At 38.6% G+C, this 72,089-nt stretch overlaps 1 protein-coding gene across 1 annotated transcript; it reads right to left on the bottom strand.

The window, feature by feature from the left end:
• Positions 1–14,838: 14,838 nt before the first annotated feature.
• On the bottom strand, positions 14,839–30,453 carry LOC130081793 (centrosomal protein of 78 kDa-like). The gene is made up of 12 exons (XM_056246493.1): positions 30,354–30,453; positions 30,108–30,282; positions 25,724–25,837; positions 21,620–21,684; positions 21,183–21,276; positions 21,000–21,099; positions 18,771–18,810; positions 18,469–18,606; positions 16,279–16,356; positions 16,042–16,196; positions 15,755–15,893; positions 14,839–15,171 (listed from the first exon to the last, which is right to left on the bottom strand). Exons 1-12 carry the CDS (start codon positions 30,369–30,371, stop codon positions 14,839–14,841), a joined length of 1,449 nt encoding a protein of 482 aa, XP_056102468.1. The 5' UTR covers positions 30,372–30,453.
• Between the last annotated feature and the right edge of the window lie 41,636 nt (positions 30,454–72,089).

The raw sequence follows: 72,089 nt of genomic DNA on the forward strand, positions 1-72,089 counted from the left end.
TTATTACTGGTATATAAATCACTCAATGGTCTAGAGCCTCAATACATTCCAGATATGCTAACCGAATATAAACCTAACAGATCACTCAGATCATTAGGATCACATCAGCTTGAAATACCAAGGGTTCACTCTAAGCAAGGAGCGTCTGCTTTTAGCTATTATGCCAGCCGCAGCTGGAACCAGCTTCCAGATGAGATCAGATGTGCTCCTACAGTAGTCACATTAAATCCAGACTCAAAACACATCTGTTTAGCTGTGCATTTACTGAATGAGCACTGTGTCCCACTGATTACACTGTATTTGATTTTTGCATCGTGTAATCAAACTCGAGGTTCTGTGGGGTGCGGACTGGATCGATTCCAATCCTAAATCTTCCGAACAAATCTTTGGGGTGCGGACTGATGGGGCAGTGAACCCGAGGTTACCCCGTGAGTCAGTCCTACAGCTCCTCCTGTCCGATTTTAGGGAAAAATCGGGTCCATCGGAGAGATCCAATAGATTTCTTAGGGGGCTCGAAAGAACACCACAGACAGTGTAATCAATCACCATGGTAAAATTGGGAGTTGCGAAAAATATAATACACCGTTGTTTTGCCAGATGAGAAGTTTATCTATGTATCACTTTTTTACTCTTTTAATTCCTTTTATAACTGTTTTAGTTTTCCTTGCTTTTATTTTGTGATTATTTTAATTCCTTTCTGTGTAAAGCACTTTGAATTGTAATAATGTATGAAATGTGCTATATAAATAAACTTGCCTTGCCTATTAGTAGCTTTAGTAGTTTTAGCTGTGGTATTGAAGTTGGAATAGAGAATTGTTCAATTTCTCTGGTATCTAAAATGTTGGGTGTCATAACTTTATTTATTACAATACAAGGGTCAAAACAAAATTTACTTTGTGGAGGGGCCAGTGTAAATGGAATAATTTTCGATCGAATCGAAATCTTGTGAATCGGGACCGGGACATCTGAATCGATACCCAGCCCTAACACGAAGCCTAAAGTATGAATTAAATAATAATGCATTTTCGTGAGAATTTTTATTTCAAGTTTTTACTGCAAATGTCACGTCCATAATGCTGGAATTGCCCAAATAGCAAAAATGCATCATAGACAAATGTCTTAATATTACCGCATTTAGGCTTGCTATGGTGGTCGGTGTTACCGGTGGTCAGCTGCAACAACGAGGGAAAAACTCCGATGCCCCCCACCCCCACCACAGCTGGCGAGATAGAATTTGCAAGATAATGTCTATGATAAATAGTGCGTGTAATTTCTTCAGTACCGACAGTAGAACCGATAACTACGGTCTTCCATAATTTAGCTCCAGGGCCCTTTAATACCGGGTTTCGGTAGCCATCCCTACATATGGGTGAGTTAATTTGGATGAAATTCTGTTGTGTTCTGTCTCTTGATTTTTGATAGTGGCAGCTATTGTGAAACTCACCTTCTTCAAGTACTGAGTATGGATGGCATCAAGGTCTTGTCCTGAAGAATCACAGGGCCAAACGCTAGGGATTATATCTCATCTGGTAACAAGAGCATAGCCATAACTTTAGGAACTCTAATGATATCTTTACCCCTGCTATTGCATTGAGAATATAAATTCAAACATTTTAAAGGCTAATATGAGCAATGAGTAAGCTGGCCAGATATCTATGAAAAATAACTTGCATGCCTAAAGTTGTCGACCCCCTGAACCACATTCAGCATTTATAAGTAAAAAGTATTTATCAGTAAAAAATACAAGCATACAAATAAATAAATACCTTTGAGTGGAACAGTATTGTGTGTATATATCAACGACCATGATATCCTGTTATCATAATAGTTAAATTAAGCTTCTCAAGGACTATCTTATTGAAACAACCTGGGGTTAATGACGAGACTTCTTTCAAAAACATAAATCTTACAGACCCCAATCTTTTGAACAGCAGTGTATGTGTACTACTTGGATAGCCTTGGAGATTTTCTTGGCCCGGAGGTCCAGTAGGTCATCCACATGGAATGATCTACGAACATAACATGCAATTTGTCACAGAGCCAACAATATTACATAGGATTTACAATAGGACATAGGGTCTATTACAAGGAACCAAGCTAGAGCAGAGGTGAAATGCAGAAAAGAGAAAAAATAATATACAGAATATAGGCTGTATAAAAATATATATGTTAAGATAACATATTGTGAAATGAATGCATATGAAATTATTATCATTATTGAATGATAATTCACCCTTTGTTGCAGAGGTTTTTTTCTGTCGCTCCGGAAATCACAGATTTGCAAGTGACGTCACCCATTCTTTTAGGTTAAATAAATTAGCTTACTTCCAATCACCCATTGACAAATTAACAGCAAAACAAAACTTTAAAAAACTGTTTAAAAATCTACACAAAGATGTGGTTAAAACCCCAGACTTTAATAAAGAGCTTGTCTATAGTTAACCTGACGTTGACGTAGACTAACCATGTTCCGTAAATGTTTCGCCCTTCACCGCATGCCAGCGACCACTCCTCCGTTGCTGAGAGCCAGACAAGCATGTTTGTGTGATCATTCCCTATGGGAATACCCATTGTACGGTCCACACTTTGATTGATGTCTTTTGGACCAATAGTATTTGAGAATAGTGGGAAAAAACTTCTGCCTGTGTACGGAAGATGATAAGGGTTAACGGTGTTCCGTACAGATAGCATAACTTGATTTCAATTTTTTTTAAATTTAACGGATCAACTGATCGATTTTAACCAAAGAAAACATAATTTAAATGAATAAGAAAGGCGAGTACCTTTTTATTTGGTTAAAATGTAAGTTAATTGCTGCTTTAATAAGCTAGAGGACCATGCGAGTTAGGCATGATTGTGTCGTGATATTAATTATGGCATGCGAGTTAAGCATGAACCATTATGATTATACAATGTAAAAACTTCAAAACATAAATGATCAGGATGTGTGTGTGTGTTTAAGCTATTTACATTTAACATTAAACGGATTAAAAAATACCAGAACTAAACATTAACCTGTTAACATTTTCTGTTTGTCCTATTTACATTGTGTGTGTGTGTGTGTAACGTGAGTGTTATGTGGACTAGAGACCTGCGCGGGACGGATTTTGCGCTGGAAGCTGGAATGCAAAGTACATGCCGTGTTACTTTGCTTAATCTCGGAAATTCTTGACATCGTCTTTTCCACCACTGGAGGACATCATCGGGTCTGTGTGCTTCTAATCCATCCAACTTGATCTTTAAATCTCTCGCTATTTTGGAATCGAATGACACGTCGCTGTCCATGGTATCATCAGCATCCTCCCATTCCGCAAAGTCTTGAAAAGTCCTTTTTGCTGGCGGCGGTTGTAGGTTTTCCTCTGTGTTATCCTCATCAAACCCCAACTCATCAACTAGCACTTTGACGGCATGGATCACAGCTTGTCTTTCATTATCATCAATCATTTTTAACTGATGCAGTTTGGGAGTGAGGAATGTAGCTATTTTGTAAAGCATATGAATTCCATTTGGTGCCGAACTTTTCTGCGACATTAGTTCGTCCAGACATTGCAGACAAGTAGATGCAATTTCACTGAGAATGCAGTCAGTCCTGGCTGCCTCGCAGTGTTTTCTTAGTTTTACGGACCATGGAAGTACTAGAGACGCACTCAGAGCTGTATTGTCTGACTCCAAGTCATTGGTTGCGTTTTTGAACGGCTTCAAAAAAGTCACCAGGGTTTTAAGAATATTCTTGTCAATGCACCCTACTGTGTCATACTGTTTATTATCCAACAGCATTGTTGCAATGTCATCATACTGTTGAAACAGAATCTGGCATTTCAAAATTAGAATTCCATCGTGTTTCCACTGCCTGCTTTAGAGACTTACTCAGTTTCACTTGCAGGCCGGAATGTTTGAAGTAGGTGACAAGTTTTTTCACGTCTTTCAGCAGGTGGCCAACTTCAGGTGTTTTGTCCATCACAGCGGACGAGAATGCATGTGAAAGAATGGTGTTGAGTATGTGAGCGCTACAGTTCAGTCTTGTGAAGCCGCGTAGAGCTGTGACCATGTTCGCTCCTCTGTCAGTGACGAAGACAAGTTTCTTTGCCTTTGATCTATTCCAAATACTCTTAGATTTTGAAATAAGAAAGCTCGAATGTTGTCGCCAGTTTTTGAAGTGCCTGCATCGAATGGGGTTGCAAAGAGCACCCTTGACACCAAGTCGTAATTTGCCTCTATGTAATGTATTGTGGCTGACAGAAAGGAGGTTTTCCGATAGTTTTCGGTCCAGATGTCAGTAGTCACTGCGCAACCATATTTCGCAATTGTGTCGGTTATGTCATCGACCAGACTGATCTCATGAAATGGCGTATGTATGACACGCCAATTCGTATTTCCATTTTTGGCGTGCTATCAACACGCATAATCGCTTTTCAGCGTGTTTATCAACGCCGTTGACTTAACGTTACATTACTGTATATAAATATATGACCTACCCCAACCCCGTCCCTAAACCTACCCGTCACTGGGGTTAATACTATTTATGAGTCTTCCCCTACCATCCTAGGAAAAAAAAATATTGCTCCACAGATGTAGATATGAATTTTGCTTCGTTTCGCTCGGACATTTAACGGCGTACACATACACGCGGAATCACTCGGACGTTTAACGGCGTAGACATAAACACGCAAATGATGACGGTTCATTTCGGCGTGGACATACACGCGGATAGCTCAAAATGCGTATAGATAACACGCCACTTGACTTGAAAGTGGCGTGTATGTTTACGCAAAGTCATGATGTCATGTTGCATCGACAACAGCTCTCCTTTGTGTTTGTGCCCTTTCACTCAGATTTCGCGACAATGTCGTTGGATGAGGAAACATTTCCTTCACATCGAACTTTCCAATCTTGGCTGCTGTGTCAACGAGGTGCTGCGCTAGTTTAATAAAACCCTGGCCAGAGACGGTGTCATAAGGTCTTAGGTCAGCACAAACAAAGTCAACACATTTTTCTGTTGTTACATCTTTTAGTGCACTTGTCACTTTCGATTGACTTGCCGTAAACGTCAGGGAAGTTTGGCCTTTCAAACCGGTGCACACATGACGCTTCAGACCTGAAGTTCCAGACTTGTGCCCGCTGTATGTGAGGATTTTGCTGCATTTGTCACAGCTCGCAAAAGGAAGGTGCTTTCCATCGCTGTCGCATACTACTGAAAAACATTTCCAAATATCAGATTTTCCTTTGTTTGGTTTTGTAGTTTTGCATGTTCCTTTCTTTAATAACGAACTAATATCTGTAGCACTAAACGATCCACCTGAGTCATGCGGTGCAGACATTTTGCCTCTGTGTGGTAGGCTTGGCTGTTCTGCGCCTATGAACCACGCGAGATTTAGCTTCCGACCTTGCGTCTGTAAATCGTTTTTATTTTAGTTATCCTTGTTGCTTGTGCATTAGATATTAGATATTTTATTTTGTTTTATATTTCCCGCAAATAATTTTATTTTCCCGCAACCCGCACACAATAATATCTTGCCGCCCGCACCCGCATTCACCCATCAAATATTGTCCCGCGCCGCACTCGGTTGCGCTGGGTCCCGCGAGACTGCAGGTCTCTAATGTGGACAGACAACATTTATGGCAAAGCCAGTCAGTGTCTTCCTCCCCCCCTGCGCACTTCAAGTGGAACCACAAATGGCACAGATCACATTGGACCCATTCGTCAATGACCTCATCTTCTGACAACTCACCTTCGACTTCCTCTCCAGGGCTGGACTCATTAGAACGTTAGCCAGACTCCCGGGGATTACACCGGCTACCACAAGGTAATTTTTGGGAGCCACTCTATTGCAGGGGGGGCAAGGTGTTTTGAGTGGTGGAGGGAGTGGCTGATGTCGTGTCAGTAGGTTGAGTGATGGATGGTGTGGCTGAAGGAGTGGCGGGAGTGATGGATGGAGTGGTGGGAGTGCTGGATGGTGTGGCTGAAGGAGTGGCGGGAGTGATGGATGAAGTGGCGGTAGTTATGGATGGTGTGATGGATGGAGTGGGGGGTGTGATGGATGAAGTGGCGGTAGTTATGGATGGTGTGATGGATGGAGTGGGGGGAGTGATGGATGGAGTGGGGGGAGTGATGGATGGAATGGTGGTTGTGATGGATGGAGTGATGGATTTAGTGGCGGGAGTGATGGATGGTGTGATGGATGAAGTGGGGGGAGTGATGGATGGAGTGGGGGGAGTGATGGATGGAGTGGTGGTTGTGATGGATGGAGTGATGGATTTAGTGGCGGGAGTGATGGATGGTGTGATGGATGGAGTGGGGGTAGTGATGGATTTAGTGGCGGGAGTAATGGATGGAGTGGCGGGAGTGCTGGATGGTGTGATGGATGAAGTGGCGGTAGTGCTGGATGGTGTGATGGATTGAGTGGTGGGAGTGATGGATGGTGTGATGGATGGAGTGGCGGGAGTGATGGATGGAGTGATGGATGGAGTGATGGATAGAGTGGCGGTAGTGCTGGATGGTGTGATGGATTGAGTGGCGGGAGTGATGGATGGTGTGATGGATGGAGTGGCGGGAGTGATGGATGGAGTGATGGATAGAGTGGCGGTAGTGATGGATGGAGTGGCGGGAGTGATGGATGGAGTGATGGATAGAGTGGCGGTAGTGATGGATGGAGTGGCGGGAGTGATGGATGGAGTGATGGATAGAGTGGCGGTAGTGATGGATGGAGTGGCGGGAGTGCTGGATGGTGTGATGGATTGAGTGGCGGGAGTGATGGATGGTGTGATGGATCGAGTGGCGGGAGTGATGGATGGTGTGATGGATCGAGTGGCGGGAGTGATGGATGCAGTGACGGATGGAGTGGCGGGAGTGATGGATGGAGTGCATTACTCCACAACTTAAACCACACCATCCATCACTCAAACCAGTGACACGACATCAGCCACTCCCTCCACCTCTTAGACACCTTGCCCCCCCCTGCAATAGAGTGGCTCCCAGAAATTACCTGGTGGTAGCCGGTGTAATCCCCGGGAGTCTGGCTGAAGAAGGCAAGCCTATCCAGGCCTGGTCCTCTCTCGTCCTTTACTGTCGTCGTTCCTCCTTTTATGCTCCCAGAGCTCCTCCGTAAGACACTGCAGCGCACAGGTGGTGCTCATTATCAATCACGGCTCTCGGCCTCGTCCTGCTTGCCACAGACGCCCAGCGCCCCTCGCCGGCCGCGAGGTGCTCCCTCACGAGACTGCGCTCTACTCCCCCGGCCGCGGCGCCTGGGGGGAAGGACAGATGAGGCGAGAGAAAGAAGACGGAAGCATGAGGAGCGACAGAGATGAGAGAGAGGAAAAGATAAAAGATAAATAATTTTGGTCCGTCTCCCAAAATGCACTGCCACCAGCTCCTTTTTGTAAAAAAACAACAAAAAACAACAACAACAAAAACATAGGAACATTGTGTGTACATGTGATTCATTTAAAATAGGCTACTTAATTTATTATTCCAATATCCAAATATGATACCAAATCCCACAGAAAAAGGTTTTATATTTGTGCTGTCTTTGCATTTGATCATTGCACATTATAAACAGGACACGCATTATCTGAATAAACGTTAGCCAATACAAACATATAGAAAACTGTTGACAATGGATAGACGGGACCAATCATAGCAAACCGAATCAATTATTCTAAAAACAATATCAAGTTGGCCTATATAATGAGGGGTTTTGTTAACGGTATTTTAACGATTTTTAAAAACACGGATGGATACTACAAAATGCTTTCTGGTATTTTTCATACTAAATGAATATTTAAATGAGGTACTTTAGTTATTATTAACACAATAACATTAAACATTCATGCTACATTTCTCAACACTAAGAATGAATAAATAAATCCTTGTTACTCCAGACTCCCAGTCATCCACAAGTCAGAGCACTTTCATAAAGAGCGATTTCAAGTTTATTTAGATTAAAAATACGCTCTGTCGTTCAAGGTCACTCTGAACAATATAAAGTTAATCCATGGACGTAATTAATTCACGCAGAGGATTAAGTTAAAGGTTCTCTAAGCGATCCTGGGTGACGTCACTTCTTGTTGACGTTCGAACTATTGTCAAACAAAACGGAGGCTAGCTAGACCCTCCCTCCTCCTCATCCGCACACTAACCCCCCAAACCCTTCTTGTCGGTCATTGGCTGGAACAGTTTGTTATGTTTCGGGGAGCGGGTCGCTGCAGTTTGCTTTTGTTGCTGTTTGTGGAGCCTGGGCTGTCTACAGAGATCGCGTTTCTTTACAGTGTGTTCAGAGGACAGGCAGCCAGCGGATAGTGAGGAGATGTTTGCTGTATGTGACAAAAAATGTTTTGGCCTAAAAAACGCGTGACATCGCTTAGAGCACCTTTAACTCAATTCAATATTTCAACTTTCCACATCTCCCCTAGCCTGTACCGTAAGGAGTCAGACGCACCGAGACTACTTTACTACTTTTTAATCATAAGCCTTACGCATTTGTCAATCATCCTTGCTTGATATTTGGGGAATGAACCAGCGCTATGATCGGTCGAACTCTTCTTCTACTACTGTTGCTTGATTGGAGTACAGCGCGTGCATCAGGTTTTTGCATAGTTTAGAGTGACAAATCGTACTTTGAGGTCAAAATGCGTACAGGTTGGCAGGTCTGAGTCTGTTCGATCTCAAATAATGTCTTTTTGATTAAAAAAACATCTCTTTTTCTTACATTTGCTGCTTCTTCTTTCTTCATTCTGTATAAGAAATTCAGGGTTGATCTAACATAGTTTTCAAATTGTAGGTGCTGATACTTCCGGAAATCTGTGAAAGTTTTCAGAAGAGAGCAGATTAATCACGTTTGACCTTTCTTGTTACCATGAAATACAAAGCATTTGTTGCTGTTACTATGACATGAACATTTAATCACTGCTAACATTCATTATCAGTCCCCTGTGTTTCACACTTTGCTCATTCGTCATCAAGGTTTGACACTTATCATTTTACTGACATTTTATGTCAGAGCTTTATATTTTTCAAGCAATGTTATTTCCACTTACTGAAGTTCTTGCATTCGAACATCAATACTTTTTCCTCAGTACTTATTTCATTGTAGAGACAATCCAGTATGTATCCAAAGAAGCATTCAGCTTTTTTTACTTGAGCAAGCACGCTTTCACTTCCTGTAAGCAATACATTTCCAGTGTTTAGTAAAACATCACCAGTCATCAGTGATCTGTGTTCAAAAAGCCAACTTACTTTCAAAGTGAACTTCGTCAAAGTCTGCTAATTTTATCATCAGGGTTTTTGGGTTGATCAGTATCGATTCCAGGTTTACTGGGTAAAAAACCTCATAACTCATGCAGTAATCCATTGCCAGAACGATTTGCCGCATGATGCGTCTCACTGTCTCTCCAGTCAGTCCCCCTCTTTTCCTTCTGATGAACTCACGCAAGTTCACATAGCCAGGAAGATGTTCCATTATCATCACGTATTGGTCTTCCATGATGAAACGGTCATACAACCGTATTATATAGTTGCGAGTTGGCTTTTGCAATTTCAGCAAAGTAGTCCCCTCTATGACAGGCTAAAGAAAAGAGATTGACAAAACATTCGCTAATTTCAAATCCCCAAACGAAAGATGAAAGCATTAGCTATGTTTCCAACACCCTGTTTTTATGCACATTTTTAAGTATCGCATCAGAAACAAGTGATGGTAACAGCAAATGAGAAAAAAAATCCCTTAAGTCGCAAAAAAGTTTCCACACTCGCTTGAGGTGGTTTTCGACTTGAGGGAAAAAGGATTAACGTGAATAATGGGAGATAGAAACGCATTTGCCAAATTAATTTAATTTATATTGAACTATTCAAAATAAAACCATTCTAAGCACATCACACTTAAAACCGAACACATTTATAAGGTTGTTAAAGGTCGTCCCTGCTCGATATGACAGTTTCACCTTACAAACTCTACATTCTGCCTTTATGTTGTCTGTTATTAAAATGCATTCAAATGCTACTTCATTTGCTTGTATTACTGATATTGTTTTGTGACCTAAAATAAAGGATGAAAACACATCAAAATAACATTAAGCTAGAGACTACTTGTTGTGTGGCTGAGCAGTGTAGCGAAAGGATAATCATATTATCCTTGTATTAACATACAAAAATACAACAAGGGAAACCGGCTCTCAGATGGGAACCGACTCTCAGCGTTCTCTTAAAGCAGTCGCTTATTGAGTCGAACGACACACATATTGTTTCCGCTGACGGTGTTTCATTTACTGTTGGTTACTAGGTTACCAATACCACGCCGTCCGCTCAAACCACCTGATGGGAACGCACCTAATTCACTTTTCTTTTTCTTTTTTTTTTAAAGATTTGCTTCACTTATGGATGGAAACCCAGCTAATGTGAAAAAAAAACTTTACATGAACTTTATAACCGATGCTTCTAGGCTTTGGTTGTGTAATTCAGTTATATCTCATACTATCTACATACCAAATTTGACAAGCCAATTCTTACTAGAGATTTTCATGAAGAATAAAGTCACTTACCGTTTCAAATGTTCCACAAAATCTGCGCCTCTCAACAAATTTGATGACAACCTAAAAAATAAAGAAAATGTTTGCAAAGGTAAGTTAAACTTGTACACTATCATCTACAGTCTTTACACTTTTTGATCAAAACTGTAAACTCTGATGTTTATGGCAAGACTCAAAGTTCATAGAAGGAAACAAGAGACAAAATGTTTGGTTATGGAGAAAGAGCAACATACTCTCTGGCCATCCGATCTTCTGATTCCTTTATAGAAGCTATCACCATAACTCAGTTTCTTTCCCACTTCATAAAGAGACTGAAAGTATTCATGTTGCAGTGTCGGTTCATTAGGAAACATTAAGTTCACTGAAAAACACACAGCAACAACGTGTTAACATACAGCATGAGACTGAACGCATCTGTGCAATCCGGTGAGGAGCCGGTATGAGTGGAGATTACAAATAAAACCAGAACAACAGATTGAAATGGACATGACTCCAGTGGTACGTGATACGCAGGGTATATTTACCTCTTTAGTAAAAGTAGCATATATATTTCATTAATGTAACCGTGGCAGCAGGGGGTTGTTGCTATATTGAATTGTCTCTAGAGCTAGGGGTGTAGAAATCACGGTTTATTCTAGACTACAGCACTGCATGATAACTGGAGACTCACGGTCTGTTGGCTCAGCTGGATCTGTGGCTGGAGTTTTTGGGGCAGGCACACAAGGAAACACTTTACTCATAAAGGTTCGGAAGTCACGCTTTAAGGCTTTCCTTGCTGTCTGGAAACGAGAACGGCCTTTCCTCCCTTTTGTGTGTTTTTCTGAAAGCAAAGAATATTGATTATGTAGGAGCCATTTATAGGTTATTCCATATTGTCTTATATTTTCCCTTCTTGTCTGTTTTCTGGAGTCTGTGTGTAAAGCCACGGGTGTCTAATGAGATGGCGAGGTTTGCTGGGAGCACACAGACTTCAGACCATCTTTCTCTCCTTCAACATTTTTGATGCTCTTTTAATTTACAGTTTGAATTGCTTTGTACTTTAATTACAACGTTATGTTACATCAGTTTTTTTTTTTTCAAGATTAATAAACGAGCTGTGATTAACTTCATTTTCCTGGACTTTATGGAGATATCAAGGAATCAACAAAGAGGTGTCTGAAACTTCCCCGCAGTGAACCCAAGAAGTGACTTTAAATGGAGTAAAGGTCACTACAGATTAAACATCTTTTTTTATCAGCACAGATTAGGGATGGGTGATATATTATCGTTTGCGATACACCGATAAAAATCTCCCCACGATAAGAATTAGTCTTCCCGACCCGCGGTAATAACGATAAAGCCTGGTTGATGACGTATGTGTTTGGGACCCGTTCGCAGCTCACGTGCAGAGCGAAAACAACTATGGCGCAGAGGACGTGAAACTGAGGCGAAGTTCATCGCTAAACGAGGAACTAACTACCTCTATAATCTGGAACTGGTACACAGATATTTCACTCGCCGAACACTGACTGAGTGCTGGAGAGTTTCGCTCTCCGTCAAGCCATCCACAAAACGCACTATTTCAGTTCATCCCAATGAATTCACAGTGTATCTGACGCACAGTAAACACTAGTTTGAGACGCCCGACTCGCCGTCGCTCTCCATGCAGAGTTGACGTGCTACGTGTAAACGATATTATTTGTATTGTCCTGTGAATATACTGCTAATAATGCAGTTCATTAAAACTATTCAGCCTTTATGAGCAAGAAACTAATGCGCAAACGGCAATCTCATCACTTTGATTACAGCAAATTAGTTTGATCGAATGCCGACGTGATTAATATTCATCAACCTGGCAGCTCATCAATCCTTAGTGCGGTTTATATTGTTATTAGTAGCAGAATTCGTAGTAGTATTATCTTATCAGTATTATTGTTAGTTTTTTTAACAGAAACACCGACCGACAATGTCTTAAGCAACACCAGTCCTAATTTCAGCTAAAATGACAAATATGCATTCATACTGTTGTTACCAAGTTTGAGTTGTGTGAGAAGACACCCAGTAATCGGGTCCCACTGTTATTTCTGCATACATGTGAGTTTTGATTTGTATTAATGTCCTCAGTTACCTGCGGGGTTGTTCTGCACAGGCGCATCTGTAGCAGCGCTGGTCGATGGTTGAGCTTTGCTGCTGCTCTCCATCTCCTCAGGTAAGAAGTCACCCACAAACACATCGCTGCTGCTGCTCTCCATCTCCTCAGGTAAGAAGTCACCCACAAACACATCGCTGCTGCTGCTCTCCATCTCCTCAGGTAAGAAGTCACCCACAAATACGTCGCTGCTGCTCCTCTCCATCTCCTCAGGTAAGAAGTCACCCACAAACACGTCGCTGCTGCTGCTCTCCATCTCCTCAGGTAAACATTCAAATGCATCCACGAACACGTCGTATCTGCTGCTCTCCATCTCCTCAGGTAAACATTCAAATGCATCCACGAACACGTCGTATCTGCTGCTCTCCATCTCCTCAGGTAAACATTCAAATGCATCCACGAACACGTCGGTCCTGCTGCTCTCCATCTCCACAGGTAAGTTTGCAAGCATGTTACCTATTGTTTGTATCGAGACTGCAATTGTAAACTGTATTTCACTACTGTGTCACTCACTCACTCACTGCGTGTTTACTTTGCACTACAAGAGCTCCCAGCCTGTGACGTCATGAACAGAACTTACTGCATGTGACGTCACATGACCCGTCAAGCGAATCTGCTGTTAAGCGAGATTTAAGCGAAAACACATTTAAACCGTCATCATTTACTCACCCTTGTGTCGTTCCCATCACAAATAAAGATATTTTGACTGAAATCTTCGACTGACAGTCAAGGTATAACACTTTGTCACTTCAAAAAGTTCACAAAGAGATCGTTAAACTAATTTGTATGAATCGAGCGGTTTAATCCACGATTTCTGAGACCCGATCGCTTAAGATTAACGTTAACGATCAGAATGGATTTAAGCCTTACTCCATTTCATGCAAATAATATCTACAACTCTGTAAACTCAGCATAAATTAAATACAATCTTCCTTGTCTTACACTGCATTTTCATAATTCACCTGCCTTTAGTAGCCTACAGGGTGTTTTTGATAATGGGACAAGAAGATAAGTCTCTGTCCAAACGGACCAATGTTTCCATTCCCCCAGACAGTAACTTACATGCTAAACTCTCAATAACACTCAAATAAACGCATTTTTCTTGAGGGAGCATCTTTCCCCTGGAATCAGAAGAGATTTCACTGTTATCTTCAGGGTCTGATTCAAAGGGGCCGGGAATTACACGTCGTCGTCTTTTCTTTTATATATATTTGCAGTAGCATTCCAACGCGTTTTGTTGTTGTTTACGTCCTTGAAATGGTTTTATATACAATAGGTTAGCCAGGGTTAAGATGATTTTTTTCTCTTCTATTCTTAAACGTAATGCTTATTGTAATGAAGTTATTATTCAATAATTCCATGAATTATGTACATTTCAGACGATTATCGTTAAAACCTATAGGCAATTTGAATTCATATTGTTGCTATAACATCTTTAATTAAAATACAGGCAGTAAAATATTTAAATATTCACATGCTTGTCATAGAATAAACTTACATTCACATTAAAACTAAACATTAAAAACACAACTTTAAATAAAAATTGTTGATTTAGTATCTGACATTAATGACACTTCATTCTGTATGGTAAACCTTTATCTAAATATGTTACATTTTAAATTACACAATTATAAAGAAAGTCAAATAACGGTTTGTCAAATGATTAATTGTTTACTTCAAACTACTTAGAATATTTAACTAGTGAAAATCAGTGTTTTCAAAATCAAGAATCATTTAAATAGTTTAAAATAATTAGTATTCATTTTTATCAATAGTTTATATATAATGGATAATATTTTTAATGTTCAAATTTCTAATTGCATGAGATTTAAAAAATAATAATAATTATAATAATATATATATGATAAAGTTTGAATAGTATTTCAGAATCAGAAATCACCCTGGCAGAGCAGCAACACCATTAAAGACTAAAGAAAATTTCACACTGCAAACAGCAATGTGTTGCACTATGCCGGTTAAATGGTATGTGCAAAAATGGGTTTATTTTCAAATGAAACATTATTCATAGAAAAAAATATATCATAAAAAAAACATTAATATCTGTGAATAAACTACATCCTGAACCTAGAATGTCATGAAGCACAGCAACTTTTCAAACAAACATAATAGGATTATGACAGCAGTAACGAACATTTAAACAACCGGAGAAGCTCAAAGTTAACCAAGCTCTAGAACCCAACCAATCCAGCAGAACCCGACAGAGACCGATCCGAGCACACGGACCCGTTCGCCCGAGAGGACCGTGAGCCTTTTGACTGAAGACTGACTGAACTCGCTGAGCGAGAGCCTCCGCTGGCCCTCTGACGGCTCGAGGGGTCCGAGGACATCCGGCTCTGCTCCGGGGCCTCAAACTCAAGAGGCTCCTGTAACGTTTGGGAGGAACGACACAAGCCGACTGGAGTTAGAGGCACTTCGGGTTGGGAATGAGGCTGGGGAATGTCTTCAGCGTTAGCAGGAGGTTCTGAGTGAGTCTTTGATTCAGGTCGAGGGACGTCTGCCATCTGTGTGGAGATTCGAGAAATAATAATAATGATATAAATAAAACAATAAATACACTATCATTCAAAAGTTTGGTGTAAGTGAGATTAATGATTTTTTTTTTATTACTCCGCTTATTTGTTAGGACTTCCCAATCGGAATAAAAATGTTTATGTTTTTGAAAGAAGTCTCTTCTGCTCACCAAGGCTGCATTTATTTGATCAGAAATACAGTAAAAATAAATGATAGTCGAATTAATAGTCGATCTCCGAATGCGAATGAACTGACTCCATATGAGGATATCCTCCATATCCCTTTTTAAAATACAAGGTCAATATTATTTTTCACTAACGACAAAACAACAAATTATCCGTGAATTTATATGGAACTTTTAGAAGCTTTCCATCTTTACTCTCCTCCTTGTTACGTTGCATTCGGAGATCGACTATTTTTGACTGCCGGCGGCCGGAAGCAACAACAGCTACAGTGAGCTGTTCAAAACCTTTCTTTTTACTGCGGACACATACAAAATCTTACTGACCCCAAACTTTTGAATGGTAGTAAATAAATGTTCATTTTTTATTAAATCATTTTTGAATGTGTCACGGCTGAAGTCTCCCTCCTCTCCTCGTTTCTCTGGTTCTCTCGGCTGATGTGTGTCCGCTCTGTTGAGGAGAGCTGAGGATGCCCAAGAAGCCCGAAGTCTGATTGGTCAATTCCAGCCATAGACGCAAACCGGCCAAGCCTAACAGGAAGAAGTTCTCAATTAATCCCAACTAAATCTTAAAAGATTAGAAAGGCATCACGACTTCTGAAGAAAAAAGGCACAAAATTCATACAGTAGATGTAAAAATTTCAGATATATTAGATATCTGGTAACGGATCAGACAAACCCGGCATCTTTCAGCAGGTCCAGGAAGGCGTGGAATTTGTGGAAGGAGGATTCGATGCTTTCCAGCACATGTTCATCATCTAGAACAGAGGCGTTGAGATGGGCTTCAGACAGGGATTGATTCAGACTGCGCAAACGCTCATTCTCCAGTTCCAGCTACAGGAAGAGACATGATGAACATTACTTTCTGAAATGGTACTATTCATTTTGCCAACAGAATGACTGGAAATACTTGTACCTCCACCAGGCGAGAGTTGGTCTTCAGTCTGGTGTTCCTCTCCTCTGCCAGCCTCAGCCGACACTCTTCTAGCTCCACCTGTGGGTGAGCGGAGGAAGTGCACCACATTATACTTCATGTGTACAGTGGCACCACAATATCTAACTGTATATTAAGGCCATGCTTAAAAATGTAAGAATGTCTTTACATTAGATATAATATATACACCAAGTGCCACTGTACATATAGTACACTTTTTGGGCATTTTCTTTTTTCTTGTTGTTATATTAAGACCACAATAAAACTGTTTGGAAAACTTTATCATCACTATCATTGCTACTTTCATTAATTGGATTATTTTTACTATTATTATATTGTCCCAGACTTTCTGTCTTCAAACTATGAGTTAATCATAAAAATAAGAACTATTACATGATTATTACATATTTATGATTAAATCTAAACAGAAGGACATGATCATACGCCATTACCCACCACACCGAACAATTTAGCTTTGTTTTTATTTATTTTTCTTAAATTTGTGTATTTGTTTACCAACAGTGTGAGTGCATAGCTTGAGATGAAACATGAGATACGACTTAAAAAAATGTAGGGAAAAGTATACACTGTTGAAAAATGTTACTGGACAAATTAAATAAACAGTCTTCAGAGTTTATTTTCTAAAGGGCCACTAGTGGCTCATACTGTACACTACCGGTCAAAGTTTTGGGAATAATTAAGATTTTTTTATGTTTTTGAAAGAAGTATCTTCCGCTCACCAAAGTTTTATCAAAAATACTGTAAAACAGTAATATTGTGAAATATTATTACAACTGTTTTCTATGTGAATATATGATCAAAGCTGTATTTTCAGCATCATTACTCCAGTCTTCAGTGTCACATGATCCTTCAGAAATCATTCTAATATGAGGATTTGATGCTCGAGAAACATTATTATTATCAATGTTGAAAATAGTTGTGCTGCTTCATATTTTTATGGAAACCGTGATACACACCACTATTCAAAAATTTGGGGTTGGTAATTTAAAAAAAAATCAAATAAAAGAAATTATTACTTTTCAATTTTCATCAGACATTAAATTGTTTAAAAGTGACAGTAAAGACATTTATATTGTGACTATTTCAAAAAGATTTCTATTTCAAATAAGCACTGTTCTTTTTAAACTTTATATTCATCAAAGAATGTGTCCCTCTTTCCAACATTTCGTGTTTTCCATATTGATAAGCATTATTAATATATTAGCACCATTAATAATTGATAACAAATGAGCAAGAAATCGGCATATTAGAATAATTTCAAAAGGATCATGAGACTGGAGTAATGATGCTGAAAATTCAGCTTTGATCACAGGAATACATTTCTTAAAAATATATTGAGATAAAAACAGTTCTTTTAAATTGCTGTAATATATATATATATACACTACCGTTCAAAAGTTTGGGGTCGGTACGATTTTAAATACTTTTAAAAGAATTCTCTTCTGCTAACCATGGCTGCGCTTATTTGATTAAAAATACAACAAAAATCAGTTATAGTATTAAATATTATTCCAGTGTAAATCAGCTGTTTTCTGTGTGAATATATAGTAAAGTGTAATTTATTCCTGTGATCAAAGCTGAATTTTCAGCATCACCAGTGTCAGTGTCTTCAGTGTCAAATGATCCTTCACAAATCAGTATAATATGAGGATTTGATGCTCAAGAAACATTTATTATTATTATCAATGTTGAAACAGTTGTTGGTCTGTCAGTTGTAGAGTTTTTTTTTTTTTTTTTTAGGATTCTTTGATGAATAGGGTTAGGGTTAGAAAGAATCTTTTGTAACATTATAAATGTCTTTACTGTCACTTTCGATCAAATTAATTATTCCTTGATAAATAAAAGTATTGATTTCTTTCCTCCAAAAAATAAAAATAAAATTCTCACTGACCCCAAACTTTTGAACAGTAGTGTATATTTTACTGTGTTTTTCTTCATACAAATGCAGCCTTAGTGAGCACACGAGACTTTCAAAACTTTAACTTTCAGAAACTCATAATTATTTCAAACTTTTGACTGGTAGTGTATATTCACGTTACCTCTCTGAATAGTCTCTCATAATTAAAATGACATTTTGTTTTCCTCGCTGTCTTACCAAGCCTCCTCCTGCAATACACTCATGACACACATCAATCGCACAGACTGTGTTACCTGTAATCGGCTGTTCTCTGTCTGTAGTCTTCTGAACTGGAAGCTTGTGATTTTCTCCTGAGGACTCGGTACATGTGCATCATCCCCCTCCTCGGACTCGGACTCAGTCTCCACCGTTACCCTCACAGAGGTGGCGTTCTGATGAACAAAACCATCATGACAACCACATTAACAATAACAACAACTACAGAGCAACAAATCAGCAATTAGTAAGTCCCTTTTGATAAAAGTGCCTGCTAAATGAATAAAGTCAATGCAAAAACATCATTTACATAAACATAAAGCAATAAATCAGCCCTTACTTGAAAACTCTGGTCTGGCATCCCAGCCTGTGACGCACCTCTTTATAGATCGACAAAGAGAGACACGTTCATGTATCTTATTGACTTGAATGGAAAAGCAGATCTGAATTCTATGAGGCAACTCTTCAGGGGTCTCATTTATAAAACTGTGCGTAGGATGCTTCCTAAAAGTGTACGTCCGCCTGAAAGTCAAAAATCACATACGGCAAAAAATATTCAGACTCCTAAAACCGTGCGTAGAACCTGCGCAAAATTCCCTTCATAAATCCCAGTCAGCGGAAGATTGTGCGCACATGAGTCTCAATCTTTTCCAATGGCCAAATAGTATTCTCAATTGTTTAATATTTTTAATGGAAACAGATAGGCCTAATTCTGCATTACTGATTGTTTGCACGAAAATATTTTCTCAGACCATGAGTTCTGCTATTATCATGCGCTAAGCAATCCTCGCTGTAGTTAAAACATTAAAACACAGCATGCCACAGAAAAAGTGTTCCAAAGCATCGCATCCAGCACAAATATTTCTATCTATTAGAATATAAAAAATGTTGTAAAATGTTGATTTCATGTCATTTAAGTGCTTAATGAGAATGGCATATTTAATCTAAGTGTGTATATCAGATGTAAAACATAGTTTAAATCATTATTTTATTTTATTTAAACTGTTATTAAAGGACAACTCCGGAGCAAAATTAACCTTTGGTCTTATAACACATTGGTACCTAGTCAACCGTTCTCTGAGATTTGTTTTCATGATAATCGAATGTAAAGAGTTTTATCTCTAAAAACTGTTTAGCGTATAACGCTAGTATATAGGGCATAGAGTAATGAAAAATAAAAATCGCTAGTTAATACCACTAACAAGGCTCAAAATAGCCCCACACTAACACAGTAACATAATGAGGGTCCTTACATGCAAACCGAAGCATTGAGAACTTTGTAAGTGTACAGACCGTTTAATAAGTAGTTAATAGTCAAGTCAAGTCATCTTCATTTATATAGCGCTTTTAACAATGGAGATCAATACCTTGTTAGTGGTATTAACTAGCGATTTTTATTTTTCATTACTCTATGCCCTATATACTAGTGTTATACGCTAAACAGTTTTTAGAGATAAAACTCTTTACATTCGATTATCATGAAAACAAATCTCAGAGAACGGTTGACTAGGTACTGTGATAGAAAATTTAAGCTGAATATTAAGAAAACCATGTTTTAACATTTGACCTTGTTTAACCTGCTAAATCTCTAAAACAATGTTCTAAGACATTCTGTATTTTACATGAATGTATGTGTGTCGAACCCCTGACTGTGTGTATAAATAACAAATATGCGAAATGAGACTAGACAGATGACTAAGTTAGAACTTATGATCAATGAAGTAATCATTAAAACAAATTCTTCTCTACCCAGTAACAGAAGAGACTGTAAATGAATAACCAATCAAATTAATGTCATTATGCCGTACCTCCCTATTGTATAAAAACTGTTGTTTCCGTGTTTTCGGTGGGATTCTCAATGGAAATTGTCTGAGATCCTCCGGCCTTGTTTATTCTTGGGAGATTCTCTGAGAAATGCTCGAGAACTCCTGGCCGTAATAAAGAACATTTATAGGACAATTACTCAAGTCTGTCTGTCATTTAGGCTGCGCAGCAAAGTTAGTTAGAAGAACAAGTTATTGAGCGAATTGAGTTATTGAGACCTTACTACCAAGTGATAGTGTGGGGCAAGTTAAGAACACTAGAGACCTTATTACCAAGTGATAGTGTTCAATAAGGGACGAGACGTCGTTCGACTCTTAGGCGGGGTTAGATTGTGTCAACCAGCGCGTTCAGAGGTAACTCAACTGAGTATAATATTTTCAGGTGTCAAGGACACCAGGTTCAAACTAAGTCAGGTGCGTAAAGGGAAAATCCGTAACAGTACCAATGTGTTATTAGACCAAAGGTTCATTTTGCTCCGGAGTTGTCCTTTAACTATTATTGTCAGTCCCTCAGCTCACCATCGGTGTCGCCAAACTGCTCCGTCTCCAAATTGTTTGTACCGGTACGCATGGGTCAGAGTTTGCGTCCAGGTGCGCAAATTTTCCTGTCATGTTTGTTTTTATAAATCACAACTTATGCGTGGGAAGTGGCGTACGGCTCTTTCAGGGCACGTTTTGTGCGAGGCCCCAGTTCCTGTCCTGTCTGAAACCGATCCTGAGACTGATATCACTTATCATGTGCTTACCTCTGTAAGCCCGCCCGTGCAGCAGTGCGCCATGGGACGTACCCCACTGACCCAGGCCGAGGAGGCCTCCACACAGAGTTTACTGAGGACCGGCGAGATCCTGCGGAGAATGATGGTGAACAGTCCAGTCAAACAGACTAAACATCTCACTGCTAGAAAAAACTAGCCAAGTAACTCAAATACCGATTCGATAAGTAGCTTTCCCTGCGTTCCTCCTCCTCAACTGCCGTGACTGATCAAGAGTGTCTTTAGGAGAAGAAGGTTTAAGCCACAGATACTGGAACACACAACACACTGACAATGAGGACGGCACATGTGATCAACTGACTGTTAGGGTGATGATACACAGGGCAACGTTGCGGGGCAATGTTGCCGTCAACGGGCAACCACGTGAGACACAGGGCCCACGACCGACCTAAACTATCCAGATAGAAATTTATTGCACATTTTCAATGGGAAAGTGCCCAAGCAACAATCGCTCGGCAAGATTGCCCAGCAACATTGCTCAAAATGTTGCCCTGTGTATCATCACCTTTAAAGATATTCATTACATTTTAATCAAGAAACAACAGATTCATGTAATATCTCATAATCTAAAACATTTGCAAAAGTTTTCAGACCTGTGAATCATGGCTTTTGGCGTTCATGAGAACTTTTTTGAGCACAGCTTTCACCACATTATTATCTAAAAGAAAAGGAAAGCGTTGACAAAGTAATGTGAACATGATTTGGAGTTTGAACACGTTGTCTCAGAGTGCAGGTGCTGGCCAAACATCCTCTTCTTGAGGAACTGTGATCATTTTATACATTAGAATATTAAAGCCAACATTAAATCCATGGGATTTTTATTGACCACTCAGGAACTTCAAATTCAGTGCAGAATTCTCTCTTGTAAACCATATCAGATCAAATAGAGCTGATGTGGAAACCAGGAGAAACATTGTGCCATGAACGAACAAGTTATAGAAGGCTTTTCAATCGACAAATCACCAACATTCATCATGGATTTAATGTGGTAAAGCTAACTGTAACCATGGTATTGTGGCAGAAATAGGTTTTACATTATTCATTTCTGGATTCGTCCAACCTTTTGAGAGTGAAATACAAGCACTTTTCAAGGGCTTTTCCATAAAGCCCTGCACAGGCCTCAAATCTAGACCCTAGCCGATCGACAGATTATCCGAATTCTCTGCCCGAGTCGGACTGGAGCCAGCCATTACACAGCCTATACTACTGTTGCAGCCATCAAAATAGTTCAGTATTGATTTTAATGGCAAAGTAGTTATATTTCATTCTTTTCATTTCTTTATTAAAGCTGCAGTCCGGCATTTTTCCTCTTTGTCGCCATCTCTGTTCGAAATCTGCAATTGCAGTCATTCGCGGAATTATCAACTTTACGTGAGTTGTACTTCAACACCCTCGACACGGCACAGCGCGGATGAACACAGTGTTTGAGGAGAGTGTGCGGCTGTCAGTCACCACGCCGGTGTGGATACTGGCATTCAGAATCACAGATTATTCTTTTTGGAAGTATGACCAACATACGAATTTTCACCGGAAAATGTCATCTGAACTAGTAAGAAACATCCACTTTTGTTCTGGTTCTGACATTGCAGTAAATCGCGCTGATTAAATCTAACAATCGCTTATAAGTTATCGATCACGCAAAACCGTGCAAATTATACTTTGTTCTCAAATTGTTAAATGTTAACAACGTAAGCAATGCGTGACTACATGTAATGCCCTTCCGATATTATCCTTGTTTTCGCATGGGTCCGGTTGCAGTCTCTTTTTTTCTGTCGCCACTCCGAAGTCCGAACGAAGTCTTTTGCATTTTACAGCGGGTGAGTCTGTTGTCACTGGTGATCGTCGTTTGAATATTTCTGGATCCGCCATCAAATTGATCAGTTTAATTATATCAAGTGCTGTGAGAAAAGGCTATAAATCTCCACCTCCAACATCCTCACACGCAATATAGCTTATACTAGCCGAGACTCTTCTTTATTACTGGTATATAAATCATTTAATGGCCTAGGACCTCAATACATTGCAGATATGCTCACTGAATATAAACCCAACAGAGCACTCAGCTCATTAGGATCACATCAGCTTGAAATACCAAGGGTTCACTCTAAGCAAGGAGCGTCTGCTTTTAGCTATTATGCCAGCCGCAGCTGGAACCAGCTTCCAGAGGAGATCAGATGTGCTCCTACAGTAGTCACATTCAAATCCAGACTCAAAACACTTCTGTTTAGCTGTGCATTTACTGAATGAGCACTGTGCTACTGTGTCCGACAGTTTGTACTGTATTTTATTTTATATTCTAAACTGTTTTAATTATTATTTCTTTTGATTGTTTTAATTTCTTTGCTCTTAACTGTTTTAATTATTCTTATTTCTTTTGATTGTTCTATGTAAAGCACTTTGAATGACCGTTGTGTATGAAATGTGCTATATAAATAAACTTGCCTTCTTTATGTGTACAGATGTGATGTAATGACTCAATATAGTTTATACTAGCCGAGACTCCTTCTTTATGTGTATAGATGTGTGTGAACAGATGTGTGTGTACAGACATGTGTGTGTACAGACGTGTGTGTACAGACACGTTTGTGTACAGATGTGTGTGTACAGATGTGACGTAATGACTCAATATAGCTTATACTAGCCGAGACTCCTTCTTTATGTGTATAAATGTGTGTGAACAGATGTGTGTGTACAGACATGTGTGTGTACAGACGTGTGTGTACAGACGTGTGTGTACAGACATGTTTGTGTACAGATGTGTGTGTACAGATGTGACGTAATGACTCAATATAGCTTATACTAGCCGAGACTCCTTCTTTATGTTTACAGATGTGTGTGTACAGACATGTGTGTGTACAGATGTGTGTGTACAGACATGTGTGTGTACAGATGTGACGTAATGACGCAAAGACATGCTCGAATTTCCCGCGGAAATCCACCAGTACCACTGGAATTAAAAACGTTATTACAAGCTTACCGCTTTGAATCGAGCTAAGGCAAGCAGATAGCGTTGAACACTGGCTGGTTACGTGTTTTATCAAATATGTATTTTGGACAATTTTTAACCCAAAAAAAGCTACGGACTGCAGCTTTAAGTTAATTTAGAAATATGTTCAGAGCATTTTTTGTTTGTTAAATTGAAGTGTTTTCAGGTGATGACCAAGATGCCAGTAGCAGACAGTGAGTTGACCACATGTTTGATCAATTCAGCCTCTTTAGCCACGGGTATTATTTAGTTTTGTCTGACAAACAAAAAACATACAGGGTTGCATTACCAAGGATCACAGTTTCAGCAAAAATCTTCTTTACTGTTCTCCTGAAGATCATCAATCGTCTTGGATGGCCCGAGGATGAGTAAATTAGCATTTTTGGGTGAACTATCCCTTTAAGCAGTGCGACTGTTTTCAACATTGATAATAATCTAAAGGATCATGTGACACCGAAGACTGGAGTAATGATGTTGAAAATTCAGCTTTGCCATCATATGAAAAAATTACATTTATAAATATAGCTGCAAGCAGCCATTACCGGGGCCAAGCGCAAAAGCAGACGACAAGACATGCCAACATGGCTGGGAGTTTCAGACCAAATGCAGCAAGGAGCAGTTAAAGACATTTAAAGATGAATTTAGGCAAAATGGCTTAAATTATATATACAATAAAATTATTTAACGGTTTATCACTTTCGACCAATAGGTGGCGCAGTTATGAAATCGATGCGTTGTGAACAGAGTGAGGTGACAATGACACATACAAAGTTTGGTGTCAAAATGTGAAGGCATTGCAGAGATAAAGCCTGAATAGTCATTTTGGCAGCATGTCTCAACTTTGATGCTGTGGTATACGAAAACGGTTTCTTCTATCCTCACGAAATCCATAACTTTTAGTCAGCACGGTCTGGAGATGATACGGTTCGATTTTGGTGAAAATCGAACCGACGGTCTAGGAGAAGTTTGAAAAAGAAGGTTTTAAAAGAAAATAAAGATGGCGGACAGGAAGTTTGGCTGATTATGGCAAACCTGGTATCGATGTTTTGGGCATAACCAAAGGGATCTATCAAGATCAGTGTCATTACAATAGGCAAATTTATTCAAAGTTATTAGCATTTTTGGAAATTAAATTATAACTTTTTACCAAAAGGTGGCGCTGTCTGGAAATCTTTTGATTACCTTCAGGGCATGCTGCTGATGGCACATTCTGAGTTTCGTAATGTTACAGCAATGCATTCGTTAAGTATAGCATTTTACATCACAATACTGTTTTAAAGTCAATGGGAATTTCATGTTTTGTTCTATTATAGCGCCACCAAGAGGCTCAGTCCCACCGTTTTTTCTTTGTGTCCTCAGAGTGAGCCCATACATCTGTGTCAATTTTGGTGAAAACATCTCAATTCGCTTAGAGATTTATGTGAAAAAACAAGTCAAAAATGACTGACACGTGACTTTGATTGAATTTTACTACCCCTTCCAGAATAATAATAGTAACCGAAAACAGATACAATAGGTGCCTCCGCACCTTCGGTGCTTGGCCCCTAAATATATTCAAATAGAAAGCAGTTATTTCAGATTGTAATAACATTTCACAATATTACTGTATTTTTTAATTAAAATAAATGCAGCCTTGGTGAGCAGAAGAGACTTCTTTCAAAAACATTAAAAAATCTTCCTGACCCCAACCGCAAAGTTTTGGATGAGTTACCGATGAGTGGGTTTCTCCTGATGTCAAGCACACACAGAGTGGAATTGGACTGAAGCATCTTCTCTAGATCTTGCGCTCCTTCGTTCGAGATCCCACAGCGCTGCAGGTCCACCGCTAGAGGAACAGAAGGTGGAAATGTGGGTCTATGTGTGCTAGTCAAATATACCGTACATGCCTGTGTGAGAGTTGTCAAAAAGTACAGACTCCGGTAACAAGTCGGTACTGAAATTTTAAAAATGTGAAATTATAATTTTTTTAGTGCTGTTGAATGGATTCTTAAAATACTTAAATAACTCTTAAATACCTCTGATTGGCCATTGTGTTCACGCACTCAACATATATGTCTGGGATTGGCTACAATGATCAACAATGACATCTTTGACATTCTTCACCGAGCGCTTACACGGATACACACTATATTAGCTTACACTAATATATCCACTGATATACGGATCCGCTGACCCGCCTTCAAATGCTCCCGTGTGTATGTGTAAGCGCTCGGTGAAGAGCGTCAAAGACAACATGTTTTTGAGCCAACAAGAGACATAAGTTGAGCGCGTGAACCCAATTGCCAATCAGAGACATATATGTTGAGCGCGTGAACCCAATTGCCAATCAGAGACATATATGTTGAGCGCATGAACACAATGGCCAATCAGAGACATATATGTTGAGCGCATGAACACAATGGCCAATCAGAGACATATATGTTGAGTGCGTGAACACAATGGCCAATCAGAGACATATATGTTGAGCGCATGAACACAATGGCCAATCAGAGACATATATGTTGAGCGCATGAACACAATGGCCAATCAGAGACATATATGTTGAGTGCGTGAACACAATGGCCAATCAGAGACATATATGTTGAGCGCATGAACACAATGGCCAATCAGAGACATATATGTTGAGCGCATGAACACAATGGCCAATCAGAGACATATATGTTGAGTGCGTGAACACAATGGCCAATCAGAGACATATATGTTGAGCGCATGAACACAATGGCCAATCAGAGACATATATGTTGAGCGCATGAACACAATGGCCAATCAGAGACATATATGTTGAGCGCGTCAACGCAATGGCCAATCAGAGACATATGTTGAGCGCGTGAACACAATGGCCAATCAGAGACATATATGTTGAGCGCATGAACACAATGGCCAATCAGAGACATATATGTTGAGCGCATGAACACAATGGCCAATCAGAGACATATATGTTGAGTGCGTGAACACAATGGCCAATCAGAGACATATATGTTGAGCGCATGAACACAATGGCCAATCAGAGACATATATGTTGAGCGCATGAACACAATGGCCAATCAGAGACATATATGTTGAGTGCGTGAACACAATGGCCAATCAGAGACATATATGTTAAGCGCATGAACACAATGGCCAATCAGAGACATATATGTTGAGCGCATGAACACAATGGCCAATCAGAGACATATATGTGACCCGATCTGGCGAAATGAGTCGGAAGTCGCAACGTTCTATTTTAAGATATGGGCCGATTACGTGGAAAAACAATGAAATAATAGATTTTTTTTTTTTTTGCTAATTTCAAAGAACAGACATTCAAAAATAATCTCCCAAAGTTTCGTAGTCCAGATAATTGAGTAAAGGTATTTAAATTGCTATTAAAGTGTACAAAGTTTAACTAAATTCGCTGGAAATGAACATTGCTTTTCTCAACTCCTCTCGTCACCTCTGAGCATTTCCCGGGTATCCCCTGAAACGTCACTATCTCTGCTCTTTAAATGGTGTTACACGTTGTATAGAACCAATCAAAAAGCTTAGAAATCTACACAAATGCTGATCATTTGTCGATGGGAAGCCGTTTCGACTGACCGGCACGCGATTGGTCCAGCCACCCTCCTGTCAGACTCGCAGCGAGCGCTCTGTGTAATAAACAAGCTAGCAGATCTCCTCAGAAAGATTAAATATTATTAATTTGAGAAATGTCGCTGTCAAAAGCGAGCAAAGTTGCCAAAGCGTCATCAAGCCCCCTGGCCATTGCACACTGAGTCCGCGTTTTTTTCGTATGCGTTTTTTCGTATTGATTCGGTGGCTCCGAATTGTCAAAACACCATTCAAACTGCTTGCTACGGATGCAAAAAACTTACGATTGTTTTTATATAACGGATGAAAGTTTCGTAGTGTGCACGCGTGATTGACATAACGTGATTGACAAATGTGAATGAGTGTAGCTATTTATCTGCAAGGAGAATCCATTACAATGTGTTTGATTAACCCAATATTTAAATGTTGGTATCTCCGTTATGAATTTGTTACGCTGTTATTGTCAACTAGCTAAGATATGATTGCATAGACTAGCATTATTTGATCTCTGTTTCCTTGTCTCTCTGCCTCTCACTTTCTCTCACACACACACACACACACACACACACACACACACACACACACACACACCCTCTCTCTCAAGCAAAAATGTAGCACCTCTGTTCAATCTTTCTGATTTTAGTACATTTTTGTAAAAGGTAGGCCTACTGTTAAATTATTTATTCAAATAAAAACTTTTAAAATAATTTGAGCTTCAGCCTGGTTTAATAGCATTTACATATTAATGTCTTTGGTCATATTAAGCTGTAAAATAAATAGTTTATCCCTTTAAATGTAATGGATTTTGAAAGATGTCAACAAAAAACGGGCAAAAAACTTTAAAAGCGATTTTCTCAGGTTTTCAATTGGAAAAAGAGGGCAGACGACCATAATTCAAATGTGTATATCTTTACAACCATTCAAGGTATGACTTTGACTAGGATATCAATTGAAAGCTTATGGTCTCCTCTTTCCATTAATACCAAAATCTCAATTTTTAAATTTGGGTCACTGTGACTCATTTTGCTGGATCAGGTCACATATGTTGAGCGCGTCAACGCAATGGCCAATCAGAGACATATATGTTGAGCGCGTGAACACAATGGCCAATCAGAGACATATATGTTGAGCGCATGAACACAATGGCCAATCAGAGACATATATGTTGAGCGCGTCAACGCAATGGCCAATCAGAGACATATATGTTGAGCGCGTGAACACAATGGCCAATCAGAGACATATATGTTGAGCGCATGAACACAATGGCCAATCAGAGACATATATGTTGAGCGCGTCAACGCAATGGCCAATCAGAGACATATATGTTGAGCGCGTGAACACAATGGCCAATCAGAGACATATATGTTGAGCACGTGAACACAATGGCCAATCAGAGACATATATGTTGAGCGCGTGAACACAATGGCCAATCAGAGACATATATGTTGAGCGCGTGAACGCAATGGCCAATCAGAGACATATATGTTGAGCGCGTGAACGCAATGGCCAATCAGAGACATATATGTTGAGCGCGTGAACATAATGGCCAATCAGAGACATATATGTTGAGCGCGTGAACACAATGGCCAATCAGAGGTGTTTGAGAATCTGTTCAACAGCACTCATAATGCTAGAGGGAAATTCAATTCAATTCAAATTTATTTGTATAGCGCTTTTCACAATACATATTGTTTCAAAGCAGCTTTACAGAAAGTGCATTTCAGAAATGTACATAGAAAAATACAGTTAGTTAATCATCATGTATTAATTTAGGGCATAACATATCGCCGGCGTTGAGTCGTCTCTTCACAGGCGTCGAGTCATCTCATCGCAGGTGTTGGGGCATCTGAAGTCTCCGTGAGAGGCTGGATACAAACTGGAGCTGACGAACGCTATTTACCTCGGGACTAGCGTCCCGAGATAACAGCAGAAAAGCAGATGGGAAATAATTAGCGAAGCTGCTGTTCATAATATTAATGCATTCGATCTGATTCAACAGTGGTATAAAAGGTAAGCATTATGTGAATGCTTGGCTGAAGAGATGCGTCTTTAATCTAGTTTTGAACTGGGAGAGCGAGTCTGAGCAACGAATAGTATCAGGAAGGCTATTCCAGAGTTTAGGAGCTAAATGTGAGAACGCCCTCCCTCCTTTAGTGGACTTAGATATCCTAGGAATGACCAGAAGCCTCGAATTTAGGGATCTTAAAGAACGCGATGGATTATAGGGCGATAGAAGATCCATTAAATACACAAGAGCTAAACCATTTAGGGCTTTATAGGTCAGTAGTAATACTTTGTAATTGATACGGAACTTAATAGGTAACCAGTGTAGAGATGATAAAATTGGTGTTATATGATCATATTTTCTTGACCTAGTAAGAACTCTAGCGGCTGCATTTTGCACTAACTGTAAATGCTAACTAGGATATGCTGGTATCATCACATTTTTAAAGTTTCAGTACGAATTGGTACCGAAGTTGGTACTTCTGACAACTCTAGCCTGTGTGTTGAAGAGTGACCTCTCGAACCTTTGACCCACAGGTCCTCTGTAAGCTCACGGGCGAGTGCCATTACTCCTCTGTCTCCGATCAGAATGTTGTCGTTGAGAGTAACTCTGCGTAGTCCTTTCATGGCCTCAAACTCAGCCCTCCTGTAGCGCAGCGTCTCCACCCACACCGCACTGTGCCGCCTCACTGCCTGGTGCTAAACGACAGGCGAAACTCACGAATCCGCTTCCAGAGAAATTGATTATACTAATAAATGTGGACTTGTACCTTTATGATGTTCGCCATATGCTCCGCTCCCTGCCAGGTAATGTTACAGGAAGTGAAATCCACGGTCTTAATCGATGATGAATATTTCACACAATGACAAATGACTGATCAAAGGACAATATAACAACAAAAATATTTTCTGCATTAATAACAATTCAATACATATAAACACAATGTTTGCATGTGTACAAAAACTTCTCGCATATGAGTGACCAGTACTGAGTAGCAGTAACATCATGTAATATAAGCAGTAATTACATGTAATATGGATTATGTAATCAGATTACACATATTAAGCACTTGCAATTAGATTGTATTACATGTTAAAATACTTGTAATCAGACAATGGTTACTTTTTTATTGATTGCATGATTACATATTATTCACACAATGGCACAATCACACAATTCATAATTTATTGATTCTCCCCAATTCTTTTTTTTTTTTCATGTTTTAAAATGTAAAAAAAAAAAGCATATTGTTTATGTACATTCAGAAAGTCTTTTAGTTTTGTGAAATTGCACACACAGACCAGCTTCTAGTCAGAGGCCTTTAACTACAATCGAGAGGCCACAAACCGCTGGGTTTACAGAAATCATTTCACTTTTAATATTTTCTCAACACTGCATATCAAATAATCTCCAGATTAATTATTATTTGAATTATCACTCAGTCATTTAACCCTGTATTTCTGTCTTTGGAAGGTTTCTGTCTTTCAAACCCATTTTTATTATATTCTTTTATTATTTTAAAATTATTGTTTTGATTTTAAATGTGTATGATTTAATTATTAAACTCACAGTCTGGGAAACCCTGGTGTTATGTAAGATTGAATGCTCTTTGTATTTTTTATCAATATGGTTACAATACTATACTATTCAATGCAATGTGATAAAAAAAATCATGTTACCAACAAAAAAATTTATCATGTAATTTGTAATCAGTAACGGACCCATTTTTTTAAAAGTTAGCTTACCCAACACTGTGAGTGGCATAAATCCTTATTTCCACAAGACAGTCAAAGTGAATTGTCAGAATGAAAACTTCAACTCACCTTCCAAACCTTGATCTGCGATCGGACAGTGTGCTAAAGAGAGATGCTCCAATGACGCACTCTTCGCTAAACCCTAAACAGAAATTAAAACGTTATTTGAACATGCTTTCAAACAACATTAAATTAAAGCTGCAGTCCGTAACATTTTTTGTTCAAAATGTATAAAAAGTACATAATGAGCGAGTAAACCAGAAATCCATTTTTCTTTTTTTGTCTTTTTTATTGTTTGCCCACAGTAGAAAATTTACATTTACAGTATCACAACAAAGTTCTATTCGTATTACAGGTTGTACAAAACATAAAAAGACTTGACTTAAAGCATCCTTTAGATAGGAAGTCAAAGAAAATTTGCAGAAATTAGAAGCGGTTTGGTATGCCTGTTAAGGGAGTTCCCTTTATATATTCCCAAAGGGGAGACCATATGAGCCAGAATCTGTCAGATTTTTTATGTTTATCGTAGGTGAGCTTTTCAAGTGGTAACCATGTAGCGATTTGTGATGTCCACATTTCGAAGGATGGAGCCTGTGATGCAGACCAAAGTAACAAAATGCATTTTTTAGCTAAATATAGCAAGACAACAAATAGTTGTGTTGCATCTTTTTTAAACAGAGTGTTCACATTAAGATTCAATAAATACAAAGCTGGGGTCATATCGAAGTGTAGTCCAAGAAGGTCTTCCATTACACTATGTACTTTCTTCCAGTATGACAAAATTTTGTCACAGTACCAAAAGCAATGCATGAATGTGCCTTTATCTTTGTTGCACTTGAAGCACAGGCCTGTAGCGTTGGTAAACATCTTCTTAATACGCATCGGCGTAAGGTATATTCTATTGAAGTATTCTATTTATTGTTACTTCAATAAATTGGAACATTTTAAGCTTGTTACGTATTTCATTAGCATTGTGTCGGGGCGATGGGGGCAGGTGGGGCTTGAAAATTCCCCCTTGTCCAAAGTGGGGAATGACCGAAAAAGTTTGAGAACCACTGCCCTATACAGAATGGAGCTGAAGTGAGACTGTTCGCGACCACTGCAGCCTTAGGATTAGAGTAAAGCAACGCCACCCATCTGATAAAATTATCCCCTAGGTTGAATTTCCCAAGAGTGGCAAACAAAAAGTCCCACTCAACTCTGTCAAAAGCTTTTTCAGCATCAAGGGAGAGAACAAGTGCAGGGTGCCTTTCCTTTTGAACAAAATTAATAATATTTAACAGTCTGCGTATATTATCAGTGCCGTAACGCGATTTCACAAACCCTGTCTGATCTGGTTTAACAATCTTAGGTAATATGCTCTCCAACCTACACGCCAGAACTTTAGCCAGTATTTTAGAATCTGTATTGAGGAGACTTATTGGCCTATATGATGCACAGTCTTGTGGGTCTTTGTCCTTCTTAAGTATTAGGCAGATATTTGCAGTTTTCCATGTTTCAGGTATTATACCTTGATCTAAAGCAGCTTGTAAAGCGGGCATAAAAATATTAGAAAGCTCAGGCCAAAATGATTTATAAAATTCCGGGGGGAAACCGTCAGGTCCTGGTGATTTATTAGATGGCATTGAATGTATTGCTGCCAAGACCTCTAGATGAGTTAAGGTAATTTCGGTCTTCATCTGAAATAACTGGGAGAGAAATATTATTAAAGAAAGTTTCAAATTCTAATTGTGCGGCACTGTTTTGTGAACAATATAGTGATTCATACAACCCAGTCTCACACCCAAGGCGTCATCTAACTGACGCTATGGACCATTTTTGACCATGCGTCAATATGCCGACGCACATGGCACCCCTTAAGCGTCAATATGAGACGCGCCTCCTAGTGGTCTAATCCTAACCCTACCCCAGACCTAAACCTACCCATAACCTTTAGCGTCATCTAACTGACGCTAAAGGGTCAGCGTCAGTAAGATGACGCCTGAGGTGAGCGTCTCATATTGACGCTTAAAGGGTGCCATGTGCGTCGGCATGTTGACGCATGGTCAAAAGCGTCAGTAAGATGACGCCTTGGGTGTGAGACTGTGTTGATTCATAATAAGTTCGAAATGCATCATTTATAAGTGCAGGATCATATGTAGTGATGCCCTCCGACATCTTTAGAGATTTAATTATTCTCTCAGAATTATTCTTTTTTTTTCTGATATGCTAACAGTCTACTCGATTTGTTTGCGTGCTCATGATAATTTTGTTTGGAAAGAAAAAGTAATTTTTTTATATGATTGGTGTGATCCAAATTGAGTTCAGCTCTAGCATGGCATAAAGCAGACCAGTTAGTTTGAGTGGGAGTTGTGCTATGTAAGCGTTCTAATTTTTTTACTTCCCTTTCCAATTCTTGTTGTTTAGATATCATGGCTTTTTTATGTGCAGCGGTATAGGAAATAATGTATCCCCGGATTGTAGCCTTAGCTGCATCCCACATTACAGCAGGGGTGACGGGTGAGTTTTTATTATCTGACCAATAGTTTTTTATTGATTCTCTAACTACATTACAAAATTTGGGGTCCGACAACATTGACGAATTCAGTTTCCATACCTTACTTCTTGTTGTCGGAGTCCCTAATGTAATATCTATCTGAACCGGAGCATGATTTGAAATAGCAATTGAGCCAATTTGACTAAAAGATGTAAGATTAAAAGAAGTGTTTGGGATAAAAATATAATCAATTCTAGAGTACGAACCATGGGGATTGGAAGAAAATGTGTAGTCTCTAATAAGAGGGTTCATTTCTCTCCAGCTATCAATTAGACCAGTCTCTTTGCACAATTTTTTAAGAATCAAAGAGGATCTAGGATTGACTAGAGTGCCTGACGAGGATTTGTCCAATCTCTCATCCATCACGCAATTAAAGTCTCCGGCGCAGACTCCAAGTCCTTTACAGTGTTCATTGAATAACAAAATCATTTTGGATATAAATTTGGGAGAGTCTTCATTTGGCGCGTAAACATTTTAACATAGTAATATGCTGGCCAAATATTAAGCCTGTGACCAAAATAAATCTACCCTCTGGGTCTCTAATTTGATTTTCAAGAATAAATGGCAAGTGTTTAATAATTAAAATAATCGTTCCTCTTTTCCTGGGGTTGGCTGTGCATGAAGAATAATATACTTGACCCACCCAATCCCGATTCAATTTCAGATGCTCGCTATCCGATAGATGCGTTTCTTGAAGCATGGCAATTGTGGTTCTTTCTTTTTTTAGGAATGTCAGTATTTTTTTCCTTTTTATCACATGTCCTAATCCCTTAACATTCCATGTCATAAACCTAGTCGAACTCTGCATGATAATAAAGTGTAACCAAGTAATAGACTGTCAATGTAGTATTGAAAAAGAAAAAGTAGAACAAGAAAAGTGTCTGATGGGCAAATATTTTAACATTAGTGAACAAATTAAGAAAATAGCAGCGTCCTCCCCCCACCCCAGGCTCTGTCCCCAACTGACAGGGCCAACCAAATATCCCTAAACCTAGGTCTCTGTACCCCGTTGGGCTCAAGGCAAAAACTATACCTGCTACCAACATAAGGTTCAGAATCATACCCGTTGTGAGAAACGCTAAAGTTAATCCGCTCCAGTAAGTAACGTTAAACATTATTATCTCGGAATACTCATACAAAAAAAAAATATATATATATATATATATATATATATATATACACACATATACATACATATATAAAAAATCAAAAAAAAAATCAAATCAAATAAAAATAAAAATAAAAAAATAGAGACAATTATATAAAGTCTCTGCTGTAACAGACACATGTAATTCCGAACAGATTAGAAACAAATCTGCCCTACAAAGGCAAAAGACCTTAACTCACCAGAGTGTGAAACTGAGAAAAATGACTTTAAAGTTTTTTTGTTGTCCAGCCAATTGTATGATAGGTAGGACAATGACAATTTGCCAAGTAGTTGTCATAATGAATATATTTATCTACATTTAAAAAAAAATTAGCTCAAACTTGAACTTTGACCCTTATTCGGAAGTTACTGTATTCTGCCTTTGCATTATCTGCAAAACAATAATGGGTCATACAAAGGCAAAATACCTTAACTTCTAATTTATTGACCATTTTGGCTTTTATCACTCTATACAAACATTTCTATGATAACAACGATAGCCTTAAAATAACATTTAGTAAGTTCTGTCTAGTAAGGGTTAATATTACATCAATAGTTACAAAATATTACAAAATAAAAAAATAATGAGAAAGACCTTAACTCAGAGTGTGGAACTGAGAAAAATGACTTTAAAGATTTTCAGTTGTCCCTCCAAATTAATTATAGGTAGGACACTGTAAATCTGGCAATTAGATGTTTTAGTAATGAAAATTATCTACATAAAAAAATCTTGAGCTCAAAATTGACTTTTGACCACTATTTTAAAGTTACTGTACACTCTGCCTTTGCATTGTCAGCAAAAAGTGAGAAGTCATGCCAACATTATCAATATTTGGTTGCTGATCACCATTAACAAAATCATTAAGTAACACCTGTATAAAATCTAGTGATCATGGCATTTATTTTGTATGATTTACACTACATCTACTTATTGCTACCCTGTGCTTTGGTTGCATTCTGGTGGCATTATTAATACATGAGACATGGCAAAATACCTGCATAGCGGTAAGATCTTCAATTGGTACCGAGTGGCATAAGACTTGATAAACGCGCGTTCAAAATGATCACGATAAAACAGGTCCTCGCGCACATTCGACCCGGGGACTCGTTTATAGTAGCTATATTCGTGTTCGAAGGTGTCATGCTCCTCGTACGTTCACGAAAAGTACGAAGTACGAACGCAGTGCTTTCCATCTTGAGACTCGGTGGGGAGCGCGCTCTGGACTACCTAGACGACTAATGCATTTATAGCACAACCTTCTGTGTTCTGCGTCTTTTCAGTAGCGGTGGTTTCAGCTGTCTGCCCTATTATTGTGCAGTGCACTTCGCTCGTCCCGCGGATTTATTCCGGACAGTGTGATTGTAGGTACAACCCGCTTGTAACAGCTTGTCTGATGTTGTATGCACCAGCAATTCTTGCTTCATTATGTTGTATGCACCAATATACCGTTGTTGCTTCATTATTATCACTCCCTGTGACATATTAGTCCCGCGTCGGCCCGACTGTGTTCAGGGTGGGCGGAGCTGAAGGCGCCGGTGAAGTTTTGGCACTCTGCCAGCTAGATGCATGATTGTTTCACCCAGGTCCGGTACCCGATCTGGGTGAGGCGGGGCTTTAGTTCTTTGTTGTATTCACCTGCTACGGCGTGTGTAACATTTTTTCTGTCAACTCTGCATATATCATTCGCGATGGATAGACTATCGCACGTTTGTCGATGGAGCGGGTTCAGACCATACTAAATGTTCTGACCGCATTTGTGCTGGACAAAGCTCTGAGGACATCAGAAGTTACAGGGACTGATGGCAGCTGTACAAAGTACACCGGCTACATCGTAATTTCAATTTTAATGGAGAGCAAAACAAAGGCAGAACACTGTACAATCTGAAAGGTAGCATTATTTGATAGAACGCCAGCACCGTAACTTCATATTGACGCGCGGCTAAACAAAGGCAGAGTACCGTAACTCAAAATGAGCGTTCCAAAACAAAGCCAAAGAGCGGTAACTGGTGTTACGGTGTTCTGCCTTGGTTTCTCACGGGCTTTTGGAAGTTACTGTTAAGACAACCCATTATTTTCTCGAAAAAACGACGGAATTGACTCAAGATACTTATCCACATGATAAAGGGGGTCTTGAATGTGCCAAAAATATAAAAAACTAATTTTCGACCAAACACGAAGTTACGGTCTTTTGCCTTTGCACGGCAGAAATGACGTATGAGAATCCGGGAAAATTAAAGTCACTACCCTCTGAGTATGGTAAAGTTGGAATAAAGTAGGTAAGAATCTCTTTATCACTTATCTTGCAAAGTCTCTAGAAACTCCTTCACCGCAGTCGGTGTACTAAAAGTGCGAAGCTCCGACTCGTGAAGACAGCGCAACTTGGCCGGATACGCGAAACCACGAAACATCTTGTGATCGACTAGAATCCTCTTCACAGCGTCGAATTCCCGGCGTTTCCTCATCACTTCGACTGAAAGGTCTTGATAGAAGCGGATCTGCGTCGTGAGTGATCTGACGTTTTTTCAACGCTGCATTCAATTCAATTCAATTCAAATTTATTTGTATAGCGCTTTTCACAATACATATTGTTTCAAAGCAGCTTTACAGAAAGTGCATTTCAGAAATGTACATAGAAGAATATAGATAGTTAATCATCATGTATTAATTTAGGGCATAACATATCGCCGGCGTCGAGTCGTCTCTTCACAGGCGTCGAGTCGTCTCTTCACAGGTGTTGGGGCATCTGAAGTCTCCGTGAGAGGCTGGATACAAACTGGAGCTGACGAACGCTATTTACCTCGGGACTAGCGTCCCGAGATAACAGCAGAAAAGCAGATGGGAAATAATTAGCGTAGCTGCTGTTCATAATATTAATGCATTCGATCTGATTCAACAGTGGTATAAAAGGTAAGCATTATGTGAATGCTTGGCTGAAGAGATGCGTCTTTAATCTAGTTTTAAACTGGGAGAGCGAGTCTGAGCCACGAACAGTATCAGGAAGGCTATTCCAGAGTTTAGGAGCTAAATGTGAGAACGCCCTCCCTCCTTTAGTGGACTTAGATATCCTAGGAATGACCAGAAGCCTCGAATTTAGGGATCTTAAAGAACGCGATGGATTGTAGGGCGATAGAAGATCCGTTAAATACACAGGAGCTAAACCATTTAGGGCTTTATAGGCCAGTAGTAGTACTTTGTAATTGATACGGAACTTGATAGGTAACCAGTGCAGAGACGATAGAATCGGTGTTATATGATCATATTTTCTTGACCTAGTAAGAACTCTAGCGGCTGCATTTTGCACCAACTGTAGCTTGTTTATTGAAGATGCAGTACAACCAGCTAATAAAGCATTACAGTAATCTAGTCTCGAGGTCATGAATGCATGAACTAACTTTTCTGCATCGGAAACAGATAGCATGTTACGTAATTTAGCAATGTTTCTAAGGTGGAAAAAGGCAGTTCTTGTAACATATGAAATATGATTTTCGAAGGACAAGTTGTGGTCTAGTATAACACCCAGGTCTTTTACCGTAGAGGATAAAGTAACAGGACATCCTTCTAAATTAAAGTTGTATTGTAAGAGATTTTGTGGGTAGTTTTTTGGACCAATAAGTAATACCTCCGTTTTATCTGGATTTAATAGCAGGAAATTACGCGTCATCCAGCATTTTATATCTTTAAGACATTCTGTCAATTTAGATAAGTTAGTGTATTCATCTGGTCGTGATGAAATATATAATTGAGTGTCATCAGCATAACAGTGGAAATTAATTCCATGTTTTCTTATAATATTACCAAGTGGCAGCATATATATTGAGAATAGCAGAGGGCCTAACACCGATCCTTGCGGCACTCCATAGTCTACTGACGTTATCTTCGATTTTTCCCCATTTAAACAGACAAAATGGTAACGGTCTGATAAGTACGATCTGAACCAGCTTAATGCCTGTCCCTGAACACCAGTGTAGTTTTGTAGTCGATCCAAGAGTATTTTGTGATCTATAGTGTCGAACGCAGCGCTAAGATCGAGTAGAACTAGTATTGAGATACAGCCTTGGTCAGAAGCTAAAAGTAAATCATTTGTAATTTTAACTAGCGCAGTTTCTGTGCTATGATGCGGTCTGAATCCTGACTGAAATTTTTCATATATCTCATTTTCTTGCAAGAAAGAACACAATTGAGCGGACACGATTTTTTCTAGTATTTTAGACATAAATGGAAGATTTGAAATCGGTCTGTAATTTGCTAAGTTATTTTGATCTAATTGCGGTTTCTTAATAAGAGGTTTTATTACTGCCAGCTTGAATATTTTTGGAACATGACCTAAGAATAAAGACGAGTTAATAATATTAAGAAGAGGCTCTTCCACTACAGGTAACACTTCTTTCAGTAGTTTAGTGGGTATTGGATCCAATAAACATGTTGTTGGTTTAGATGCAATGATAAGTTTATTTAGCTCTTCCTGTCCTACAGTTGTAAAGCGGTGTAGTTGTTCTTGAGGGACGATAATTGAGGCTGAATCACAAGACACCATAGAGGATTGTACATTTACAATTGTGTTTCTGATGCTTTCTATTTTCTCATTGAAGTAATTCATAAAATCATTACTACTATACTGTAACGGAATATTTTGCTCTGGCGATGTCTGTTTATTTGTTAGTCTAGCCACGGTGTTAAATAAAAACCTTGGATTATTTTGGTTATTTTCTATTAGTTTGCGGAGATGCTCAGCCCTGGCTGTTTTTAGAGCCTTTTTATAACGTGACACACTGTCTTTCCACGCGATTCTAAAGACCTCTAAATTAGTTTGTTTCCATTTACGCTCTAAGTTACGAGTTTCTCTCTTGATAACATGTGTATTACTATTGTACCATGGTGCTTTAGTTTTCTCCCTAACCTTTTTCAATCTAATTGGAGCAACAATATCTAATGTACTAGAGAAAATGGTGCTCAAACTGCTGGTCATTTCCTCTAGTTCATCTGTTTGTTTGGGTTCACTGAGCAGCTGAGATAGATCAGGTAAGCTATTTGAGAATCTATCTATAGTGATTGGAAGGATTGTTCTGCCTGGTCGATAACGCAGCGCAACATGACAAATTTCAGCAGTACGTATTATGCACGTTACCATGCAATGATCAGTGAGATTGTCACTTTGCGGTATAATATCTATATCGGTTGGATTGGTTCCGTATGATATAATTAAATCTAGTGTATGATTTAGACGATGAGTGGGACCACTGACGTTTTGCTTGACCCCAAAGGAGTTTAATAAATCTGTAAACGCAGTCCCTAATGCATCATTTGTGTTATCTACGTGTATGTTAAAATCTCCAACAATTATTGCTTTATCGACATTGACCAATAGATCTGAGAGAAAGTCTGCAAACTCTTTTAGGAAATCAGTGTAGGGCCCTGGAGGTCTATATACAGTAGCCAAGGCTAGAGATAATAGGGATTTATTTCTTACATCTAAGAGCGTAACATTTAGCACAAGTACTTCAAACGAATTAAACCTGTGACCTGTTTTCTGAGTAACATTAAGAATATCTCTGTAGATTGTTGCAACACCGCCGCCACGACCGATCAGACGGGGCTCATGCTTATAACAGTATCCTGGCGGAGTAGACTCATTTAGACCGAAATACTCATTTGGTTTAAGCCAGGTTTCAGTAAGGCAAAGTACATCGAAGCTATTATCTGTGACCATTTCATTTACAATAACCGCCTTAGGTGTGAGCGATCTAATGTTTAGAAGACCTAGTTTTAGAAATTGTTTTTGTTCACTGACATTTAGATTTTCTGGTTTAATTACAATAAGATTTTTCCTAGATCCTACACTAGATTTATTGTTTGGCCTCACTAGACGAGGAATAGACACAGTTTCTATATAATGTTCTACACTACTTATATCAATTAAGTTGGGACAGCAAAGACTGTGAATTGGACTTTGATTTACTAGTCAGATGGTGTGCAACGTCTTGGAGATGTTGTCCGACAGAACAGCCGCTCCGATTCTGCTGGGGTGCAGGCCATCAGCACGGTAGAGCCTAGGTCGCTCCCAGAACAGATTCCAATTATTTACAAAGAGCAGTTTCTGTTCATTACACCATGACATTAACCATTCATTTAGAGCAAATAGTCTACTGAACCTTTCTTGTCCTAGTCGGTACGTGGGAAGCGGTCCAGACACGATGATCGTTGCCTCAGGCGCTGTGCTGCGTACCGCCTCGATCAGGCTCCTGTAGTCCTTCTTCAGAACCTCCGTCTGCCGCAGCCTGATGTCGTTCGTACCCGCATGGAGGACAACGGCTCCGACGCGCTCGTCACCGTTCAGAATCTCGGGAACCTGTGCGGCGTCATCAAGAACACGAGCACCAGGAAAGCAGTGAGTGCGCACCTTACCCTTACCTGAGGTAGCACGGACATGACGGACCATGGAAGAATGCAGAATGCATGCAGAATGCGTTCTCTGTCTGAGAAGCGCAGAAATCTGACAAGTACACTTCGTGGTGGATCATTGACTCCTGGAGCAGGAGCAAGTGATCGATGCGCCCTTTCAATTTCGAGATTGAGATCAGAAGAGAGGTCGAGCCATTTCGGTATCATTTCTCTCAGAAATTGAGCTAGCGGAGTGGATCTCTCAGCTTTTTCGGGTAGACCGACAATGCGAAGATTTTTGCGTCTTCCTCTGTTTTCTAGATCATCCACCTTAGCTTGAAGATGGACCACCGTTTTCTTCAACGTCGAAAACTCACCCTCGCGGGCCTGTAGAGCGTCTTCTGTGGTAGAGATTCTGCTTTCAGCTTCCGTTAAACGGGATTCGTTCGAGGAGACTCTTTGTGATAAGTTGGATAAAGTCTCGTGCACTGCAGAAACAGAGGTGGATATGGTATCGAGACGACTTTCGATAGTGTCAAAACGACCATCGATGTTCCCCAATCGAGCACTAAGCGCTCGTATTTCGTTCAAAACTAGGTCAGTTTGTTCCGTTGGGGATGAGGACGTTTCTGCTGACGCAGTTTGTTTCTTCTTTTTCTGTGATCGCGAAGTTGTGAAAAGTGGAAAATCCTTTGGATCTTGAGTCTCAGACATGTTAGCCGTGTGCATAGTCTATTAATTAGGAGATTCTTTGACTTAAACCAAAGAGAGTAGCAAATTATTGAACAATCAGGAGCGGAGCTACAATTTAAGCGGCCATCTTCTCCAGCGTCGGCGAGCGCCACCAGAAATCCATTTTTCAACCTGTGTTTTTGTCTTATCCTGAATCACTCCGGTACACCTATAATAAGTCAAGTCAAGTCAAGTCAAGTCACCTTTATTTATATAGCGCTTTTTACAATACAGATTGTATCAAAGCGCTTCACAGTGATAACATGAAAACAATATAACAAAGTTTGTTTCTAAAAGATATTGCGTCAACGTCCACCTTAAGTAAGGCAGATCAATAATATTATTGAATATTATAAATGTCCCCAACTAAGCAAGCCAAAAGCCAAGGCAACAGTGGCAAGGAACCAAAACTCCATCAGGTAACAGAATGGAGAAAAAAACCTTGGGAGAAACCAGGCTCAGTCGGGGGGCCAGTTCTCCTCTGGCCAACGAAGGAACAGTGCATGATTCGGGCAGCATTACAAGTCAGATTGGATCGGAACATTTAGAGTATTTTTTGGAAGTCCAAGTATGCACGCCGGTCTTAAGACGAGTTGTTGAGGATCAGTGCCGTCCACCATAGAGAGTCCATATCGCCCGTGTTGAGTCGTCACTTCATAGGCTTTGTGATTGGAGCATCTGAAGTCTCCGTGAGAGGCTGGATACAAACTGGAGCTGACGAACGCCATTTTCTCGGGACTCGCGTCCCGAGATAACAGCAGAAAAGCAAAGGGAAAATAATTAGCGTAGCTGCTGTTCATAATGATGATTTCCATAACACAGGCGTAAATGACAAAACATGAAGACAGTGACTCTTGCGTCCCAAAATCACCCCCCTCCGTCCCCCACTCAACTCAGCCCAGCTTACTGACCTCTACGTCCCTCCTGCTGCTGAGACCTAACCACAATCTCACGATCTCTCCGCAACCCAACCATACGCGCCAACCCGTTGACTAAGGCTGTCGAGCCCCACTGGTGCGTGAATAGGCAGTTTCAGTGGACAACGGTTCCGTATGGCATACCACCTACCGCAACACAATATCTGCCCAACCACCCGTCATTCACGCAATATACACAGGAACGTAATGACTGCAAATACTATGCAACCTATACTGATAACCTACAGTCTCTTCAAGTTTTATAGTATTAAATGCATTTGATCTGATTCAGCAATATTATAAAAGGTAAGCATTATTGTAATAGCAAATTTTCTATTAAACAATCATCAAAGCGTAAGAGACAGTCTGAGAATTAAAAATGATTTATTTCTTGCAAGAAAGGTTCAGTTGCCCCACAGAGGTAGTCAATGTACAGTCTGCGAAGCAAGTGAGAACCCAGAAAGGAGGGGGAGAGCAGTTTTTATACAGCTTATCTCAAGGTCTGTTCGTCTACCATAGATGGACTAAAGTTCAGTTCTCTCTAGTCAGGAAATAGTAATAATAACCTGAACTTTAGGGTTTGGTCATGCTCTTTCTCTCGCTCTAAAACCGGCCTGTGGTTTGACCTTTGGGGTCAAAGTCCACCCGTCTCTCCCCGTCCGCTCATCTCACCTGCTCGCTTCAATCAGCAGTAGTAGCACTTATTGGTTTGGAAGAGATGGGAATAATTCTGCCATAACAGTCCCCACTTTTTATCATTCACTTATAATTAATCAATCAAACACTTCAAACAATAATAGTAAATAAATGAACCAAGTTTCAAGTTTACATCACACTTATACCTTCATTTCTGATTTCCGTATAACTGATCACTCTTCTTCAAACTTGTAAGAAAGAAATAGTTAAAAATGAAATAAGCTTAGGCTGTTTTTGTGGGGATAGGCCCTTAATGTTCTAGCAAGCAAAGATAACGGTCTATCATGAGACCGGGCTAGACTAATGATCACTGTCATTGAATCCCCAGCATGTTGCCGGACCCTCAGTCATCTCATCATACACAAGAAATAGTCTATAGCTCAGTAGGAAACACAATATCAATAAAACACTTGATTACTTAAAACATATCATAGAAAAAACACAGAAGAAAAATCCTTCAATTTCATTCCCTGTCCTTGTACGCCATCTCGTGACACGGATGGCAGCTGCTTTTAACCCTCTTTGCTTATCATCGTTCTTTAAGAAAAATAAAACACTTTAATGAAATCAAATTATTAATGAAATAAAAACAGAAGAAAAATATAATCACATCAAGAAAAATAAGGAAAAAACAGTCACATTCTACCACATGTTACTATAGCTCCCACTATCAGTATCATAGTCAATTTTGTTCATCCTTGGGATAGACTGTCATTTTCACCAATTGAACAGACAGCATGTTTCAACTGTCACTGTAATCATATTCCCCCATGAATAACAAAATTATTAGAATAACAATCCTAACTCCTATCATTAAGCCTTTTCCATAAATCTACGCTCATCTCCATATTTCACCTCGGTTTTCCTAACCATATTTTGTTCACTTCTAATTCAATTTAGTAAGCTCTATTGAACGCACTGTTTAACAAATCTAACCAGAGAAGTCTTATAATTTTTCCCATTCCTCTAACCAAATTAGTTGTTCAAAATTAACTCTAATATCTCCATTACGGTCCGTCTTCTTTGCTTGTTACACATAAATTAATAGATTTTCTACATTTGCACCAATCAAATCAATACCTAGTTTGATTCAATCAAACAAAATCATCAAAATCATCACAAAAACAGATTCTTCTGTTAAACTTAAACCATCAGTTGGCAGTTGGTTCCTTCAGGTGTGTTGATCATCTCGTTCGCCCCACGGACGTTCCCGTGTTCGCCAGGGTGACACTTTGCGTGCCGTTGCAATGGTCTTTCCCCCGTAGGTTCGGGAGGTACGTTACCAGCACGTCCTTGAATCCCTCACTTTGTGCTCTATAGGATGGTTGAGGCCTGTTGGTGTTGTCTAAGGTGAGAGGCTTGGACCCAGGTGACACATTCTCCAACCATTTTCTGATCCTTATAAGGTTTTCCCTTATATCACGACCGCACCCCCACTGGAGTGAACTGTCACCTGTGAATAGAGACCTTAAGTATTTTGTTAGTGACCGCTTGTCTAGCAGCTCGTCCCCTTTGGTGTGACCTGTGGAATCAACAATCTGAAACATTATCTCCGGATAATTTCTTGCTCACTTAATAGCACTCGGGGTCCTTTTACCCTGAAAAACACTCAACCCACTTTGCTCATGTCCACAATATTTATACATTTGGAACAGAATTAGTTCTGTTTGATCCAATCCATCCTGACATTCTGTAAAAGGAAAATTTTAAGTTATGCGCTGCGCAGGTGTAGCACCTTTCTGCCACACTAATAACCCAGGCCAGGATAGTTAGACAAATTCATCCATAACCATTATTTTATTGGCACATTTTGCCCTGTCTCCCAATCCTGCATGCTCTCTGTAAAGAGAAACAAATTTCGAGGTTATTGTCAGATAGTAAAGTACGTAGTTTCTTTTGTCTACTGTTCTCCCGTGTCCTTCGATGCCCTGGCGTTTCCTGTTGAAACAATCTTTGTTATTGGTGTGTGCACACTCACAGACATCAATTTTGTTAGGCAGAAAAATGGCTTCTTTCAGGGCTTTTATCCAAATACCCCTAGTGTTCTCCCAACATTTATTCAGCAAATGTGAACCCCATAATAACCATATTTGGCAATTGTTATACCATCTCCCTCTTGATGCACGACACAACTCGAGCATCAATTTAACATAACATTTAACATAGTGTTTTTATAAAGTTTGCCATCAACACTAACCCAAACGTTGTCCTTCAGACCAATTTCTCTGCCTCTGAAACAAAAATATTACATTCTTCACTTAAAGCCACAATCTCATCTTCTTCTCGAAGTATTTGAAAGGCAACGGCCCTCAGTCTCACAGCGTATTCTGCTTTTCAGGCCTGTTGTTTGGTCTCTCAAGTCAGTCATCTACAAACATTTCCAAAGTCATCAATTTTCCCTATCAGGTCAAGTCGTGCTGTACAGACTTGGTCAATGTCAGTCAATCATTTCTCCGCCTTTGTTCACAATAATCATAAATGTGAGAGGCTCTCTTGATAATTTCATGTTGACTTAGCCAATATGTCACTTTGTTGTTTCCCTCAAATCTACAACATTTTCATTTATCTCAGCCCATGCCAGATGGTGATCTACAACTACACAATTCCAATTTACTTAAACTGATCTTCAAATCTACATTATGTATGACAAAATTATTACTACCAGACAGAGCTTGATGGCCAATCAACTTAAAGCTTGTCCCATGTTCTGTATTGTCTTTTCATCAGAATGATCAGCTTCTTTAAAATTTGTAATTTGCCTTAACCCATCTGTAATGATAAACTCATTCCAGAGGTTAATGACGCAATATACACACCATTCAGGCGGAATATTAGTGCCCCAAACTAATACATACAAGACATAAGGTGCTGTCACCATCACACGCACTCATACTAGACACACATATGTTAACTGCTCATTCTCAATGTTCACTTTTCTTTATATTATTGCCAATAGATTTAAATTTTAAATAAGATTTTAACCTTTTCATTTTCCTGTAGCATCTACCTAATTTTACATGGTGTCTTAACCACTTTCAAAGCACGTCTGTTCATTATTCATTTGATTTTTTTAGACAAGTCAGCTGGGTTGTTTTGTTTCATTATCATTATTTTGCTTCAGCTTGCTCTAGCAGGCAGATAACAGAAAGACAGACACAGTTACCATCCCTTCCTCCGCTCAAGCAGTCTCTCTCACTATAAACAAATAATTTTTCCACCAGCCTCCTAAGGCTGTAACTTAGTCAAAATTTGTATTCATTACAATAACCTTTGACCATTCACCTTTGTCATCCAGACTTTCCTTAAATCAAAAGCTGTCTTCATCTTTAGCCACCACCATGTCTAACGACCTTCAAGAGTTAAAACTATGTCATAGACCTATTAGTTCAAAATCAACACTATGATTTTCCTTGCCCATAAGGCAAACCAGTACATAAAAAGTTTTGCTACTGTCTCCACAACAACTAATGGGAATCACTCAATGGCCTCAGCTGGCTCCTGCTCGCCCACTCCTGTTAGCCCTTTATCTATAATCTCCATCAGGGTGTTTTCCCCTGGCATATTTGCAGACGCTTGTCACAATAAAAACAAGCCATACAATTAATGCGGTTTCTTGTGATTGGTATAGAGGAACACTCACGTTTCTGGGTCAGACTGCCTGTAACTCCTCACAGCTCATCCGCCCTAACGATAAAGGATGCTGCTGGCCTCACAGTCATCCGCTCCACTCTCATACCTTTCTCACATAAACACCTCCATCTTGAGATGCCCAATGACTTTACGTGATCCACTCTGGCTTGGGTTGCCCCCTGTCTGGCCAAAGAAGGTCTTACCCGTCATAGAGATGGTCACTCGTGCCCACTGGTGACCGCTCTTTCCAATCACACAATCAGTTCTCTTCAACAGAACTCAGCTGTTTTCTGGAGCTTAGGAAAGGCACGTTCAAGAGTCACCAGGGCCATTCGGATTGCCTAATAGTGTTCACACAGGGAGACAGGTCAATAACAACAGTATTTAATCACTTAAATCCATTAACTATCTTAAAAGCAGCAACCTAGCTACTTGGATTATACTCAGTGAATTTAGATCACAACCGTACATTCAGTGTACTTCATCTGTAGCCGGAGCCATCGGTCCTGAATGGTGGAGACTAAATGAGACAAAGAAGTTATTGGTCCTAAAATAAGCTACTCAAAATGTCATCTCTATCTGTATTATTATTTTAAATACTTCTTTAAAGTCATTCAGTTTTATTTTTAAAACATCTCTGTGTCTATGATCTTCAACTGAAACACTGTGCTTTACTTATTATCACAGATACCAGCTTTTAGCTGACTCATTGAATGAGAGAGACTCTGAGACTCTATTGGATGGTACACTGCTCTCTTATATACTTCTAACATCAAACTTTTATCTACCATCTTGCTCTATCCCAGCTTAAGGCATCTTTGCCAGAAATTACATACGGTTTCAAATAAACATATTATTTATATTTGTCTTTTGCCCACCTCAGGGAATTTAGACATTACAAATTTCCACTCAGATTGAGTCTCTGTCGCACTGGCAGTTTCAGGCACAGCACACATCAGATTTTAGATAAGCGAACTGTTTCATTACAGCCCATAGCAAACTTATCTTTTGAAAGCAAAACATCAGCTTTGTTCTTTTCATGGTCAACACTAGCAGGCCTTTTTTTGTTTAATCAAATGCCTTTCTATACTTTTTACATTTAGCAACTGTTAATCCTATAACACTGCTTCTGCTTATTTTATCTTAAAGAAAGAATAATAATTATTCTAGTTCTTAGTAACGTTTCAAATTTCATCTCAATTTTAGTTGTCAGGTTCTTAATTACCATGGTTTCAACACCTGACTTCAATGTTTTCTCTAGGAGTTTATCAATCTGCTATTAGGATCCACAAAATCATCCTTTTAGTTACTTTCATATATTTTGCAACTCAAATTTCTTTTTTAGTCATTATCTGTAATTTTACATCAACCGGTACTTATCCATTCACGTTACAACAACCGGTGCTTTAGATTTTTCCTTTAAAAGGAATTCCTTAAGTCTTCAATCTTATGACCTTATTTTTATCTCCTGTTCTTTCTCAGACGACAACTTTAATATCGTCATTTAAACACTGATCTACTTTCAAACTCACATTATTACCAGAAATGTGTCACATGTTAAATGGCCCTACTGACCACAATCAAGACACTCTCTGTCATCTGGTCGATTCATGTGTCAGCCTCAATTACAGCATCAGATACCTTGACTATAGTTTGATCACTGTGAGCTTCCAAAGGGCTTCAACTTACTGCATGCCCTTGAAGCAGTGTGTGTCCCATTCAGGAATGTAAACAGAGCCACTGATAAGCAGTTCTCTGTATTCTTTTTACAGTCCACCAATGGCGGATTTAATCACAATAGCCAAATCATAATCTTCATCATTGTTATTGGCAGAACATTATACATTATTGATTTCCAGAATCTTTGGACATAGCTGTCTTTACACCTTACTAATTTACTCTTCATAAAGTGTAACAATTTGTACATCATTATTTTCATTACAACTGGTTTGAAGCCTTTTCCCTTCCATCACATGGTTAGTCTGCAGATTCAACTTAATATTATCATTATTGTCTCAGCCTTATCTCTACTGTTTCTCCAAAACAGATTATATTGCTCAGTCCGTAAATTACACAGACAACCATTATAGCTACTTGCTTCAATACCCTTATTTTCTTAACATTAATAAAATAAAGCAGATATATCATCATTTCAATCATTATTTTATCAAAATCTAGAATTGTTCCCCATTCTGCTTAAAACATTCTTCATATCATGTTAATCCCTGTAAATCATACAATGCCTTATTTTACTCTAAAACTGACTTTTCATATCATTTAAACAGTTAATTTGACTTCCATAAATTCTGTCAGACATTTTATTTTCATCACAAATAGTTTTCTACTATATTTCTTCTCAATCGTCCCCTACATGCCAGTTCCTTCATTATCTAACCAGTACATGTTTGTTTGCACAATCCCCACACAAACATATCTCACACACCAACCTTTTGTTTTTCTCTTTCTTCTTCCATCAAGTCTCTCACTTACAGTTCCCTCTATTTCACACAGACAGCCTTATTGCTGCTTGCTGCTTCAATCCGTATCATATAAATTTAAGTTCTATAGACATCTAATGTCATGCATCCATTTACTGGATGAAGAAGTAAAAAACATTATTTCTCCTGGCAGTTTGACATTTTATCTTCGAGCCAACAATCCATTATCTGTTTACATTTTTTACACCCATGTTGAACCCAGCCACAACAACCTTTTGTCCCGCTGCCCTGTTCCACTGATTCTCGCACACTCTTTTCTAGTTGTGTTCAGTGCTCCCTCACTGGGGAAATCATGGTATTTTATCAGTTTTTTCAATGTCTAACATACATTTTCCCCCATACTTTCCTAATTTTACACAATACATTCAGTTGCTTTGCTTTCACTCCCACATTTACTCGCACACACATTATCTCCACTCACAGCCTTTTCACATTTTTTCAACATTTTGCGTTCTCTCCTATTCGCTTCCCCAATCCAACATTCAATCGTTTCATCCCAATTTTACACGCATGCTTAACACAACCACAACATCCCTGTGTTTTGTTGCTATTCTCCTCAATTGATTCTTTTACCACTCTCAATCTAGTAGTACTCAGTGTCCCTTCTTTTGGGAAATCATGATATTTTATCAAATATTTTATGTCTCTCATGCCCTTTTTCCCGTAGCGCTTTCTTATTTGGCAATACACCGGTGTACACAAACCCAAATCACCCAAAATCAGACGGGTCGTAGTTAATCTTGCTTACAATGTCCGTCCCCTGGGCTCTAACCAGTGACTTCCAAATGTCTTTCTCTGGACTCTAACCAGCGATTAAGTACTTTTACCACGAGTATCTAGGTACTGAGCTGGACAATCTGTCGACCAATTCCTGGTCACAATCTCCCCCAGTTGGGCTGGATAATCTCTTGACCCGCTTCCGTGGTCGCAATCCCCCCCCCCCCTCCCTTATTCCTCGTACCACAGCTCTGGTTTTAATTTAAAAGTACAGCCATCATAGTACACCCATGAAAAATATTTTCGAATTCCCCAAAGAAAATATTATACTGTCTCTTACCAGAGATGTTCTTTTCGCCTGAGTTCTTTTCTGAGGTTCTCCCCTGAAGTTCTCTGGGGCTGAGGAAGCGGTCGGCTCTCTCTCTTAATTCTTGCGAGGTTAGACTGGCGCCTATGCGCCAGGGCGTTCTCTCCACCGTCCGCTATCAGGTCCAGAATCCCTTCACGGAGAAGAACTCATTCCACTTTTTCTGACACCAACTATAATAGCAAATTTTCTATTAAACAATCATCAAAGCGTAAGAGACAGTCTGAGAATTAAAAATGATTTATTTCTTGCAAGAAAGGTTCAGTTGCCCCACAGAGGTAGTCAATGTACAGTCTGCGAAGCAAGTGAGAACCCAGAAAGGAGGGGGAGAGCAGTTTTTATACAGCTTATCTCAAGGTCTGTTCGTCTACCATAGATGGACTAAAGTTCAGTTCTCTCTAGTCAGGAAATAGTAATAATAACCTGAACTTTAGGGTTTGGTCATGCTCTTTCTCTCGCTCTAAAACCGGCCTGTGGTTTGACCTTTGGGGTCAAAGTCCACCCGTCTCTCCCCGTCCGCTCATCTCACCTGCTCGCTTCAATCAGCAGTAGTAGCACTTATTGTTTTGGAAGAGATGGGAATAATTCTGCCATAACAATTATGTAAATGCTTGGCTAAAGAGATGCGTCTTTAATCTAGTTTTAAACTGGGACAGCGAGTCAGAGCCTCGAACAATATCAGGAAGGCTATTCCAGAGTTTAGGAGCTAAATGTGAGAACGCCCTCCCTCCTTTAGTGGACTTAGATATCCTAGGAATGACTAGAAGCCTCGAATTTAGTGATCTTAAAGAACGCGGTGGATTGTAGGGCGATAGAAGGTCCATTAAATACACAGGAGCTAAACCATTTAAGGCTTTATAGGTCAGTAGTAGTACTTTGTAATTGATACAGAACTTGATAGGTAACCAGTGCAGAGACGATAGAATCGGTGTTATATGATCATATTTTCTTGACCTAGTAAGAACTCTAGCGGCTGCATTTTGCACTAACTGTAGCTTGTTTATTGAGGATGCAGGACAACCAGCTAATAAAGCATTACAGTAATCTAGTCTCGAGGTCATGAATGCATGAACTAACTTTTCTGCATCGGAAACAGATAGCATGTTACGTAATTTAGCAATGTTTCTAAGATGGAAAAAGGCTGTTCTTGTAACATATGAAATATGATTTTCGAAAGACAAGTTGTGGTCTAGTATAACTCAGTAGTAATAGGATGCACCTCCTGTCAATTTGATTGATTGACAGGTGGGCGTGTCTATCCTTTGATCTCCCCCGCCCCTTCCGGCTCCTCCCCTTCCTGTCCCGCCCCTTGTCCCTCCCCTTCCGGTCCCACCCCTTCCGGTTACCTTTGACCTAGTTCCGCCCCTTCCTGTTAAACTTTCTGTCAAAATGATGGATGACGGCCTTTATCTAGTTCCGCCCCTTCCTGTTAAACTTTCTGTAAAAAATGATGGATTGTTTGAAGTTTGTTTGATCTAGTTCCGCCCCTTCCTGTTAAACTTTCTGTCAAAAATGATGGATTGTTTGAAGTTTGTTTGAACAAGAAAAAGGGGTGTATAGGATGTGTGACAGATAGTTTGATCGTTTGAACAAGAAAAAGGGTGTATAGGATGTGTGACAGATAGTTTGAGATGTATTGGCTTTGATGTGACAGTTTGTTTAATTGTTTGAAGTTAGTTTGAGATGTATTGGACTTTGTTGTTACAGTTACAAAGTGATGGATTGTTATTTTTTAGCGCATCCCCTCGCTATGCCTAAGCTTATCATAGCAGGTGTGTGTGAAAGTGATTAGAAAAAACTGTTATAGTTTATCTGACACAAACGTAAAAAATAAATGTATTCAGTGAAGCATTTCCGATTAAAATTGTAAACAGTTAAAAATGTATTAGAGTTAAATAATATGAAACATACAGTTTATGTAAAACCTCACCCCAAAAAGTTGAAATAAAATGATCTCTCTCTGCCTCAAAACATAGGGAGCGCGTGTCTTTGTATTTCCCCCTCCCTCCCACTCTCACTCCCACATTGCTTGGGACGCTGGAATTTTATCTGACTAAAGTTGAAAAAGCATTGTGTTAATTTTAAATTATATAAAATATATAAAATAAAATATATAATACAAAATAAATGTCTTACTGAACCAATTATTTCAAAATAAATAAATAAATACATCTTGCATGTTTTACAGAGTTGGAAGAAAAAAATCACACAGGTAGTGCCTGCCAGCATGGACAGGGTGCGTGACAAATAAGTGATATCATCACTGTTTTCGTGTAATAAATTACTTTTAATTCATAAGACTTATTTTCAGGAGTGACAGTTATCAGTGAAATATGGCGCTCGTGTAATCAAAAGGTCTGCCTAGCCCCTGGGAATGTGAATTGGCCTTGAACCTAAACACTTCCATTCATAGAGTACTGAAAGAATATAGTGGACACACATCTCCGCCGTTTTCCCATAGTTTTACTGTAAAAGGCGATAAAATAGCCAAGACACATGGACGTGTGCCATACCCCATGTCTGGACCAAAAACTTTTGCACCTTTGACCACCTCATCAAAAATGCAAAACAGTGAGTATTTTCTCTATAATTCATTTATTCTACGCTGTTTTAAACAATGCTATTGCTGTTTATCTGTATTATGCAATGCTGTTTAATTTGAAAAATTGTTTATACATAAGGAAAAGACGGTATAATTCATTAGTGTTTTAAATAGTCTAGGCTATGTATTTGTTTTATCCGCATTATGCTATTGGTATTTTTATCTGCTGTAACTGGGGATACAGATATTTTTATCTACTATATTAATTTATCATAAAGTATGATTTTAAAAATGTACAACATTGTTTATGTTCATTATGCTATGGTTTTTTAAACCATATCGCAAAAGTATCAGTTTAATATGACTGTTTTACAGCAATGTTTATTTTGCATTATGCTATGTTGTTTTAACTGTTGTATTTTGTATCTGATGTAACTAAAATCTGCAACATCGTGTATTTAAGCGGTGGATTTCCATAAAGGACCTTAAAATAAATGTTTTGGATTTTATTCAGTTTTAAATCTTATCTAGATTATTTTAGTCAGACATGCTTATATGTGCATAGGCCTATTTTATTCCTCTTCAGTTACTTACTTTTTAAATTTTGGTAGGCTACTTTTTAATTCTTCTTTTACTCTGTCTTTGATTTTAACTTTTAGCAATTTGCATGATAAATTGTTTAACATGTAAGCTATACGAATGACACTGTCACAATGTGATAAGCAAAACATATAAAAGTAAAGTCAAAGCTATTTATATAGGCTAGTGCTTTTCATTGGGCATTTAAAATAACATGGTCTTTCCTTCTCTCTCTCTCACAGCAAACACTGCAGGACAATCAGGCATCCAAGTAACATGTTAGTATGGTTTATATTTTATTTTTAATGAGAAAACATTATAGAGTCCAACAGGCGGTTTCTGGAAGTAAAAACATTTACTTTCTCCATACGGAAATTAATTTTAAAGACAGACCTACTGTGAGCTAAGAGGCTGTTAATACATGGTATTTGCTTCTGATAAAGCGTTCAGCTTATTTTTTTTGTAAATAATCGTGTTTCACAGTTGAACTCCTGGTGAAAACTACATTACCCATGAGCCATGATGCTGTATTGAAAATTATGTCGAACATAGTTTAAAAAAAAAAGCAACACACTCCAAAATAGCTCTGCCCACTCCCATGAAGCACTGCGAATGACATAATCTCGCTACCCTCTCAAAATACTGAAATGTTTGTATAAGCTATATGTGCATATTTTGCATAATTTATATATAAATATATATATTTTTAAATCACTCTGGAAATTAGAATGAAAAAGGGGGAGGCACTGTTGCACTCTATGTATAATAAACAATTGACAGATGAACTGACAGATTTTTTATGTAAACAGGCAAAATCTCTGCATCTGATGATGGCCGTGTGTTTTCGCCGATCATAACTGGTTTAATTCTTGGCTCCTTTGAGATCAATATGACTTCTGCCAAATCAAATGTGCCGGCAAATTGTAAGTGTAATACACGAGAAACTATTAAAACAGTTTTCGCCTATGTAATGTATAAAATTAATCTTAATTAATAAGTCGTAGTTAACTATTTGGGACCAATTTTAAGGAAGGTTACATTCTTGTCTAACAGTGTCATGTGCAAATTTGCAATACAGAATTTGTTTGTGTTTTTGGTACTATTGGATCGGGCTTTGTAGAATTTGCCCAGATGAATTTATTTTATTTAGTGTCATGCTCCTGGATTATTCAGACTCAGAATTGTAACTATTACTATAGCCTTTATCAGCCATTTATTTTACTGCAGACTTATCAAACTTATTTATTTACTGCAGATTTTATCAAAGGCACGAATTAACTCAATTCATGGCAGCAATAAAAAAAGAAGAAAAAAATGAACAATTGACAGATGAACTGACATATATTTTATGTAAACAGGCAAAATCTCTGCATCTGATGATGGCCATGTGTTTTCGCCGATCATAACTGATTCAAGCTCCTTTGAGATCAATATGACTTCTGCCAAATCAAATGTGCCGGCAAATTGTAAGTGTAATACACGAGAAACTATTAAAACAGTTTTTGCCTATGTAATGTATAAAATTAATCCTAATTAAGCAGTCGTAGTTAACAATTGGGACCAATTTTAAGGAAGGTTACATTCTGGTCTAACATTGTCATGTGCAAATTTGCAATACAAATTTTTTTTTAATGTTTTTGCTACTTTTGGTTCGAGTTTTGTAGAATAAGACAAGATTCATTTATTTTATGTGGTGTCATGCTCCTGGATTATTCAGACTCAGAATTGTAACTATTACTATAACCTTTATTAGCCATTTATTTTACTGCAGACTTATCAAACTTATTTATTTACTGGAGATTTTATCAAAGCCAAATACTGCCCAAAAGGGGATACTGGGAAAGAAGAGAAACAGGTTAATACAAGGTTAGATTCAATCTTTATATTCTTTCCCGTTTTGCCTTCATTTTCCTTTTCCTGTTACTGTTTTAATTTTTATATTCTCAGATCATCAAAGGTTTCTGAAAGCAAACACCAGGGTTAAAAAAAGTGAAGAACATTAATCCAATAATTGACCATCTTGATTGCTCAATGAATCAGTTACAAATGTGCGAGTGAATCCAACACACCAGTTGAAGATGAGGGAACTGCTGGACTGTGTGAATTGTGAAAGCATTGCCAACGACCTGGTCAACGCTTTGTTCAAGCATGAAGAATCTTTCATGAAGAAACTGTAATAACAACTGTTGTAGCCTATTGTTTGGCATTATGTACTTAAACAGTTTTTTTTTTTAAAGAAATGTTTTTAATAATTGATTGGTGATGGAGTTTTAATTTTTGTATTGAGAACCAAGTATATTGTACAAGTAAGAAGATACCAAACTGGCCATATAATGATATATTGCACATAATAAACAATGGCAAAGTTTGTATTCCTTAAAAAACAGACAATGTTTGAGAACCCTAATATTGGTGTAATCTTTGCTCGGTCTCACCCTCACGCTGATCCAGGCATAGCTTTTTACTAAAAGAAAATATTATGGAAGTCATTATCAAACTATTTTATTTATTAATATTAGGGTTTCCTGGTGATTTAAAGTTTTTGTTTGTTATTAACTAACACCTTTATTTTTTTACATCCAGCACAAATTTTTTCAAAAATTGTTCTCTGACCCCAAATAAACAGATAATGGAATGTTCACAAGCTACATTTAGATATTCTCCTGCTTAGTATGTGTGTAAATAGTAGTGCTTAAATGTTTGGCTGTATTTTGTCACACCGTAGTGATGCAAAGTTTCACACTCTTGTAAAGACTATGGTCTAACTGTAAAACATAATCTTTATACATGAATTCAAAAGACCAAATCACTAAGAAAAGCACCGTTTATAATAATATATACACAAAAGTTCACAAATGATGGTTTTATTACTATTTATTACTATTCAGATACCAGACAACACTGGTTCATATTTTGAATGTGTGTCTGTTTTAGGTGTGACTTTTCTTTGAGAGCCGTCAACATTCATTGTTTATAGGAATAAATGAACATTAATTCCCCAGATTAATTAGTGTTTGTACTCTGATGTATTTCTGTTTGACTAAATTGCAACTTTCCCTCTATCTACGATGTGGCATCACACAAAGTATTAACATGCTGTTAATATAAGCAAGTATTACTTGAGTTACTTACTTATAAGTAACTATTAACACGAAAAGCAAGTACATGCTGTTTTACACGTAAACTATTACAACAGAATCACATATGACTAGAGAGGCGTATTCATTAAGACTGTTAAACAAAGTTCGGTGTTTAAAATTAAAATTGCACAAAAGTAAATGCTAGTGATCAACTTGCTAAAACGTAAATACAACATGAGCCATACAGAAAAGCGATTCGTGAGCAGTTTTGAAAGTTTGTAATTGACATCATGTTTCTTTTTGTACAGTTTCAAAAACTATAGTCTACGAACGTGGTCAAACATAGGAATTTATGAAAAACATGAACAGATATTTCTACATGAGATATTTATTTTAGAACATCTTTCAGCTATGTCTACGAAACATCGACATGAAAGATGAGTATTGCTGTTACCTATAAAACTATTATACTTCAAACTCGTCTACCTATCGCCCATTTCACAGCACAGTCATAGATACATCGTTATGTTGTGTATGTCGCTAAACAACGGTTAAGCTAATGAATTACCGTTGAAAGGCGGGATGATTCATTTTTTTAATCCATCTACACCGATACTTTGACACAAGAGTTTTAGGCAGGGGTCTTTTAGGAAAACAGATGTTGTGTTTTATATCCTGTTTAAAATGGTTTCCTAATTCCTGAACAGAATCAATAAAAAAAGAATTAAAAGTGGAGGCAATTTTTATGTCATCATCTATCATCTTGTTTCGAACTGTGAGCCGAATATCCTCGGTATAATGGTGAGCTCTCCCTATTCAATTATTAATGCTTTCTCCATATTTGGCTACTATTACCGTTAGCATCTTTCAAAAGTTTGAGAAAAAATTGTGACTTGGCCAATCTCAATTCATTAACCACTTTGTTTCTCAAGCCTTTGTAAACCAAAATGTCTGCATCTCTTTTAGTCTTGATGGACTTTTTTAGAGCAGCATCTCTACTCTTCATCAGTTTCCATAAATGTTCACTGAACCAAGGCAAATTGACCTTGTTTCTATTTTTTCTCTTAATTTTAACAGTGAATTTATCTCTGACAACTTTAATTTTTGATGTAAATAACTGACAAATGTTCTCCAGATTTTCAGAAGATAAAACATCTCCCCAATCCAAGTTATGTATCTCAGTATCAAATGTGTCCTGCTTACATTTAGGTATACAGAGAGCATTTTTGCGGCAGGATGATGTATTATTCTTAAATCTATTTTTAGTTAATTTCCTTGCCACCAGAGTTAAGTTGTGGTCAGATAAACCAGTGATAAGATTGTAACTTTTTGTTTTCCTTTCTGGTTTATTACAAAAAAAATATCAAGTTGTGTGCTTGAGCGTTTTGTGATTCTAGTTGGGCCTTTTATCAGCTGTTCTAAATGGAATTGATCTGTAATTACTTTTAACTTTCTCCTCTTTAGCTTGTCTTCCCAGTTAAGATTAAAATCCCCCATGAGAATAATTTCTTTATTATGGTCACATTCTTTAAGAATGTCAGTAAGTTCTGTATAAAATGTATCATTAGCAGTTGGGGGTCTATAGAGGCCTATGATAATGAATAACATTTGCTGAGACAAGACGACTTTTAGTGCAACATACTCAAGGGAGATAGCTGACTTAAAAAACATACGTTCGCATTTGATAGAGTCTTTTACATACATAAGTACCCCGCCCCCTTTTCCCACAGTCCTGTCTCGCCTAAAGCATTGAAAACCATTCATTGTAAATACATTGATGGGAGTAGATTGTTGAAGCCATGTTTCCGACATACACAAGAAGTCCAAGTTTGAATTTGCTAATAAATGAGTCAACTGTTCAGTTTTGGAGATGATACTTCGGATGTTTTAGTGACCACCCAAAAGCCCTCTTGGTTTCCGCTTCGGATCCCAAACGACCTTTGCATGATAAACAGTTTGAAAAGTTTTATAAGCGATATGTTTTTTAACAGCAGGATTGATGTGTCCACCATCATTAGGAGCAGAATTTTCAGGCTGACAATTCCCCGTTAGCACCGCCGTTGTACTGGCTAGCTTGTCAAAAACCAGGTCCAAGGCGTCTACTCCAGTTAGGGGCATACTCGGTAACGTTACAGGTATTCCACAAAAACTCACCACCTCAGGCGTACTCGTCACAGTCGCCGCCGAAGAGTGTTTAGCACCACTGACCTTTTACTCTGTCTCTTCAGTGCATTAACAATGCCAAGAGGGAGAAATACAGAGAAAAACATACCTGATATACACAAACAAGAGAAGCATCTGTATAAATCACCCTCAAATTGCTCTCTTCACAAATGTGATGTACATTTAAATCACCATGTGCTTTCATCTCCACATATATAGACCACAGTCAAAAATATAACTTAAATAGGGAAAAATTATAAAAATAACCACACAGATAAGTAAAATAACATAATAGACATAAATTGCAGTGAAGATTTAGACACAAAAGCAACAATTAAAATAAAGATTAATTAAGATTGACAGGAGCCAAAAATAACCCACCTCTTCAGTGCATTAACAATGCCAAAAGGAAGAGGAGGAGACAAAACAGGAAATTGTGTAGCTCATGATGACATCACAGCAATTAAAGGGGAAAACGCTCATTCTTCAGGCAAGTAAACCAGATATGAAAATAAACCATTTTGTGTAAATTATAATAAACAATACATAAGTTTCAACAGTACACTTTCTGTACCTGTTACACATACATCACTCAGATGTCTTTTTCGTGTTGTGATGTGCTCATCTGCAATATCAATACTTACAATATTTTCCTTTCAGATGTAAATAGACATTTTAAATAAGCATGTTTAAGATGTATATAAATCCACTTTAGAGACGTGTACGTGTGCTTAGAGCTTGTTAGCTAGCTATACAAAACATGTTTTTACAGCAAAATCACAACTATACTATACTGTCTAACTACTTTACACCTTCAACAGTTAAAACGTTTACTCTATAGTAGTTTAACACATAAGGAACCGTGTTTACTCACATTTGAAAACCCCCGGCGTCGCTGATCTCCGTGATGTTTGATAATGACGTATGCTCTCGCGTGGCCTCCTGGGATAGAAGAGTGTCCATCGGTTGAGCACTAAAAATTCTGGACGATAGCAGTAAGCCATCCGGGAACTTCTCGCCTACTCTTTTATGAATACTGATGTTTCAAACGTACTGCTTCCTTCACGTACTGTTTTCGCCTACTATATAGTAGGAAAGTAGGCATATTCGAACGCACTTAAGTCCGAATCTCGCGATAATTAGTACGGTTTCGGACGCAGCCTCTGTGTGTTTTTTTTTTTTTTTTTTTTTTTTTTTTTTTTATTGCGTAAACAAGACAATACAATACAATATACACTTTAAAGCCAGGGGAGATACAGAAAAAGTAAAATAAAATAAAGAAAAATAAATAAAGAAAAAAGGACAAGACCTCGTATCAATCAAAGATTTTGAAGACAGTACACAAATGCACAGTCTTGTTAGCTTTTGCATTAGTACTAGATTGAATAGTAGAAAAATATTTTTTGAATTCTATAAGAAATACAGAGAAAAGGGGCTTTTTGTTAGAAAACTTACACTTATGGATGTAAAATTTGACTAATACAATCATCAAATTAATTACAAAAGCCTCCTTAATCACACTGTTATCATACTTTAAATAACCAAAAATTACATTTTCAAAGTGCAAAACAAAATTAAAAAGCACTTTAACCTTAATAAACATAGACACATCATACCATAATCTTTTCACATGACTACAATGCCAGAAAATATGGGGTACTGTTTCCAAGTGCAAAGAGCAGAAAGAGCAACTCACATCAATGTCTTTCCTAAACCTACTAAGGAAATGTTTGACCGGGTAGAATTTGTGCAATATTCTGAAGGAGATTTCTTTGACCTTATTTGTAACAAAAAATTTATGAGGTAACAACCAAACACGTTCCCAATCAACGTCATTAACAAATTTAGCCCAATAAGTAATAGAGCAACATTTGGTAACAACCTCCTTCAAAAATAAATTACGAATAGACTTGTTGCTGCTTTTGGACTGTACAAAACAAATTTTACCACATACTGTGTCAGTTGGGTTAATTATGGGCACATCAACTAAAGACAAGACACCTCTACATAAAGATATTAATCCAGAGCTGATTGCAGAAAATACAAGAGCAAACTCCTTGGGAGTCACAGGAAAATTAAAGTGCAAAAGAAACTCATCATAGGTCATAAGGTATCCTTGAGAGTTAAACAAATGACAAACTAAAACAATGCCCTTTTCAAACCAACATTTTAGAAAAATACTTTTGTGTTTATACAAAATACAACGGTTATTCCAGATAAAACAACGCTGAGGAGAGAAGTTGTGCTTGTAGATCAGCTTCCAGGCCAATAAAGCTTGAGCATGGAAGGCAGAGAGTTTCACCGGCAATTTGTCAATTTTATAATCACACATCAGTAAAAAAGAAAGGCCCCCAAGTTGATCAAAAATAAAATTAGGAATAAAATTCCACAGAGAAGGTTTATTCAAACAAAATTTTAACCAATTAATTTTGAAGGTATTATTTAAAGTATCAAAATCTAAAAAATCCAGTCCGCCACTTTTAAGTGAATTTAAAATAACAGATTTACGGATGTAGTGCACACGATTCTTCCAAAGAAAATTAAACAAAATCTGACCAATAGTTTTGATAGTCTTATTGTCTAAATGTATAGATGAAGCAATATAGGTTAACCTGGAAATCCCTTCCGCTTTTGACAGAAGGACTCTACCTCTGAGGGACAAGTCCCTTAATAACCAGAGATTAAATTTGCTTTTAATCTTTTCAAGAGCAGGATTAAAATTAAGAGAAACTCTATCTTGCTCACTCTTCGAGACAACAACACCCAAATAATTAACAGCTTCTTTAACAGGGATACCATCCATAGGTACAAGAGGGGAGCTTTTCAAGGCTAAAATTTCACATTTTTTAATATTAAGGTGAAGACCTGAGGCATTAGAAAACAACCGAATACTTTTAATCGCCTGATGAACCTGACTGGAGTTTTTTAAAAATAAGGCTGTGTCGTCAGCTAGTTGACTAATTAAGATAGTTCTACCGGCAATACGAATTCCTTCTATCTTACTATCCTTAATAAGATGACAGAAAGTCTGCGCTACTATAAGAAAAAGATATACAGACACTGGACAGCCCTGCCGAATTCCTCTTTCCAGAAGAAATCTCTGGGTTGTGCCATGGCCTAATTTCACAGAGCTGTTTCCTCCCGCATACAGCGTTTTCATGGCATTACACAAATAGGGCCCGAAACCAAAACGCTCTAAACAAAAAAAAATGAAAGGATGCTCAATAGTGTCAAAGGCCTTGAAAAAGTCCAAAAAAAGAATTAAACTGTCATCCTGAATCAGATCAGCGTAATCAATAAGGTCGAAGACAAGCCTAATATTATTGAAAATATGACGGCCTTCCATAAAACCTGACTGATTTTCATCAATGATGGAGTTTAAAATCGACTTGAAACGACTTGAGAAAATAAGGGCAAACAATTTGTAATCATTATTAAGGAGACTGATGGGTCTCCAGTTATCTAATAAAAGTGAGTCCTTTTTAGGTTTAGGTATTAAGCAAATGACACCTTGCTTCATACTTGTTGTAAGCTCAGAACAGTTTAAGCTCTCTATATACACTTCAAGGAGAAAAGGGGATATAACCTCAGAGTAAGACTTATAAAATTCAGCCGCTATCCCATCGTTACCAGGCGACTTGTTACATTTTAGATGCGAAATTGCGACTTTAACCTCATCAACAGTAATTGGTAAATCACAGAGAAACTTATCATCCTGATTAATAGAATTAACATTATCAATGTGCTTATAGAAAGTATCTAAATCAGCTACATTAAATTTAGAACTATACAAATTTGAATAAAATTTATAACAAAATTGGGAAATTTCTTTTGGATTTTCTGAGACGGACCCCTCAATATTTAACTGATAGATTGAATTGTTTTTAGCCCTATTTTTCTCAAGTTTGAAGAAATAAGATGACATCTTTTCCCCAAATTCTAGCCACCTTTGCCTTGACCTAATGAAAGCACCTTCTGCTCTTAATTTATACAAGTCATCTAACTTAAATTGCAATTCAGTTAAATATGCTCTTTGACTATCTGACAAATTTTCAGGTAAAATCCTGGTAATAGATGAGATTTCACTGACCACTTTCAATTCTTCAAGCCGTTTTGAATTAGCCAAATTAGAACTATATTTTCTTAAAAACTTCCCAATTTCAAATTTTAACATTTCCCAATTGGTGCCAAATGAATTTTCATGTTTAGCCTTATTCCAGTAAAAATCAATCAGTCTTCCCAGCTCTAATTTAACCTCATTATGGTTAAGTAAAGAGCTATTCATCTTCCAATATGAAGAGCCCCTATTACCACTAGCTTCAGGAGAAAGCAAAACTTTAATGGAAACAGCTTTGTGATCAGTTAATGGAGTTGCCGAGATATCAACACAAATAGAATCTTCATCAAGATTTCTGGAGACTAACCAAAAATCAATTCGTGAAAGTCTAGAAGAATTTTTATTGCTCCATGTATACACTCTATCATTTACATTTTTGGCCCTCCATATATCTATAAGGTCAAACCTATTCATAAATGCCTTCAGAGCAGAGTTTGAATTTGTTGGGCGACTAGGAGGCCACCTATCAAGGGATTCATTTAAGACGACATTAAAGTCACCACCAATCAATAAATAGGCATTTGGAAATTTTGACAGCCAGTAATAAAGCTTATCCTCCATAAAAAATAATAACTTATCATTCTCAGATCTAGAGTTATACCCATAAAAATTAACAACGATGAGATTCACATTGTAACACTTGAGAATTAACAAAATAAAGTGCCCATTCTCATCACAATACGCATGTAAAACATCACCCGCAAAGTTATTTTTTAAACAAGAAACCCCTGCTGAATGCTCCGAGCCATGCGAGAACCAAATCTCGCTACCCCACTGAGATTTCCAAAAATTTCTATCATTATCTTGAGAGTGAGACTCTTGAAAAAAAACAAAGTCAGAGCCAAACTGTCTGGTAAACAAAAATAAGGCCTTGCGCTTCACAGCATCTCTTAACCCCCTGGCGTTTAAAGACAAAACAGAGAAAGACATTAATAGAACACACACACTATTAACCTGCTTGAAGATAGAACTGGAAAATTAAACAGTTATAGTAAATAGGTCACAAAATCGAAAAGTGCTGAAAAGGGTCAGTTAACAACAGCACCATTTTATACCTCACACAGCCTCTGTGTGTGTCTATCGTCGTGTAACTTATTCGGCGTGATTATTTAGCTCCGCCCACACGGCACGCCTCCACCCGCTCGGATTTTTCCGGAAAGACTCGGTACAGCCTATCTTTCTTTTGTAAATATAATAAAACGAAAGACTTTTTGTAGATATGATGGATGCAATATTACTCTACTCAAGATTAACATGAGATTGACTGAAACTGAGTGTTTCACCCCCCCTTTAAGTAAACTATGAGTGCGCAATTAAGCACACTTCTTTTTCACAAGGGTAACTAGTCTAAAAGCACCCCAAAGGCTAAGACATGGGTCAGCACTCAGCAAGACACCTCAGGTTAGATCACATGAGTTTGTGCACACCACGGCACAATTTCGCAGAAAAACTTTTAGTCATGTATTCACAAGGACAACTGTTCCATTGATAAGAGAAGCCAATCATGGACACATTTCATCGTCACTTGACCTGACGCCAATAGCGAGTGTAGGAAAGTGATACAACTGTATTTGATATTAAACTGTCACCCCCGTTTTTGAGAATGGGATATTAAAATGTACTATTCAAACTTTAATGGTTGTAAGAATGCTTGGAATGGAATATAGACCTAAGTTTGGTCTTGTTTTAAAGAAAACACTCAGCAGATTATTGCTGAAGTGAAAGCACTTTAAAAAATGAAAGTATGAAAAAGTTATGGAAGTTTAAATTTACAATAAATCAAATATACTGTACTAAATATTTTTTCTTTTATATAAAATATATATTCTACAAAATATTTTTTTACTATAAAATTACTATAAAATCAAAGCCATATATCTAACCAAGTTCTAAATTTGAAGTTGATATCCCAAATATGTAAGTTCCCATGAGATTTTGTTTAGGCGTAATACCAAAAATAGCCACCGGGTGACATACATTCCATTGAATTTAATTGTATGCATTCTTCTGTAACAAATTAATACATTTTTGTCCAAATATAACTTCTGTCACAAAATATGGAACATTGAGCCCTTTCTGACAATGTGTTTTTTGATCATAAATTATTAAAAACATGATGATGCCCAAAAGGGGAGGACCCCGATAAAACAATTTTAGAGTACCGTTTTTTATGGTAACGCAACGTCCAATTTCAAAACTGTTTTCACAGGATGAATTCTGAGTTCGTAAGCTTTCAAATGATACCTAATTTATGATAACTACTAAAATATGTGATGTAATAAAAAAAGGCGATAAAAAAGATATTATATTTTAGAGGATAATATATGTATTATATTTTTTAGAGGATAATATTATTTTATATTTTTTTATTGATAAATACTAGATTATATGTTTGAATATGAACTTTTAGCATGAAAACCAAAGTTTCAATTATTAAAAGTGTGTGCGTCGACTTTTTGTGACAAAGGTCAGAACTCTTGTCAACTCTTGATTTTTTGAGGTGCACTCTTGTCATAAATTCATCTATTACTGTTCCTACATAATTTGTAACAAAAAACAGTGCTAAAATATCTATTTGGGAGTCTTAGACCTTTCCAATGATATATAGTTTGTCGTGATTAGATTAGGATTTAATTGTAATATAGTGAAGTAAACTTAGGCGTCCCGCTAGTGAGCAGTGACAGTTAAAACGAAGATGTTTATCATTTTTGTGACTCTGTCATAGCTCAGGAGACTAAATAGAGTTCTCAGTTGTGTTTCGTTGAAGTATCAACTTTGTCTTGGACAACTTTGTTTCCTTAATTCCCTTGGATGATTAAACCCTTACATTGGCGTAATAGTGGCGCTTTACTGTTTACAGATTGGTCCCATTTACTTTCATTGTAATTATCTCACTGTAACCCTGATTTTTGTTTTTGTGGTATTCACATTATGCCACAAGTGCTGTCAATTGAGTTTAGCTCGCACTGAACCCGAAATATTCTATTAATGTGCAGATTGAGCAAATGTCCTTAACAGAATGTACTTCTGAGATCTTGCCCTAACCTGCTCCTCTGGACAATAGACATATTCACTGCATGACATTTGGGGGCTTTCTGGTTATTTCAGAAGTCTACCTTTTGCCAGGAGCATTGACACAGCAACACACAGCCTATTTTTCCTTCAGATACAAAAGTGAGTGTGTAGCAACACCAGTCTCTCTGACACACACACACACACACACACACACACACACAAACACCCCTGAGGTTCTTTCTCGGCATGGCATGGGATCCCGGCCCCGCAGGCTACGAATTTGTGCGGCAAAATGTTTATAGTCTTTGGCGAGGAACTGTTGGAGGTGGTGGTTTTGGCCCTTTTACTCACCCCGCTGAACGTTATTGTTTTGTCACATGTAAGGGTAATGGAAACAATGGGTCTTGTGCCAAAAGAGACAGTCAGCAGAACCCAATATAGAGTGGCACACATGCCCTACACCCCTCTCTCTCAGTCCCTGACGACGGGGGCAAACACAGGGCACAGAACGCCCAGACTACTACAAGAACCCCTCAAGGCCTGCTGTGGGTATTCTTTATTCATTGGGTCACAGTTCCAAGAGCAGAAAAATGGCTGGAATACCCATAAAATTTATGGCAGAGAGTGGAGTGGAGTAATGTCGCCAATGCTTGGCTCAGTTATTATACATTTCAGGTTGTCAAGTGGCTAGTCAAGCTTGTTGTTATTTGTCTTTTTAAGACGAAATTTGGCTTGATATCAGAACTGAATGGAAACTCACACCATATCACACATAAAACCCTAGTACTCGTGGAGCGTTCCCGTTTGTACAACTGTTCCCTCAGACTGAATGGTATTTAAACATCCCGTGGGCTGGAAGGTGATGATGAGAACGTGTCCCCTTAAAAATGATCCCGTGTTCACTTGTAAGCAAGGTGAGGAGTATATTATCTTGCCTAAATGGTTTTACAAGTTCATTGGTACTACACACAATGTGTTTCTACTTAAATAATTTCCCATGAGAATATGTTCCAGCATTAACTGCCCCATTCTTCCACACTGGACGTCCAAACCGTCTCCAAAGACTGCTCCCTCAACAACCCTAAATGGCTATTCTCCAGGTCTCTGTTCTTTGAGAGTGTACAAGCTGAACTATCCATGTAATAGAAGGAAGTTAGTTTATTTCATTGACTGCAAAGAGAACTACGATGGATGGATTGGATGGATGGATGTGTGGCGATATGGAGAAAAACGATCCATATCAGCTTTTCCACATTTCCTTATGGGCGGAAACCAATGGGGAAACGGAAGATAAAAGAGAGAAAGAAACGGAAGTGAGAGGAGAAAAAGAAAGAAACGGAAGTGAGAGAACGAAAAAGAGGAAACACACGTGTAGGAGATTGAAGTGGGACCCAAGTTACCTGAAGAAAGTTGCTGCTATTGCCTGCTGGAGATTCTGTGTGTGTGCTGCTGGGTGCGATTGCCGGAGGGACGGAGAAATAGAACTCTTCCTGGTTCGTTGCGTTACTCGGAGCCACACTATCCAGTTTGGTTCGCCTGCCGTTATTGAAGTCGGACTCTCACGCTACCTGAAGGACGTTGCTGCTGTTATCCGCTGGAAATCCTGTGTATGCGCTGCTGGGTGTGACGGCCAAAGTGACGGAGAAATACCGCTCTTCCTGGTCCGTTGCGTTGCCTGGACTGGAGCAACACTATCCAGTTTGATTCGCCTGCTTCAGGTACTGATCTTGTTGCCATCACTTTTAAACCTCACGTCAAAGCCTTCGAACTCTCCTCCGAACTTTTTAACCTCACCAATCAAACTCAAAGCTCTTCTCCCGGCCAAGGGATTCTCGGCCATTGCACAGACTGCTTCACGTGGTCATTATACACCCGCACACACACATACACGCTCCGTACACGCACGCGCATACACCAAATACGTATATGTATTTGTTTATTATTTATTTTCTTTGTTTTGTTTATTGCATTTTCTTTGTTGATGAAGTGGAACATGAAAGACTGAGTTCAAACAAATAGCGAACTTATGGACACTTGTGATCCAATAACTCTCATGATTTCTCTTTGTGGGAATATTTGAATGTGAACTTGAAATTGTGTCTTTTGTTTTGACATGTGAACAAAAAAATAATACAAACTCTGTGAAAATTGAATTGTGGGTATCAGTTTATTATTATTTTTTTTGTATGTAACAGTGGTTGGAGCTATCCAGCATATATATTTTGTTTTCTTGACAAGTTGAACTTGTCTGGCGCCCGAATGATTTTAAACCAAACCTAGCCTTATTGAAAACCCATACTGGTTTGGTAAAGCCACCGTTACATAAGTGGCGCCCGAACAGGGACACTTGAAACTGTGAGACTGAACCCCAGATATATATATATATATATATATATATATATATATATATATATATATATATATATAAAAAAAAAAATATAAAAAAAAAACTTTAACTTTGAATTTGCGTTTCCCTAGAGGAATACTTAAAGGTTGGTTATTGTCACTTTTGTTTGTGAATATTTTTTTCCCCCATATACTATATACATATAACGGGAACTGTTTAAAAAAAAAGAAGAAAAAAAAAATAGGGTTGTGTGAGAAAATACTTTTCTAAACTGTGGGAAATCATTTTTTGTTTTGAAACCTAATTGATTTGGTGAGATAAGTGAACACTAGTGTGAATTGGTGTGACAGACAGACAGCGTATTCTTTATTCACACTAAGCTGTAAGTGTATTCTGTTGTAGTTTTTTTTTTTCTCAAACATTTGTACATTGTTTTTTTTATTTAACTTGCATTTATTTATTTTTTTCCACTGACTATACATACACTGACAAACAAAGATGGCGGCCACTCCCCCTTTCTCCCTATCCACTTTTGTGGAGATGGAACCACCGGCACCAGACGTTGCTACCCCAGTCTGGCCTCCAGCATTCCGTCCTCCACTTTCTTCACATGGACTCCTTCATGCTCCTCTCCACTTCACTCCCACGCAAGCCAGCACCACTGACTTCCCAGGAACCCAAGTGCGGTTTGTAACTTCATCACTTGCTGGCAGTACTCCTGATCAACCCTTCACATGGCAACAGGAACCGAATGGCGACTTCATGCAGATATGTACGTCACCTGCGCCTTCAACTCTCTCTTCAGTGGCACAGCGGGACTTGCCTGGCATCCTATCAACTCCTGGAAAAGGAATGTATCAACTCACTGAAGTTAAAGGAAATTGGGACACGTTGACACAGCATATACAAACCCATGAGCGATCCATAGGTGAACTCGCTAAAGAACTGAAAACCATGTCTGTACATCACGAGAGTCTGATCTCTAACCTCGCTGATAAATTGAAGTACAACCAACAGGAAGTGCTTACTCACATTTCTGACTGCAAGCAACATGTGAAGAAAGAGGCTGATCAACTCACTAAGTCATTTAAGGATGTGTTTTCTGATGAACTTAACCAAGCTAAGACCACTTATGTGTCTGAAGTGAGGTTCATGATTGACCAACTTCAAATGGAGATTCAGCAAGACATCAAATCCTATCTGGTAACCCATCAAAGAAATCATGACCAGTTGTCTACAGAGCTCACCCAGTGCACCCAAACCACTAACACACTGTGTGCAGCTGTAAATAGCTTACAAACTGAACTCGAGCTTACAAACTGAACTCAGAGACAAGAGAAACAAATGACTGATTTGAAGACCAGAGATTACTTACCCTTACCGCTGACCAGTCCAGTTACACCTACAGCACCAGTTGCAGCCCCAATGCTTCTGACCACTTCAGATTCAACTGCATCCCCAGTGACCCCTCCTATTCTTCTCACTGCTCCTGCTGTAAAAAGTGATCATCTTAAAATTACTTTTCCTACCTTTGGGAGACAGTCAGATGACTTAGACCCCTTGCTCTATATAACTCGATGTCAGGATTTGTTGGCGTTACATCCTCTTGCTGATGCTGACATCCTGGCCACTTTCCGTACTGTCCTCTACGGTACTGCCCGGGACTGGTGGGAAGTTGCACGATCCTCTATAACCACGTGGGAGGAGTTTAGATCCATTTTTCTCTCTGCTTTCCTATCAGAGGATTATGAAGACGAGCTGGCTGAAAGAGTAAGGACAAGAACACAGGGAGAAAGAGAGAGTATTAGAGACTTTGCATTCACCTACAGAGCCCTCTGCAAGAGGTGGAAACCCACCTTGACGGACAGAGAATTGGTAAAAATGATATTAAAAAATGTAAACCCTTACCTTGCAAGCCAGATACGGAGTCGGGTTAACACAGTCGATGAACTCGTGAAATTACGCCAACAGCTTGAAAAAGACTATGAACAACAACTGCAATATGAAAAACATGTGAGTTCTAAACAACCCCTATCTATGCATCAAAGACCTATTTCCAACCGCCCGACAGAGAAACCTGTAGTGCAATGTTGGCGATGCAAAGGACATCACTCACCCGGCCGTTGTCCTCAATTTGTCACCTCTCAGTCCCAGTCACCTCAGTCCACCAACCAACACCCTTCCTCCAGTAGCAAGCGGACAACATTTCCAGCCTCCAAAGGTACTTATCCACCTGGAAATCGCTCTGTGTCTTCCACCTTTCCCCACAAGTCACCAACAACTGGTAAGAGACCACCTCTTACTGTTGTTCCACAACAATTAGTGATACCACTCTGTATTGGTACCTGGAAAGGAAAGGCTATTGTTGATACTGGGGCTAGCTACACACTTCTACATGAGAATCTCTGGAAGGAGGAGCTCACTTCACAAAGACTCCATCCATGGACCCAGGGTCCGCTCTACCTAGCCAATGGGGAAGCAGAAATTCCTTTAGGTTGGATAGACGTGCCAATCACCCTACATCAAAAAGTATTTACCATACCTGCTGTGGTTCTATCAGCCAAAGCCCTGGCCTATGCAGTCGTATTAGGACTGGACTTTATCTTCTTCAGTGGGCTGCAGATCAATGTGGCAGATCAAAAGTATTCATTTCAGTCCAATCCTAAAGAGGATTATCCTTTCCAGCCAACAAATGCCAGTGTACCAGTTATCAGCTCCCAACATCTAAGGGGAAAGATGGTAAATCCTAACAGCCTCTCACTATTAACTTCTGTTCCTCCTCCTCAACTTAACACAGTTCAACCACCAGCCTACCAAGATGAAAATACATTGATTGACACTGCTGTACATGACGCCCACTTACCTCCGGAAGGCAAGCAACAGCTAAGGCAGATCCTCGAGTCAAACCCTCAAGTTTGTACCATGCGTCCAGGACGTACTGAAGTTATGCAGCATCACATATACACTACCCACCAAGTACCTATAAAACAAAGACCGTACCGCACAACACCTGCCAAACAAACTGTCATAAAAGAGCAGCTGGAAGAGATGTTGACTGCCGGCATCGTAGAACCGTCACACTCGGGATGGGCCTCACCTGTCGTCTTGGTCCTTAAAAAAGATGGAAGTCTTAGGTTTTGTGTAGACTACAGAAAAGTTAATGCCATTAGAGAGAATGATGCCTACCCTTTACCCAACATCACTGAGATCTTGGAGTCATTATCTGGAGCGGCCATCTTTTCCACCATCGACCTTAACAGTGGCTACTGGCAGGTAAACATGGATCAGG

Source organism: Rhinichthys klamathensis, unplaced genomic scaffold (genome assembly GCF_029890125.1).
Source record: "Rhinichthys klamathensis goyatoka isolate OS25496 unplaced genomic scaffold, OSU_Roscu_1.1 h1tg000040l_1, whole genome shotgun sequence".
NCBI classification, from domain to species: Eukaryota; Metazoa; Chordata; class Actinopteri; order Cypriniformes; family Leuciscidae; genus Rhinichthys; species Rhinichthys klamathensis.

What these genes read in the sequence shown, in the direction of transcription:
- LOC130081793 (XM_056246493.1), bottom strand. An exon ending in CCAAAAGCCATGATTCACAG is followed by an intron (nt 21,277 to 21,619) that starts GTCTGAAAACTT and finishes TGTGTGTTCCAG; the next exon opens with TATCTGTGGCTTAAACCTTC. An exon ending in GACCTGCTGAAAGATGCCGG is followed by an intron (nt 15,894 to 16,041) that starts GTTTGTCTGATC and finishes TCTTCCTGTTAG; the next exon opens with GCTTGGCCGGTTTGCGTCTA.